General features: G+C 48.5%; 1 protein-coding gene across 2 annotated transcripts; it reads left to right on the forward strand.

Annotated features, from left to right (window-relative positions):
* Positions 1–3319: 3319 nt before the first annotated feature.
* Positions 3320–60453, forward strand: FGR (FGR proto-oncogene, Src family tyrosine kinase). Of its 2 annotated transcripts, none has more exons than XM_083455452.1 (13): positions 3320–3836; positions 43381–43441; positions 49464–49728; positions 50875–50977; positions 51900–51998; positions 52322–52425; positions 53026–53175; positions 55738–55893; positions 57190–57369; positions 58531–58607; positions 58981–59134; positions 59545–59676; positions 59842–60453. In XM_083455452.1, the coding sequence occupies exons 3-13, from the start codon at positions 49476–49478 to the stop codon at positions 60048–60050; spliced, it is 1617 nt and encodes a 538-aa protein (XP_083311578.1). In that variant the 5' UTR covers positions 3320–3836; positions 43381–43441; positions 49464–49475; the 3' UTR covers positions 60051–60453. The 2 variants fall into 2 exon arrangements, with proteins under 2 accessions (XP_083311578.1, XP_083311577.1); XM_083455451.1 differs by lacking the exon at positions 55738–55893 and adding an exon at positions 54149–54313 and having other exon boundaries at positions 3460–3836.
* Positions 60454–66894: the final 6441 nt, after the last annotated feature.

Consider the following 66894-nt stretch of genomic DNA (forward strand, 5'->3'; position numbering starts at 1 on the left):
CGGCCTTTGAAGGTGCAGGGTGCTGGGCAAGGCCTCCTCCTGACAATGTACCTCCTCCCAGTGTTGCACATGCATCACGCATCACACACATGACATCACAGGTGCACACTGTGTGTTGCATGCATGACGTCGCACACACACTGCCTTGCTGAGCCCCCCCCCCCAATCTTTGGCTCATTGTGGCCCCTCTGCATGACAGTTTTAAAAAAAGAGAGATTTGACATCAATCCTTCACCTTCCTTTTCTCCCCTCATTTTGTTATTTAACTTCCAGTCAGCCTTTGGATTGTAAATCCCTTGGGGCAGGGACCACTCTCTTTTGCCTATGCCCCCCTTTAGCTGGGACCTTTCCTCTTGTGCAAAGGTCAGTGCTATAAAGCACTGTGTCTGAGCGCTTTTTTTCTTTTTTGCCTCAGTGCTTTTCCGGTGAAAACCTGCTCTTTACCCTCGAATCAGAGCAAATGGCCATCCACAGAAAACCCAAATTGCCATTTGTTCCAATTCAGCACTAAAGAGTAGGTTTTTGCAGGGAAAGTGCTCTGACACGGCACTTTAAAGGTAAGTGTGAATGAGCCCAATATTGAGTAAGATGGAGCAATGGTCTGATTTGGTACATGGCTGCTTCCTCTGTTCCTTTACATAGTGCAATGATAAACTATGGCGTTCGTTCCCATAAGAGGCAGTAAAGGCAACCAACTTGGACCTCATTTGCACTCTACTTTTAAAGCAGTATCATGCCACTTTAAGCACTCACTGGAGCTGCAGTTTGTTAAGGGTGCTGAGAGTTGTTAGGAGACCCCCTATTCCCCTCACAGAACTACCAAGCCCAGAAGAGGGATGGATTGTTAAACCACTCTGGTTGTCTTCTTGCTTTTCTGCCCGTCATTGGTTCTGGCTCCACCTCCTGTAGGACTCCCAGGCTTCCGCCTTAGCAAATCCCAATGGGCACCTAGCCCCACTTGGCTATATGACCACCCAAGGTCCCTTCCCATTCTCCAATTCTATGAATTCTGCATAATAATAGCTTATGGAAAATGTGTCAATTTCCACATATTTGACATGCTTTGGCAAGGGCATTGTGCTTCTAAAATGCACACTTTTGAAGAGTTTGGATTTGTAAAGCCAACAAAGAAGGTATAGAATTTATAAAGGAAGTAGTAAAGGGAAGTAATGGTGGAGAACCTTGCATTTGTGAGCTAGGCAGGGCATTTAAGCTCCACCCAAGTCTACTGGAAGTCTGCCTGCTGTCATCCTCTCTCCTGGCTGCTAAGCTTTCACCAGAAATTTTGCACACAGTTGCAAGCTTTTCTCTTAGACTACAGGCAAGATCATTTAACTGAAGGTGTCTATGCACTCTATGACCTGCAAATCTTATGTCACCCGGGCTCACTCTGTATTGATTCCTTGCACAATTACCCTGGAGGAATTGTGATGTTGTGGAGTACGCTTGGACTGGGTACAGGGTTCTTTGCACTGTCTCTCTCTCCCTCTCTGATTTCTTAGTTTACAAAAATACATACATTGTCTCTTTTCTCAAGTTGCATTTTCTAGAGGTCAGTTTCATTTGTTGTGAGACATTAGTGTTACATATGGTGTTAGGTTAGGAAGGAAAGAGGGGGAGGGAGGGCTGGGTCAGGTGGCAAGGCTTCTATTCTTCTACTTAGTGTATGTGTGAGGTTTTGTGTCGGCGTCACTTGTGTGGGTTCTTTGCTCTTTTGATGGTGGTCTAATGCACTGAACTGAAAAGATGGGAAGCTGCCATGAGCATGAGCACTAGAAACTTCCTATTTTAAAAGGGGGAGGTCTGGACATAGAGAGTTGAAGAATGCTACACTTCTTGTTCAATACTAGATTTTGTACTTGAATGGATGTGCAGAATGAACAGCCCCTCCCCTGGCATTTCTTGCTCTGAGGATTACTGAGAGAAGTTACTATGCACCATAGGCAGTGCTTTCCCCTCCTAAAAAAATGTTTAGGGGTATGCATACCCCGGCATACCTCCAGAAAAAAAAAAGCACGGACCATAGGTGAGGTTTGGAACTATATGCTAATACCACGAAAGAACATTTGGTCAATACCTCTGATGTGGGGATGGGGAACCTGCAGCCCTCCAGGTGTTGCTGGACTATAGCTCCCATCATGCCTGACCATTGGCCATGCTGGGTGGGCTGATGGGAGTTGAAGTCCAGCAGCATCTGGTGAGCCACAGGTTCATAGAATCATAGAATTGTCGTTGGAAGGGACCATGAGGGTCATCTAGTCCAATCTCTTGCATTGCAGGAATCTTTTGCCCAGAGTGGGGCTTGAACCCACAACCCTGAGATTCTTGGGCTCTACCAACTACCCTATCCCTACTGCAGGTTTTTTGTTCTCACCTTAAAACACATTTGACATACATTATTTCCATCCAAGAATTCTGGGCGCTTTAATTTAACCCTCAGAGTTAAAAATTGCTGGCAACCCTTAACAAACTACAGTGCCCAGAATTCTTGGAGGGAGAGAATGTGTTTCAAATGTGCTTTAAATGCATGATTTATAACAGGGTTTCCCGAATTTGGGTCTCCAGCTGTTTGTGGACTACAACTCCCATCATCTCCAAGAACCCTGGGAGTTGTCATTTGTTAAGGGTGCTAAGAGCTGTTAGGAGGACTTAATCCTCTCACAGAGCTCCAGTTACCAGAATTCCCTGTGAGGAGGGATTGTTTAAACCACTTTGGGAACTGGAACGCCATGTGTGGAAACAGAACTCCTAAACGACTCTCAGCACCTTTAACAAACTACAGCTCCCAGTATTCTTTGGGGAAAGGCAGGACTGTGTAAAGTGCTGGCATAGCTCTTTAAAGATAAGGTGTGAATGTCCCCTTATACAGCAAAAGAAACTATAATAGATTCTGTGATGAGGGCCTATGAGAAGTATAGGGCTCAGACCACACCCCCAACATTCATTTAAAGCACACAGGTTCCCTGCCATCCAAAAATTCCTGGGAACCGTAGTTTGTTCAGGGTGCTGGGAATTGTAGCTCTGTTGAGGGTAAACTACAGGTCCTAGGATTCTTTAGGGGAAATCATGTACATCAAATATAGGGTGTCAATGTGCCTTAGTTATTGCCTAACTCACATTGACCAAGCCTCTCCAGAAAAAAAAATGTTCTAGGGCTTTTCCAGAGTAGGAGCACAGGTAGTTATTCCGGAAGTGCCCTTCTAAGGATGGGGATCTGCACTCGCCCACCGTTAGGCAGTGAATAAGACTAAGAATAATTTTAAAGGAGGAACGTTTCCTCTTCTGAACCAACATGACATGCCTTTTTTTAAAAAAACAAACCACCCATGAGAGAAGCCCTTGATTGGCCGTTCCTTCCCTCCTCCAGAAAGCAGCAAGTCGGCAATCAATGAATGGGTGGGACCTGGCGAGTCGGGGGTCCCGCCCTGACAGCTGATTGGGGGCGGTGGCGCTGAAGCAGAGGCGCTCGAGCTAGAGAACTGCTCCCCCCGCTTTCCTACAATGAGCTTCTGCTCGGCGAGAAAGGGGAGGGCAGAGAGAAGGAAGGTGGGGAAACAGAGGAGGTGCTTTTCTGTTCGTGGCATTACACCAGCTGAAGGGTCAGTCCGGGGAATATACAGATACACACGCACGCACTCACATGCCTGCGCGCTCAGGAAGTACTCTGGCTGGTCCAAGCCCACTTTCCCTGCGCTTTTAGGGAAGGGAAGGAGCAACCCCAGCAGAGGAAGCGCCGGGAGGAAAAGCGAAGGGACCCCAGCGCTGGTCCTGCCAGTGGGGCAAAGAGGGACCCGTAGCGGGCGAGCAAGCTGGACGAGGGGGCGAAGCAGTTCCAGGTAAGGCGAGCCCTCGATCTCCGGTGCTGTTCGAAGCTGAGTGGTGCGGCGGGTGCGCGGCTTTGTGGATGCGCGCTCGGAGTTGGGGGTCAGGGGCTTAGGATCTCTGCGCCGAGAAAGGATCCCCCTCCCTCCTGTATATATGTCTGTGTATGTGTGTGTATATGTATATATATGTATGTGTGGGTGTGGGTGTGTGGGTATATATATATATATATGAAAGACACAGAGAAGAGGGGGGTCTGGTCGCCTTCCTGTAGTAGCTTCGCCATCTCCGTGGCTTGTTGCTGCATCGAGGGAAGGAGGAGGAGGAGGAGGAAGAGAAGAAGAGCAGCCCAGGCCGCGGAAGCTGGAGACTGGGGGGCGAGGAAACGCGTCCCTAAATAAATGATCGGGGGGCGAAGAGTGGCTAGTGGGGGCGGCCAATGTACGAAAGCGTTTGGGGAGGAGGGTGGCATGTGTGGGTGCTCAGGGGAGTGACTTCCCCCAGAGTATTGGGCGGGGAGGAAGGGGGTGTTCTCGGGGTCCAGCACCGTTCCCGGAACTGCAGTGTGGTGGTGTCAGTGGGAGGAGGAGGAGAAGATGGATGGGGAGCTGTAACGCTCTCCGGAGCCCTCGCAATCTCCCTGGTAAACCACACTGCGCAAGCCGAAGGTGGGGAGGAGAAGGAAGAGAGAGGGCCGGAGAGAGAGAGAAGGAGGTGTGTTTGATGGGCACAGGTTGATGTACCTTTGTCTCTCCGCCTCCCACCCCCCCGGCTGTGTTTCCTCCTCCCACCCATCCCCGTTTCGTGCAAGGATGTGCAGGCAATAAGAAGCAACCACTGTCCTCTCCTCTCTCTCCCCCGCCTCCAATTTCAGCAGCTGGAGTGAGGCATCAATAAGCTCCTTTTGTGATACCCGCCCCAAGATCGGGACCAGAATCGGCTGCTTATACTGGGAACTGGGGAGAGAGGGTGGGGAACGTTTTCTCGTTCTACTGACGCCCCCTCGCCCCCGGCCGCCTTCTCCTCCCTGGGGACGCCTGGGCCATAAATCCTTCCCTTGCTAGGCGCTCCACACAGCAAGCAACAAAAGGCTCGGCAGCAAACAGCCAAGGGGGTGAGTTGCCGGCTGCTCCAGCCCTGCAGGGGGAGAAGCGGTTTGTGTATATGTGCGTGCGTAGCGTAGGAGTGTCCGCCTCCGCCTCCGCCCACCGTTGTAAGGCCGGCGACCTACGAGAATCCCTTCTGACGCTGGACCAGACACCTGTGGACCACCTGCCTGCCTTTCTCCTTGCCCGCTCCAGTCTCGCGTTTCTTGCCCCGGCCGGAGCTGCATCGACTTTAGATCATGCTTTCTTCATTCCCTTTCCTCTCCGGCTCTTCCTTCCCCCGTGTCCGCTTATCTGCCAGATCGGATGTTGAGAGAGGTGTAAAATTAAGCCATCTTTTCTCCCCCACCCCCCTCCAGCTCTCTGGCCATTGATAAGATTCCTCCCAAGCCCCGCCCCCTCTTCGCTCATGTTGTGAAGAAAGCGTGGGCAATGTCGCCTTAAGAGAAGTTGTGCCACGCAGGAGTCGCAGTCACGGCATCCTCGCAGGAGCCCTGATTCCCCACCAGTGAACTTCGGTCCTCTCGGGTTCCGGACTTGGTGGTCTTTTGCAAAACATGCCTCCCTCTAGCTACATTACAAAATGTAGCAAGCCAGCTGCCTTTCTGGGTGCCCTCCTGCGGCGTGGGGCTCCGCACTTTTGCCCTAAAGCAGAGCTGTAGGTACGGGGGTGGGGTGGGCTAGCGAGGTTTTTTGCCCTGCGTGAAACCTCCAGAGGGGCGCTATGGAGCCTCCCAGCCTCTGTATGTGTTTGTGTGTGTACGCAAATTCACAGGAGGGGGGTGCCAAACTGGGTCTTTGACTCAGGTTAAATAAAGCTTAGTTTCACCCCTGCCTAAAGTCCTCCAGACTCAGGGACAGGGGAACCACTTTTTCATTCTGAGGACCGCATTTCGTGCTAGGCAACCTCTTGGAGGCCGCAAGATGTCAGCAGCAGTGGACGGCAGTGGCGTAGCGTGGGGGGTGCAGGGGGGGCCGGCCGCAACATCTGGGGGTTAGGGTTGTTTAGTCGTTCAGTCGTGTCCGACTCTTCGTGGAGGGTTAGGGTTAGGGGGCGCAAATCCATGGGTTAGGAGGTGCAAATTACTTGCCTTGCCCCGGGTGCTGACAACCCACGCTACGCCACTGGTGGACGGGGCCAGAGGCAAACGTGGGCGGACGATTGAATGTGGTTGTTAACTATGTACCATACAGGGCCCTCTTACCCATAGGTGCCAGGGGTGCAGGGCATCCGGGCACCAGGCTCTCAGGGGCACCAGGCCGAGAGTCCAGGGCCCGAGAGTTGAGTTCTGGAAAGAGCCTGCCCCTCGGTTGGAGAGTTCGGGGGCGGCCGAGCCAGTGAGACACTGAGGCGGCTGGCTGGCTCCGCCCTCCTGCACGCCTGGGACTGGGCAACCTGGGGGGCTGCCGGGCAGATCTTTGCACCCCGGCGCCGCATATGCTTAAGACAGCCCTGGTACCATAGCCTGACTTTTTACACACATTCATGCACCCCTCTCTGTTGCCCATCTGGGCAAGCAAGAGGCATTATCTAGGCAGGTAAAAGCACTCAAGGAAGGTGTGGAGCAGGATTGGTGAGGGATGAGGCAGGGCGGGCGGGTGGGTGGGTGGGTGAAGTGGCCTGGGGAGAGTCCTGAGGGTTAGATAGACCTGGAAGGTGCATTTGACCCACAGGCCCAGGGTTCCCCAGCACTGCCCTACTGCCAGGCTTCCCCCTTCTAACTCTGCGCATGGTGACCAGGCCTCAGCCCACATTCCGGAGGCTCAGAGTTATGCCGAGAGAGCCGCTGAGGGAAACAGCTTGTTTCCTTCTCTCTTGGAATGGCCCACCCCCCTTGTGTCCTTGGTTTCTCTCCTGCATTGTTCTTCTTCTTTTAAAAGAAAAAATGAAGAAAAAAATGCTTTTCTGCTTCCCAAAACTGGGGGTTTCTCCCAGAATGTGACCAACAGTTTCCGCCTCCCCTCCAGCACTCACAGATCCGGGAATTGGCACCTCCTTCCGGCGGAAGTCCTGCTTTTCTCAGCCAGAGTTTGAGCTGGGGGGAGGTGATAGGGTTTATGGGGAAAGGGTTACTATGACTACTCCTGCGCAGAAATGAACATTTCTCTTTCCTCTGTGTGTGCGCTCGCTCACATGTGCGCCTTCCTCTGGGTCACTTTGCGGAGAGAGTATTTTTATCAGGTTTCAGAAGGACAGTCCCTGCGAGGGAGGGGGAGAGCACATGCTTTGCCTGCAGAAGGTCTCAGCAATGTAGTGAGAGCACCGAAAGAAGGCATGTTGCCTCACACTGAGTCAGGCCACTGGTCCTTCTAGGTTCGTACTTTTTTCAGCCCAAGGGCCACATTCCCCCCTGGGAAGTGTGTCACTGTTGGGCGAGGCTGGTGGCAAAAGTGGGTGGAGCAATGAATGCAAATTTTGTACACATGACTAACTTGACACACATTCACACAGCCTCCATCCAATGAAGCATGAAGCACTATCAGAGTTGCAGCCAGGCAAAAACATTCACATAGGGTGTGAATAACAGAATCAAAGAATCGTAGAGATGGAAGGGTCATCTAATCTAACTCCCTGCAATGCAAGAATCTTTTGCCCAACATGAGGCTTGAACTCTTGACCCTGAGATTAAGTCCCATGCTCTACTGACTGAGCTATGTAAGGTGAGTGAGGGGTGTGGCGTGAAAGTGGGTGTGGACTGAGGAGTCCTGAGGGCCAGACAGAAGAGAGGGTTGAAGGGCTGCATTTGGCTCCCCGACCTGAAGTTTCCCACCCCTGATCTATACTCACTGGCAGCAGCTCTCCAGACAGGTGTTCTTCTAGCCATACCTGGAGATGCTGGGGAGGAAGCCAACATTCAGTCTTCAGCATCTCCAGCCAGGCCTAGGAAAAATTCTCAAGTGGTCCTCCATCTGTTGTAGGACTTCAGGTCATTTCAGCCCCAGAGAGTGTGAGTAATGGATGGGGATGTTGGGAGCTGGGAGTTCAGCAGCGTCTGGTGAGCCACATGTTCCCCATCCCTAGTGTAGACTTTGCTGCACTAGAGGGACCAATGGTCTTGGTCTGGTAGATGTCAACTTGCTATGTTCCACATATTTGGCTTAGCTCTAAAGCAACTGCACTGTGATTGAAAAGACATGTGCCCCAAAATTCATTGCACTGTCAGATAGGATATAGGGGAGCATAATATTCAAGTTACGTTGTTACAAGGGGGTTATTATGGTTGTTTAATTTGTGTACCACTTTTATGATAAAATAGCTCCTAAGTGATTTACAACTACAAAATCAATCCACAATTAAAGTACACAATAATTTTAAAGCACCCTTAACTAAAATACACAATAAAACAGTTTAAAAGAGCATAACAGTTGAAAGCAGTCAAAACTATAAAATCCCAAGTTCACTTCAGGGGAATGCTTGCCGAAATGGGTGTGTCTTGTTTGTCTGTATTGGATCACAGTCTACTTCAGGGGTGCCCAAACTTTTTTCAAAGAGGGCCAGATTTGATGAAGTGAACATGCTTGAGGGCTGACCAAAGTTGTTGAGCTTTTTTAAGGATTTTACCCCAGGACATACACTGCAACAGGTGCTTAATTAGTCCCCCCAAACAGACTTTGGACATGCCTGGTCTACCTTAAAAGTCTTTCTCTAGTAACTGGGAGGTAGGTTGCCCTAGATGTGGAAGTATATGACTAACTGTCATGGCAACAGTCATTGGCTGTGCTTACCCAGAATGATAGAACTCTTGGGTTGCCTGTGCATTTGGGATGACCAGAGTTTTGGACTGGACAGCAGCAAATGTGTGAAAGCAGTTGGAGGATAATCTTTTGCATTAGAGTTGGTTGAGGGTGGGAGAATCAACCTCTGGTCCTTGTGCTAATTTCAGAAGCCTCCTTCATGCAACCTGTTCCTCTCCAAGCAGCCTGCTGGAGGTGGAGGAGCCACACCCTTTTAGTTCTGGCCACACCCACATGTCCGCATGGGCCCTCTGACAATGGTGGTTGGTGCCCATTAGTACTGGCAGGGCAGAATGCAGGGAGGCCAAGGGAGGCGGAGCCAAAGCCTGATTGGGAGGAGCCAGAACCCACAACAGACAGAGGCAACTAATCTTAGTTCTGCCTCCATCCTCTTCCCTGCTGAATTTTACAAGGGCAACACAGAGACCAAGGAAGAGGAAAGTGGCTCTTCAAAAGAAGGGGCAGACAGAGGTTGGTGGGACAGTTGCTCATCATCCTAATGGACAAGCCACCACAAGATTTCTTGTTTGCTGCCTGGAAAAAGAAGGGAAAAAATATTTTAAATCATAAAGAGAGCATGCAAACATTAATAATGTGGAAGAGGCCACATTTTGAGACACACCTGTGCTGGAACCCATCCTATGAAATGAGTGCATCTGGGAGCATAAAACTTAGCGGTGGGTTAAATGATGAGTCTGATCGAACAGAGCTACTTCAGAATTATGCTATGGAATCAGTTTCTGCGCACAACCTGATAGAGAAAAAGTGAGTAAGAGGTCACACAGTGTAAGTTTATTAGATTATGCACCGTGTGTGGAGAAAGTGGATAGAGGAAACTTTTCCTCCCTTTCACATCACACTAGAACTTACATCATCCAATGAAGCTGAACGCTGGAAGATCCAGATAAAAGAAAGAACTTCTTCGTGCCGCTTGTACTTTAAACTATGGAACTCACTTTCCCAGGTGGCAGTGATGGCCACCAACTTGAATGGCTTGAACAAAGGATTAGACAAATTCATGGAGGACAAGGCTATTGACGGTTGCTAGCCAGGATGGCTGTGCTGTCCTTCTATGGTCAGAGGCCAAGAGCCTTCTGCACTCATTTCTGGTTTGTGGGCTTCCCATGAGCATCTTGTTGGCCCCTGTGAGAACAGGATGCGCCTTTGGCCTGATCCAGCAGGCTCATCTTATGTTCTTAACCTGCACAGCCAAGCAAACACCACCATGCCATTTTATTAACAGCACACACTTGTTTCAGTGGAGGGTTTTGCTTAGAAAACCCTCATGATCTGCACCCCTCCCCACCTTCCCACTGGCATATATTCTGCAGGGTTGAAGCCTCTGTTTAAACATATGTGAGCCATTCAGAAACGCCACCATGCACATGCAGTTTGTACTCAGGAAATCACCAAGTACAAGATGTAGCAGAATACGAAGCAGCCCCCGCAATTCCCTCCCCTCCCCAAGACATCCCTCTGCATATTCAAGGTTTTCAATGGCATCTGGGAAGTGTGGGCAAGTAGAAATTTGAATGGAACAAGGAAAGAATGTTCATCTACTCTCTATTGTGTAACCTTGGGCTTCTGTATCTGGAGCTGCACAATGTATGGCAGTTTATGTTTCAGTAGCATTTTCAGCATGCAAAGTGTGCTGTGCTGCTTATTGTCTTCATCCAGTCAGTGCTGGGCTACAATGGAGGCATTTTGCATTCTTTCAGACCAAGTTATCAAAAGCTTTAATCTGCCCCCTGGAGTATTGCTCTGTGTGTGTGTGTCTCCAAGTTGCCCAGTGCCTCCATTCTGCAGCACTGAGCAAAACCATGTTGACTCTTTAATTCAGGAGTATCCAGTATGGCACCACCCAGTTGTTGTTGGACTTCAACTCCCATCAGCTCCCAGCCATCATAGCCAGTTCTTGGGGTTGATGGGAGCTCCAGTCCAACAATATTTGGACGGCTCCATGCTGGCTATGCCTGCTTTAATTGATATCATCACAGAACTGGGAGGAGCCATATGCATCATCTAATCCAGCTCTGATTTGATGCAAGAAATCCCCCAATTGAGCATCTCCAGCAGGAGAGGGCTATTTGCTTTTGCTTGAAGGCCTCCCTTCTAGGTAATTAGTTCTATACCCAAAATGCCCATCCGTTCAAGAACTTTTCCTCAATGTTAACTGACACCTCCTGTAATGCAGGATGTAAATGATACAAGTAATAGTGCAAATACAGTGGAACCTTGGTTTTCGAGGGTCTCGGAAGATGAACGATTCGGAACCTGAATGCTGAAAACCTGGAAGTGAATGCTTCCATTTCTGAACGCACTTCAGAAGTCCAACGGCTTCCAAGACGTGTTTCTTCATTTTTTCCATTGAAATTGCTGACCACCCATTGCGCCTTGGTTGTCAAACGTTTTGGAAGTTGAACGGTCTTCCAGAATGGATTACATTTGACAGATGAGGTTCCACTGTACCTGCTATTGGGAGTGGGCTCCTTGTGCAGAAGACGGCAAGCTCCCTCCTGCTTTTGCATTGCCATCATTATTAGGAACATAGGACGTTGACTTATAATACCAACGCAAAACGCTGGTTCGAGGAACTCAGTATTAACACAGAGTGCCAGTGTGGTTGTGCAGAGGTTCAGAGAAGTGTCCAGCTCAGCCTGGAGATGCCAGGGATTAAACTGGGAACCTTCTGCATGCAAATCTTGAGCTCCGCTACTGATTCTTGTGCTTCCTTTCTACCTCCACTGTCAGAGGCAAAATGCCTTAGAAAGCCAGTTGCTTGGAATCACAAGGTGGGAGAGGGCTGTTGTGTTAAGACCTTCTTGCGGGCTTCTTGTAGGCATCGGTCTAGTCCAAGATGCTGAACTAGATAGATCTTTCACCTGATTATGGAGGCTCTTCTTATGTTCCAGCTGATAGAACATGACATTGGTGTTGGGGCACCAGTGGAAATATTAATCTCCTGCAGTAGGAAGGGGCAGTGACAGAGCATCTGCTTTGCATGCAAATGATCTATGGTTCAATCGGGGGCATCTTCAAGTAGAGCAGGGAATATCCCTTCTCTGAAACCCTGGAGAGCGACTGCCAGTCAGTGTAGACCATGGGTAGGCAAAGTAAGGCCCGGGGGCCGGATCCGGCCCAATTGCCTTCTAAATCCGGCCCGTGGGTAGTCCAGGAATCAGCGTGTTTTTACATGAGTAGAATGTGTCCTTTTATTTAAAATGCATCTCTGGGTTATTTGTGGGGCATAGGAATTCGTTCATTATTCCCCCCCCCCCAAAAAAAAATATAGTCCGCCCCCCCTACAAGGTCTGAGGGACAGTGGACCGGCCCCCTGCTGAAAAAGTTTGCTGACCCCTGGTGTAGACAATACTGGGCTGGGTGGAGCAATGGTCTGATTCAGAGTCAGTTTCCTATGTTCCTATGACAGGAGAAGCCTATGTATGCTGGTGGAATATTCAACACAATATTTAAAGGTACAAAGAGCCCTCTCTAGGTCAGGAGCTGGCACTGTGTCAGCCAGCCAAGTCAATGGCTGTGAAGCTCATGAGACAGACTTGATGGAGACAGCCACACTTTGCTGATTGGCCTCAGCAGCACCTGGGCATCAAAGGTGTGTGTGGCTTGTAGGGTGGCCAGATGCAAAAAGAAGAAGATAGGACTCTTGCACGTTTAATAGCATGATACCTGCTGAAGTGCCCTCTTCTGCAGAAAGAGCATGTAGGAGGCAGAAAGGGATCTAATAGACCTTTTGGTGCTTTAAAATACATTAGCATGGCTTTCCGGGTGCTTCCTCCCCGCCATAGTGCTCTGGACTGTGTTTTCCTAAACAGCAGATTCACTTGGCTTCTTGATAAGGCAGGCCTGGCTATTTGCCACGGTTTCTGCTGGATGCATCGTTCTGCTCTGGGTGACTCCCAAATGTTCCATCGCGCAGGAAGCTATGGAGAGAGGCAACATGTTCTCAGAGGTGGAGTGATCCTCTTCACAGCCCTGCCACTGACTCATGCAGCCTTGGGGATGATGTTTCCTCTTCGTGAACCTCTTGCTTTCTCGCCCTAACTCAGCAAACAGAAAATGCTTGCTTAGTGCCTTCTCCTTTGGACACCCTCATGACAGCTGTCACGTCACAACTGTGGCAATCTCTGGCTAAATGTTGCTGGGAAAGTACCAGAGAGCTCCCCCAAGAAGTGTTTCAAGTTCATGTTTAGTGGAGGAGGATGTGGTATCTATCTCAGCATTCCACATTCCTGCTTAATCTGGATACAGATGGTGCTGCGGGTATAAGGTTTTTTAAAAATGAAAATGTTCATTTATAAAGGGTCACGGCATAATCTGTGCATAGCGTAGCCACTGCCTGCCTGTCACCCACTGTTTCCTTCCTATGAATCTCCTATTTGGAGCAGGGGTTCCCAGACTGTGCTCTGCAGACCACGGGTGCTCCTGGTCCAGGAGCTTCATCCCCTGCTAGTGGAATACTGTACTCTCCCCAGAAACACTTGTCTGGCATCTGCTTCGCTAGCTTTTTAGCACCACATGAAGACAAATATTATTTCCCTTAGCTTTTAGTGGATGATTATTATTTTTATTGCTAAGGAAGGTCAGCTCAGCCCATTTCCACTTTGTCAGTTTCACATGCACCCAGTTGTGAGTTTGTTCCATCTCATTTGGACAGATTTCCCCCCTAAAAGCATGAGGGGAAAGAAATTGCGTTTGAACCATGTATATTCTTAATCTAAAACACACATTTATGAATGCTTTCCGATGCGTTTGCCCCCATAAAATAGGCTTCTTTGGTGTGCATTTTTGAACTGAACTCATTTAGGAAAATTCAAAGAATCTGTTTGGCAGCTGCGCTCCACTCTATGTACAAGCTTGGTTGGTTCACTTCAAAATGTGATCCAAACAAACTTCTACTCCATCCCCAATTTATTACTACTTCTGTTGTGTGTGTGTCTGTGTCTGTGTGTGTGCGCGCTTCTATCTTATTATTTTAGCTCTAGTGTTAATTTGTTGTACAGTGGTACCTCGGGTTAAGAACTTAATTCGTTCTTGAGGTCTGTTCTTAACCTGAAACTGTTCTTATCCTGAAGCACCACTTTAGCTAATGGGGCCTCCTGTTGCTGCCACGCCGCCGGAGCACAATTTCTGTTCTCATCTTGAAGCAAAGTTCTTAGCCTGAAGTACTATTTCTGGGTTAACGGAGTCTGTAACCTGAAGCGTATGTAACCTGAGGTACCACTGTATCTGAAATGTTTACTACTTGGGAAGCTTTGTTCAAAAGGTGGAACAGAAATTTATTTAAAATGAAAACAGATTATGTCTACACAGTCCCATTGGGTTCAGTGGTGATTACTCCTAGGTAAGCGGCTGTAGGGATTGCAGTTTAAGGATAGAAATGGCAAAGCAGCAGGATTTGGCTAAATATCTGGAGGAACCTCTTAGTGGTAAGAGCTGTCTGTCATGGAACAAAATAATCTTGGGTGGTGGTTGGCTTTCCTTCGCCGGAGGCTGGGTGCTCATCAGTAACTGCAAATGTCTTGCACTGAGCTGGGTGTTGGACCAGATCATTGGTGGGCAACCTCTGGCCAATCTTGGCCTGCCAGGCCATTTCCCCCAAACCACGCCCATCACTCCACCAGCTGCCTTCACTGGTGGCATCGGCTGGTGGGTGGGGTTTGATCCTTCTGGAGTCCCGGGGGAGCAAGCTGGCAAAGCAGACTCCTGCAGTCAGCAGAATTGCACTCACCAGCTGGTGAGTAGAGAGTGCAATCCTGCTGGCGTCAGCTTCACCGACCCCTGCAGGTCAACTCTTGACAGGTAGGTAGGACCACCACCTGTCAAGTGACAGATGTTGGCCTGGCAGGTTGAAGCAGCCTTTGACAAACAGACGTGCCGACTGAGTTGCAGTCAAAACATCTGGAGGGCATCAGGTGGGGCTTAAGAGAGAAAACAGAATGCAAGGTCACAGAGGTCACAGATGTGGCTAATCTGACATGGAAGATGATAACTTCCTGACCTGAGCTGCGAAACAGATACCACCTGAAAAAATTTAAATGCTTTGTGGCACATTTTTATAAGCTTGTAGATTGTGATGTGAACCGCCATGGATTTACAGCCCATGACATCAGTTGTACCCTATACCTAATTAGGTGAACGGGGGCCGGGAAACCCTCCAAGATTAAATATAGGCTGTATATACACTGTACATTTAAAGTACATTTAGAGTGCAGATAGAGAATCCTGGGAACTTTAGTTTACCACTCACAGAGCTACATTTCCCAGCACCCTTAACAAACTACAGTTCCTGGATTTATGATTCTATGATTCTTGGGAGGTGCAGCTGTAAATGTATGGTGTCTCTGCAGCTTCTGAGTTTCCACTGGCGCGTTCAGTACACCCGAGTGCCTCATTGCAAGTAATAGATAACTGGTCACAGTGCACACTCCCAGAGATGAGCTTCTGGCAAAGTGTTGTTTTATAATTTAAAGGAAGTTTCTAACCCTCAGGTGAACAGTGGCAGGGTTGAAATAGTACACTGGAAATGGAGTGACGATGATGGTTAGAAAACACCAGGGCCAAATCAGTGTGGGTTCCAGGGGTGAGGTTGCACAACTAGGTGACCCAAGCCATTTCTTCCTGTCATAACCTTCCCTGACTTACATGATGTTGCTTCCTTTCTTTTTGCTTCTTGCCATATATGTGAAACCTTGGAAAGTCCCAGATTCTTCTATTTCCCATAATTAAGGCAATTCATGTGTCTTGCAGAATACAGTCTATGGCACAGAGCATAGCTAGACTTCAGTGTGCCTTCAGAAGTGTGAAGAGCATTTTGTCCTCACCCTCCCACTCTGCTCAAACCAGGCTCCTGTTCCCACGCCTCCTTAAGAGGCATCTCCTGGGTTGCATCAGATCACAGACAATTCTTACTGGAGGGTTAGACCAGGGCGGGGGAACCTCAGGCTTGTTGGTCGTATGTGGCCCTCCAGGCCTTTCCATCTGGCCCTTGGGACTCTTCCTAGGCCACGCCCCTTACCAGACCTGCTTTGCCGCCCTCTGGAGTCTTCCTGCCTGGCTGTGTCACTGGACTCTGAGAACAATGCCTCTTGTTTGCCTGGATGGGGAAGGGACCGTGAAGGTTTGTGTAGAAGCTAGTCTGCTCTACCAAGGCAGGGTTCTCATTGGTTATTCTGCTCATTTTTGTCTCTGGCCTTGCCCACTGGCTCCCCAGATGGTTGCCTAGGAGGGAATGTGGCCCTCGAGAAGCTAAAAGATGTTCCCCATTTCAGGGGCCCTTGAGAGGAGATTCCCTCCCACGATGCACCCTGCCCTCTATTCCCATTTCCCCTATCTCAAGCCCGCTTATATTGCTGTTCATTGGACATTCCTTTGCATGCAGCTCAGCAGCCTTTCGCCCCCCAAACCCCACCCCCCATCCCCTCCGCAGTCCTCCTCAGCTTCCTCCTTGAAGCTGCTGTGAACTGGACCGGAATCCTGGTGGCTTCCTGTCTCCATCCGGTTTCCCTCCAGCAAACGCCCTCACCACTTCCTCTCTGGCTTGTGCTTCGGACCCTCTCTTTCGCTTGTAAAGGTCCCGGTTGCCTGGGTTAGAAAATATATCCCCTTCCCCACAATGCAGTGCAAAGTGTAGCAGGGAGTCTCGGAAGGGCAGCCGTGTCTTGAACAATTGACAGATGATTGTCTCGCAAGTCTGCAGCCCACTTCATCAGAGGAAGGAAAGTAGAATTCAGTCCCTGCAAGCAGAGGCCAAAAAAATAAATTTGTTAGGCTTTTAGGCAGGGATGCTGTTGGACTGCAGCTTCCCTCCTGCTTGCTTGACCACTGGCTGTGCAGGCTGGGGCTGATGGGAGCTGGAGTCCAACAAAGTCTGCAGAGCAAGAGGCTCCCTAGCCTGCCTTAAAAACAGAACAAATTTAATATAGGAATATAGGAAGCTGCCTTCTACAGATGATTGGGGTTGATCTAGCCCAGTAGTGTCTGCACTGGCTGGCAGCAGCTCTCCAGAGTTTTCCACCTGGGGTCTTCTCAGCCTTACCTGGAGATGCCAGGGACTGAGCCTGGGACCTTCTGCATGAGAGATAGATGCTCTGTGACTAAGCTTCGTCCCTTTCCCAAGACTATAGGAAGCTGCTGCATTCTGAGTCAGACCATTGGGCCATCTAGCTCAGCACTGCCTACACTGCCTGGCAGCAGCTCTTCAGAGTTTGAGATGGGAGTTTTTTCCAGCTCTACCTGGAGATGCCTGGGATTGAACCTGGGACTTCTTGTATGAAAGCAGCTTCTCTGCCACTGAGCTACAGCCCCCTCCTCCAAACACATTTCTTCTCAGGGCTGGCAGCGGGTTAGCATACGTGCGGGGCTCTTTTTTTCTGCTGCTTGGCTCTCCGCTCTCTCGTTTGCACCTGACAGGACCTGCTACATCCCAGCATCTCCTGGCTAAGCCCTTTCTGTCCATGACCATCTGCCTCCGTGTGGAGGCTGCCATCTCCTCGCCAGCAACTTGGGTTGTTGGGCAGAAGTTCAAAGGCCACATCTCACGCCCACAAGAGGGGTTGGAGAGAGTCCCCTGCGAAGGAAGGTTGCAGCCTTTGGGACTTTTTAACTTTAGAGCAAAGACGAGTAAGAGGTGGCATGAGAGAAGTGTGTAGAGTAATTCAAGGCACGGAGAAATAACTGACTAGAACTTGAGGACATCCAATGCGGTTGGATGCTGGAATATTTGAGACAGATAAAAGAAAGGGGTGGATGGCATTGCTTTGTGGTGGTTCTGGTCCTACTTGGATGGTCATTTCCAGAGGGTAATGCTGGGGGACTATTCTTTGGCCTCATGGAGCCTTCAATGTGGGGTTCCTCAGAGTTGGATATTTTCCCCTACACTGTTTAATTGCTGAGTGGGGTCTGCCATATATGTTGTCAGCCAGTGCTTTTTTTCTGGGGGGACGCAGGGGGGTGCATACTCCTAAACATTTTGTGATTCTTGGTAAAGGGTAAAGGGAACCCTGACCATTAGGTCCACTCGGGGACGACTCTGGGGTTGCGGTGCTCATCTTGTTTTATTGGCCGAGGGAGCCGGCGTACAGCTTCCAGGTCATGTGGCCAGCATGACGTAAGCCGCTTCTGGCGAACCAGAGCAGTGCATGGAAACGCCGTTTACCTTCCCGCCGGAGCGGTACCTATTTATCTACTTGCACTTTGACGTGCTTTCGAACTGCTAGGTTGGCAGGAGCAGGAACCGAACAATGGGAGCTCACCCAATTGCGGGGATTCGAACCACCGACCTTCTGATCGGCAAGCCCAAGAGGCTCAGTGGTTCAACCCATAGCGCCACCCATGTCCCATGATTCTTTGTACTTTTGTCCATTTACGGTATTTATTTTTCCTGATTTGAACTGTAAAATGGGAGGTTGCCTGCTCTTGATAGGGCTACACTCCTTCTGAGGAGCAGGTATTTAGCTTAAGGGTACTTCTAGATCATTTGCTGTTGTTTGAGGCTCAGGTGGTCTCAGTGGCATAAGGTGCCTTCCATCAGCTTTGGCTGGTGGCCCAGCTGCCCCCCCCCCCCCCCGTACAGAGATGGCCTATGTTGTCTATGCACTGGTAACAATTAGGTTAGATTACTGCAATGTGTGGGGCTGCTCCTGAAGATGGTTCAGAAACTCCAACAGGTGCAAAATTTTGTGGCCAGGTTACTCACTGGGACAAGATGGTTTGAGAATTTGAAGTGACCTCTCCAGGGCGCAAGCCTGGGCAGTGTGTCTGGAGGTCCTGGGCTGCCCAGATGACAAGACTTCCCTCTTGGCCTTAATACTGTGGTCCAGTGTGGTGTAGTGATTAGGAGCAGTAGACTCGTAATCTGGTGAACCGGGTTCGCGTCTCCGCTCCTCCACATGCAGCTGCTGGGTGACCTTGGACCAGTCACACTTCTCTGAAGTCTCTCAGCCCCACTCACCTCACAGAGTGTTTGTTGTGGGGGAGGAAGGGAAAGGAGAATGTTAGCCGCTTTGAGACTCTTTCGGGTAGTGATAAAGCGGGATATCAAATCCAAACTCCTCTTCTTCTTCTTCTTCTTCCAAAGGAAAGCAGGAGATGCTGGAAGGAAGCATACAAGGTGCCATCCAACCATCTTAGGGACTCCACTTCAGATTTGTGTAGTGTTACTCCTTAGCCTTTTCTTCTACTGATGATGTTCCACAAGACAGCAGAGGTTTAGGATCAGTTTTCCTTCTAGATTGGCTACTTTCCTAGGCTGACAATCCCATCTGCCTCTCACGTCCCTTTACAGCATGTGCAGAAATTGCCATATTGATTGTTGGACCCACTATTGGTCTCGTCCAACCAACTGCCGGAGCCTGTCTTAAGTAAATTAATAATAATAATAATAGTTGAATAATGGAATGTGCTCCCACAGGAGGCAGTGATGGCCATCAACTTGGATGGCTGTAGAAAAGGGAAAGTGGTGGGCCCAGGTAAGCTAAGTGCAGCTTTCTGTAAGCGCCACCTGTAAGGGAGATAAGATAAAACCAGAGGCCTAGCCTGCCTCCTTGTGGCTCTTCCCACCCCCAGCCTCAACACCCTTTCCCCTTGCCATTGTGCGAAGGCTGAGCCTGTGAAATATTCTGGGCTCTGTTCCCTTGTTGATTTACGCTGCCAGATTCCTCTGGGGACAACAAGCCTGCTGGGATGTCAAAGGGGGAGTGCCCCAGGGGGTATGCAAAGTCAGGCTCTCTTACTTCTAACAATAGCCCCCTCTGGGTTCAGCTATTTTAAGCTTTCAATAGGATTCCAATTACAGATGCTTTCATTATTCTTGGGGAAAACCCAGCTGCAGAGAAAGGGATTAGCAGCAAGCAGAGGGACTGGTGATGGCAGGGAAAGGGCTAGAGCTCAGTGGTAGGATGTCTGCTCTGCATGCAGAAGGTGTTGGGTTTGATCCCCAGCATCTCCAGGTAAGACCTAGCAGAGTCTCATTTCTGATTTTCTGGAGAGCCGCTGCCAGTCAGCATGAAGCTAGGTGGACCAAGGGTCCAATTCAGTATAAGGTGGCTTCCTATGTTCTTATGAAATCTCTTCCATTGGAGGAGAATAGAGTTTCCTTGCTGTTGTTGTTTGCTGTGATTTGTAGCATCTGCAAGCAAGACTTTGGCCATCTTCTTCCCTTGCCATTCTTTGGTTGTTTCCCCCTGTGGGTTGGTGGGAGGAAACCAGGGAAGGGCCATAGCTCAGTGGAAGGATGTGTCCTCAGTATGCAGAAGGTCACAGGTTCAAGCCCAGGCATCTCCAGTTTTTAAAAATAAGAGCATATGCAGGTGTTAGGAAAGACCCTGGGCGGCTGCTGCAGAGTTGAGCTGAGTGGACTAACAGGGCCCTGGTATAACCTTCAGTAACTCTTGAGTGCACTGGTTCCCGTTTTGTTCTCCTTCTACCAATATTAGCTCTGAGGTTCCATCTGCACTATACATTTAAAGCGGTATCATACCACTTTAAAGTGCCATAGCTCCCCCCCCCATAATTCTGGGAACTGTAGTTCCTTAAGGGTGCTGAGAGCCCCTAGGAGCCCCCTATCCCCCTCCCAGAGACACAAAGCTCAGAGTTCCCTGGCAAGAGGGATTGATTGTTAAACCAGCTCTGTGAGCAGGTTAGAGACTGCCTAAAAGGTTCCAGCACCTTAATAAACGACACTTCCCAGTATTCTTTGGGGGAAGCCTTGGCTGCTTAAAGTGGCATGGTGCTGCTTGAAACGCATGGTGCAGCAGGGGCCTGAATGCTAGAGCAGTGTTTCTCAAACTCCATCCCACTCCCCATGGACTACTTTAAAATTACTGAGGGTCTCAGGTGACCACTTTTTTCATTCTACAAATTGAAACACATACACATGGGCAGCTGCTGGGTGTGGGGCAACACGCTAGGTGAACACAACCCACAGATCCCCAGCTTTATTAAAAAAGAAAAAGTTTCTAGCCCTGGTAGAACCTGAGAGCATATGTGAAATTGTGTATAGTGGGAACATCATTGGGTTCAATGGCAGGTGGGATTGGGGGGAAAAACAAATTTCCCGGATGCCCACCGTTTGTTTGTGTGTGTGTGTGTGTGTGTGTGTGTGTGTGTGTTTTGCCAAGCTCATGAAACTGAATGCACATAAGTTGAACTCCCATAAGTGTGTGTGGGGGGGTGCCTGTACATTGGTACCCAATAACAAAATACGTATGTTATCTGTCAGGTGTGAAGTAGCTCCGTAGTTTTCAGACAACTTTTTAGGCGACAGAAAGAAGGGAAGAGTTTTGGGTGGGTGAATGGGTGCTAATTCAATGCACTTTGATGCGGAAAGCCATGTCCATAAACTGATATGGACCGGATTTCATGCTCTGGTACCTGAGCTTGAATACAGAATACGAATCCCAGTGTGAACCGCAGTTTCAGAGAATCTCAGGGCAGGGAGAGTGCTGTTGAACCCACGTTTGGCTTGCAGGCTTCCCCAAGGGACCTGGTTGGCCACTGTGAGACTGGCATGCAGGAGTAGATGGGCCAGCATGACTCTGACCCAGCAGGGCTCTTCTAAGGTTCTTATATCAGGTGGCTACATGTGGCATTTTGTGATTGTTAAAAACAAACCCAGCAGCATTTGGTAGCAAGGTTTGTAGGTGACATTCTGCAAAAAACTGGGCCTTTGGTGTTTAAGCCAGGCCTGTGGAATCTGTGTCCCTCCAGGGGTTGCTGAATTCAACTCCTATCAGCCCCAGATAGCATAGCCAGTGAGGAGGGGAGATGCCTTCCGGCAATGTCAGCCCTGGTTTAAACAATTAACCTGTTAGATTATTCAGTTAACCTTCTGATGGGCTAATAATGTATTCCAGAAAGATTGGCAACCGATTTCTTTTTTTAAAGAACATCTTTATAACATTGCAGGAGGCAAACCGCATTTTAAAAGAGGAATTCTCTGTCACACACAAAGATACACACACACACAGAATACATTTTCAAAGATGTGTGTATATATCTGCTGGAAACAGTGTATGCTTCTTGGTTCAGAAGATTTTTTTAAACTGGCATGTAAATTTAATCGATTGCTTAATCATACAAGCTGGGAGTCGATTAATCAATTTAAATTGCATTTAACTGGGCTGTAGCCCCAATAAGAACGTATTTGTAAAAATGGTTTAATTGCCCCACCCTCAGCCTAGTGGAGGGGACCTTGTTTTAGCTAATGTTCTCAAATACGATGGCTGTGGTGTGTTACAGGCCGCAGACCTCACAAAGTTACTTCCCCCCAAAGCATTTGTTTGCAGTTCTGCTGCTGTGAACTTCTTTTCTCATGGTATCTGAAGCAAATGTACCGAATTTCATTTATGGTGGGGAAGGCTCACAATGCTTTGATGTGGTTTAGAGAAGATGGGTCTCTCCATCTAGTTTTATTTCATTTGTTTAAAAGCATTTCTCAATGGCTTAATATTTAAAAACCTCCCAAGTGGTATATGGAACGTACAACTTAAAGAAACCTTAGCGCAGCATCATAAAAACGGAGTTACAGTCTGAAAGGATCTGCACTATACTGCATTCAGTGCAGGGTTGTTGTTTTTTAGCTGGAACTCAGTTCTGGCACCTCTCAGGTGGGCACCATTGCCATTCTAAGAGAACAAGAGAGGGGTTCATGGGGAGTTCCAGCACCTCTTTTCTAGAAAAATGATCAAATGTATAATACCACTTTAAACAATCATGGCTTCCCCCAGCGAATCCTGGGAAGTGTAGTTCATTAAAGCAGCTGAGAGTTGTGGGGAGACCCCTGTTCCCCTCACGAAACTACACTTCCCGGAGTTCCTTGGTAAGAGGGATTGGTTGTTAAACCACTTTGGGAATTGTGGCTCTGTGAGGAGAATAGCAGTTGCCTCACAACTCTCAGCGACCTTAACACACTGAAGCTCCCAGAATTCTTTGGGGCGGAGCCATTATTGTCTAAAGTAGTACGATACTGCTTTAAAAGTAGAGTGCAGACAGGACTTTGTATTTTATCAGTAGTCCGGGGGAAGCCAAACTGCAGCATTCCAGTTATTGTTCAACTCCAGCTCGTATCAGCCCCAGCCAGCAAGTCCGGTGGTTGAGGGGGATGGGAGTTGTAGTCAAACAACTAGTGGAGGGCACCAGGTTGACTACTCTTGCAGCCTCTGGTGATGTTGGACCTGTACCAACTCCTTCTGTGTGCCCAACCTGGAATAGGGAGGACAAAGCACATCTTCACAAAACATTTGTCAGCTTAACAGTGGCTTTTGCATGTGTCTCCCCTGTCTGGGGTCCTGCTGTCATATTCATGGGGTGCCTGGGAGGGAGTCATGCATCAAGACACATACACACCCGGTTCTGGCATACAGTTTTAGACCCTCAGGACCAGGTCACGCAGAGCTGGCAGGGTGTGTGCGAAGAAGGCAAACTGGGCACGGCTCCATCCCTAAAATGCAGAAGAAATCCTAAAAATAGCTCTTGGGTTTCCTCCAGCCTAAAGCCACTGACTGGCAGCAGTAGGTTCAATACGTACGGGAAAGAAGAATCCTCTGGCCCAGTGCTTAATGAACCACTCACAGGAATGCAATCATAAGCAGGGCCTGCAACAAAATGTTGCAGCATGGAGTGCTTCTGTTCAGGGCTCTGGTCACTGCTTTCCACCCCCCTGCACCAATTGTCAATTGGCGCTCTGTGGTGACTGAGCATGCTCAGTCCCCATGCGCTTTCTTCTAGCTGCCACTGCCCCAACCTTTTATAGTGCAGTTGTGCAAAGGTTGGGATTCAGCCAAGCCTGTTAAAAAGAATGCCACCTAAGCCTGTCAATCCCTCTCTTCGTGGGTGGGACTGTTTCGGCTGCATAAGCAATGGGGTGGCCAGTGCAATATTCTGTGGGCAATATATATATATCTCATTGTTGTCTCTCTTACTGCTGAGAGATATATCTCAGCAGTGAGAGAGATAACAATGACCAGCTCTGGTGGAGCTAAAGATACATATTTGTGGATAAAGTGGTGGTGAGAAAATGTAAATTAAAGTAAGTGTCTTCAGTTTCTGATGGGAAAGACACAGCCTGCCTCATTTTGATATGGAAAACATTCTGGAGCTATGGCACTCCCACTGAAAAGGCCCTGTCTCTTGTGCTCTTTTGACAGATGTCTTGAGATGGCCCCTGAAGCAAAGCTGGGTGGTGGTGGTAGATAAGCCTGCTTGCTGCCGCCAAGGTAGTAGTGCAAGTGTTGCATGCCTTGTACATAGCAGGTCTTGTACGTAGCCTTGTACACAGCAGGGAGACATTCAACCAAACGTACCAATGAAAAACTCCCTCGGAACAGCACAGCCAGCATATGCTCCTTCAGCAAACATCTAGGCCCATGTACAGGGCGGCTAAGCATCACTTCCAGCCCTTCTGCAGTCCCCCTCTTGGTTAATTGACTTTCACACGAACAGAATTAACCCATAAGTTGGGCATGGAGTGATCACCGCTGTTGCGCTTCCAATGAGTGGAAAGGCTGCAAGCCTGAAGGCATTTACCTACTTCCAAGTATGGTAAGTCCTATTCAGCTCAATAGATTCTACCTCCTACATTGTGCGTGGGATTGCAGCCTAGATCTTTGACTAGCAGCCTAAAGCTTTTATCCAAGTTTTGAGGGACAGAATAGGGAGTAGAGAGACAGTCACACAGGTGCCCCTTCCGCTAAAACATCCCACTCAGAGCCTGTGGGGCTGTAGAGAAGCCGATGTCTCACAGCCCAGGGCAGCCGCTTTGGGATCTGCAGCCTCACCATATACATCCCAGCTTCCTCTTGTGTTCTGAGAAACGCAGCTCAGGGCCAATTGCAGCCAGTGACTGTGCGGAAGTGAAAGTTGGGCTGTGAGTCACAGCAAAAGTAACCAGCCAGCAAGCCTTGCCTTTGGTTCAAAAGAGCAAGAGGTCTGAGACTTGGCGCCGTCACATTCACTCCACCTGGCTTTCCCAGGGGCTTCAAATGTATGGCATTGATGTGACCCAGGTCTCCCAGTATACAGAGTCCTGGTATGGGAGTGGAGAAGCTTTGGTGCACCTGATGTTGCCGAACTGCACCTCCCATCAGTCGCAGCAAGCATGGCCAATGACCAGGGATGATGGGAGTTGTAGTCCAGCAACATCCGGAGGGCCAAAGGTTCCTCGCACTTGTCCTAGCATAGCAACAGCTGTATTCTCTAAGACACTGTCTCTGTTTTAGGTGCTTCCAGGCAACCTGTCGATGGAGCAACACCATCCTGATTTGTGTGCATGGAGGGCAGACGACATTGGCTATTTAACGACAACCCTTCTCATTTGTTTGTGGGGAGGTTCAATGACATTCAGTGATCCTTCCCTCCCTGGTGCATTTTCCTATCATTTTCCGTAGTATAAAAAGTCTAGTGTTTTGGGGAAGTGTGTCCATTGTGCAAGACCTCCCAATCAACTGTAAATACACAAACTTAAATTGACCAGTATGCGGTTGAATCCAACCCAAAAATACTTAACAGCCTCGAATTGCTCTTAGTTCCTGTTTTTGTATTTGGGGAAGAAGTTGAGGGTGCATTTTTAATTTTTATAAAAATATCAAATCTAATCAGCGTGCCCCTGTGTGAACTAGAGATTGTCCAGAGTATTTAGAATATAAGAGAGGCCCTGCTGGAACATAGGACTGTCTAGTCCAGCGGTGTGGAACCTCAGGCCTGGGAGTTGAATGTGGTCCCCAGACATCTCATCTGGCCCTCATGATCCTCTCCAGGCCACACCCTCACTGACCCTGCTCTACGCTCTCTTTCTGTGCCTTGGCCTGTGATAATGCCTTTTGCTTGCCTGGATGGAGAAGGGGTGGGGGCTGAAAAATAGCCAACTGTACGAAGGTAAGAAATGCATCTATTGCTCCATTCACCTCTTGTCTTTGGCCCGGCCCATCACTGGCATGTCATGGTCCCCACAAGATTCCCCACAAGGGGAAATGCAGCCCTTGGATGAAGGAAGTTCCTCAACCCTGGTGTAGGTCAACATCCTGTTTCCCACAGGGGCCAAATAAGTGCCTCCAGGAAGCCCACAGCTGCAGTGGCCAAGTATCCTATTGTACAGTGGACAGTCCTCTATTTGATAGACTATCTGGTCTAAGGACCCATCTCCCCAATACAGTGGTACCTCAGGTTACATACGCTTCAGGTTACAGACTCCGCTAACCCAGAAATAGTACCTCAAGTTAAGAACTTTGCTTCAGGATAAGAACAGAAATCGTGCTCCAGTGGTGCGGCAGCAGCAGCAGGAGGCCCCATTAGCTAAAGTGGTGCTTCATATTAAGAACAGCTTCAGATTAAGAACGGACCTCCGGAACGAACTAAGTACTTAACATCTCCTGCCAACCTAGCACTTTGAAAGCACATCAAAGTGCAAGTAGATAAATAGGTAGCGATCTGGCGGGAAGGTAAACGGCATTTCTGTGCACTGTTCTGGTTCGCCAGAAGCGGCTTAGTCATGCTGGCCACATGACCCGGAAGCTGTATGCCAGCTCCCTAGGCCAATAAAGCGAGATGAGCGGCGCAACCCCTGAGTCGGTCACTGCTGGACCTAATGGTCAGGGGTCCCTTTACCTTTACCTTACCACTGTACATCTAGAACAGTATTGTACCACTTTAAGCAGTTGTAGCTACTCCCAAAGAATACTGGGAACTGTAGTTTTTTTAAAGGATGCTGAGAGTTGTTAGGAGAACTGCCCATTCCCCCCACAGAGCTACTGCTGATTGTCTGATTCTTTAATTTCTATGCTGTTTAATAAATTCAATATATTGATAAGCAGTGCTCAAAAAAACGGAAGCAACAGCCGACTTTAAACAAAATATTACAAAGATACACGATAAAAATGTTACATTAATACAAAGTTACACACAAAAACAAATACAAATAAATATCAGTTTCCTATCTGACACGCCCCCCCCTTCTCCAGCTGTTCCCACAGTGGCTTAACAGTCAATCTCTCTTTTCAGGGAATGCTGACAACTGTAGCTCTCTTAAGGAGATAGGGATCTCCTACAACTCTCAGCACTCTTAACACACTACAATTTGGGCGGCGGGGCAGGGCGGGGTAAGGTTAGCTAAAGACACAGCTTTAAATTTATAGTGCAGATTGAGGCCTAGTCAAATTTCACCTCAATTGCTATCAAGTGTTTACATTATCTTTCCAGGCAGTTGCCTACTGACTTCCAATCTTGGGTCCAGTTTACATTATTAAATCCTTCATATCCCTATGAGGTAAGATACAAGCTGAAATGAGAAACTGAGCCAGCTCCTGTGGAGAAGGTGAATTTTACCTTAGCACATTGGACCTCTTGAGGGTATCTTGCTGCTGAAAGCTGGATCTCTTGTACAAATTGCCTTGTCTCTTTCTGGATTGCTGAGGCAGCATCTCATATTTCAATTATTCTAGTCTTGTATTCAGAGAGGGAGAGCTTTATAAACGACATTAATCAAAGAGGTCTCTAAACCTTGCATAGAATAAAATTGTAGATGAAGTACAGCTAAAAGCTACAAAACTATTAAAAGCAAACAATACATAAGATAACTAAAACGGATCAACTAAGGCAGAACAAGAAGTGGCAGTGACTGGGTGACTGGCAGAGTGTGTGATCACAATCCTGATATTCCCACAAGGCGAGAGAGTCTCACAAGTGAATGGGTGATGGCTTGCCTTTAAATGCTTGGTGAGAGGGGTGGGGCAACTTGCTGGGACATCTTTGTTGCTTCTGTTCAGTTCTGAACTTCTTGCTGTACTCCTGGGTTCCTGAATCATGACTTCCGAGCACTGTGTCTGCTGCTGATTCTGTCTGGTTATTTGCCTGAATAAGGATCTCTTCCTTCCTTCCTTGAGAGATCCTCCGTCTGTGTGCGTTGCAGGGGAGCCAGGGCAGTCGCTTGGATCAGAATGCTGGTTTGAAACAAGCAAACATGATTCCAAAGTAGCAACTATTTGAGAGGGATGGACAGACAGATGGATAGCAAAATGGTGCACATAGAACATTTTGGAGGGTTATTGGGGGAATATTTTATGGTGCCCCCAAACTCCTCTTCTGTGCCAAAAATGTACACTTCCAAAAACATTCCCTGTTGATATTCAGCCTTATGACCCAGGAGTGACCATGGCTCAGAAATCTATTAGGTTAATCTTTTGTCTTTATTAGTTATTTGGGGGATTTTTAATATGCACATGGGGATTTGATGTGGATTAAAGGTATCATTCATTCATTCATTCATTCATTCATTCGATTTATATACCACTCTTCATCCAAAGATCTCAGAACGGTTCTTGATGGATTCACTGATGATGAGAAGGGTAACTTTTAAGTCAGGGGAGTTGAAGCTATAGATTGGGTAAGGTCTAGGTCGCTTGTCCTGAACAAGCTGGCAAGTTAGATTCATGCTTTATGGTCATGTGGGGGCTAGCTGAGGGCAGACTGAGGTTGGTGGGACAGTGCCAGCCAACACTGCTCAGAACTTATGTCAGCTTGTGAAAACACAGAAGGGTTTGTGGGAACCTGGGGGAGGGAGGGAAGCCATTACAGAGATAGCCCAGGGCTTGGAAGAGACATCATTTTATGAAGCCATAATTCTGGCTACAGACTGGGTTAAGCATTTCTCTAACGTATTTAGTGACCATTCAGGGCAATCCCACTAATCAGTTGCAAGTAAAGATTTGTTAAACTTACTGAATGGCAACTGGTGTAGAATAAGGAAATCAAATCCCTCATTGAAGGTTTGAAATTTTTTTAAAGTAAAGAAGATATGTTGCCTCCTGAGCTTTTTAAGGACCACATGGAATGTTGGATACCCATCTCGGCAGGTTTATTTACTTTCATAAATAGCACGGCCCAAATCCCTTCTGGATGGAAGATGAGGACCATTGTCCCAATTTTAAAAAAAGGGGATAGAAATGATCCACAGAACTATCGCTCAGTTAGGCTACCAGACATTTCCTCCAAGCTTTATCTGTGACATCTCCTTCATATATTATCAGACTGGCTGCACACTAATAATATTTTTCATGAACACCAAGCAGGGCTTAGAGGATACAGTACTATCGGTCAATGCTTCACATTGATGCACATCATTAGGAAATATACCGAAAACATTAAGAACACTCTGTATGCCGCCTTCATTGATCTCTCTGCTGCTTTTGATTCTATTAAGCGAAGCAGAGTGTGGGAGAGACTACTTAAAGCCAGCATCGGCCACAGACTTATGTTACTGATTTGGGAACTTTACAGTGACATGGAAACGAAGGTTAGAGTAGATCTTAAGGGTGGTGTGTCTGAAGCTTTCAAATCGACTTGAGCATTGAAACAAGGCTGGATTGGGGGCCCCAGTCTTTTTAAGTTCTATATTAATGACTTGGTACCTTATTTAACCCAAGTTTACTCCCCTTCTCCAGTAATTAGGAATTAAAAAATTCACATCTGTTGTACACAGAAGACACAGTTCTTCTTCCTCTTTCTCACCTGGGCCTTAAAAATCTTTTGGCTGCTTTCAGTTCCTATTGTAAGCATGAAAGCCTCTCCAAAACCGATATCATGATTTTCAGTAAATACAGTACTAGATTTAAATGGAGTATGGGGACCATCATGATTTAGAGCAGATCTGATCTTTTATATACCTTGGGATACTCTTTAGTGAATATCTGCCTTGGAACTGGCATATTGAGGGAGTGAAAGTTGACACATAGAAAGCCAAGAGAGGCACTGATGAAATTTTACTATAATGAGGGTGGTTAGCTATTCAAACCTGCACTGAAAAATTACAGTAGCAAAATGATTCCTCAAAGGTTGTATGGAGCTGAAATCTGGGGTCACAACTTGAACTCTATTAAAGGGTTAGAAATAGTGCAGACTCAGTTTATTAGGAGATTATTCTCCTTACCTACAGGAGTGTCAGCATCTCTTTTACACACTGAAGCCGGGTGGGAAACGTAGAACACCAGAGCGGCCTGCAACCACTTAAACGACTTGAAAAGGCTCACTTCTTTACCCATTGAGCGTCTCCTGGCTATGTGCTCTGTGGAACTGAGGACTAGCCATCTGTGGAATTCCAATGGTAAAAGTATTCTAGACTATTATTGTTTCCAGGAGTTGAACGTGGATAAGCTAAGGGACCGGCTCTTATGGCTAGAATCTAGAAGGGACCTGCAATCGATTTGAACCACCATTTTTTCTCCTTTTGAAAACAGAGCATTTCAGATCTAGCTCTTTGACTAAACTCTTGCCTGCCTCATTAAGAACTGCTTTTATAGAGTTGTGATTTCAAGTGCACACAGACCCTTTATTTGTGGGCAGCCCCAGGTAGAATATATCTCCCATTGTATGCTAACTTGTCCATTTTACACAGATCCAAGGAGGCTCTTTCTAAAACCCCGCTTTGGACAGGAAACCAGCTCTCCCTGACAGAGAGGGTCCAGTGGTTGCTGAGTGACAACAGTGCTGTAGTGGCGCATAAAGTGGCCCTTTTTTGCTCTGGAGGCAAAAAAAGGTTAGGAAGAAGTAACGGAGTTACTGTATCCCTGGTGGTTTCCCTGTTATTGTCGCCTTCCTAATTTATGGTTCCTGTTTTTATTTGCAGTTGTTTGAGTTATATTTTAAGCGGCTTGTGGTTGTATGGATTTGCCATGGCTTTTGGCTAGTACAATGGGTTTTTTTTTTACATTATTAATTGTAGAGATAGATGATGGGGCAGAAATGTAAAGTATTGCACTTGGGCAAAAAAAATGAGAGGCACAAATACAAGATGGGTGACACCTGGCTTGAGAGCAGTACATGTGAAAAGGATCTAGGAGTCTTGGTTGACCACAAACTTAACATGAGCCAACAGTGTGACGCGGCAGCTAAAAAAGCCAATGCAATTCTGGGCTGCATCAATAGGAGTATAGCATCTAGATCAAGGGAAGTAATAGTGCCACTGTATTCTGCTCTGGTCAGACCTCACCTGGAGTACTGTGTCCAGTTCTGGGCACCACAGTTCAAGAAGGACACTGACAAACTAGAACGTGTACAGAGGAGGGCAACCAAAATGGTCAAAGGCCTGGAAACAATGCCTTATGAGGATCGGCTAAGGGAGCTGGGCATGTTTAGCCTGGAGAAGAGGAGGTTAAGGGGTGATATGATAGCCATGTTCAAATATATAAAAGGATGTCACATAGAGGAGGGAGAAAGGTTGTTTTCTGCTGCTCCAGAGAAGCGGACACGGAGCAATGGATACAAACTACAAGAAAGAAGATTCCACCTAAACATTAGGAAGAACTTCCTGACAGTAAGAGCTGTTCGACAGTGGAATTTGCTGCCAAGGAGTGTGGTGGAGTCTCCTTCTTTGGAGGTCTTTAAGCAGAGGCTTGACAACCATATGTCAGGAGTGCTCTGATGGTGTTTCCTGCTTGGCAGGGGGTTGGACTCGATGACCCTTGTGGTCTCTTCCAACTCTATGATTCTATGATTCTATGATTCTATGATTCCAACAGGCAACAGAGCTACATCAGTTGCCACCTATTTCATTCTAGACCAGCACACGCTAGCAGGAAACAGGCTGTGATATGAAAGTGAAGGCAATAAACTTGTTGCTGAGACCACAGTTGGTTATTTCTGTGTCATCGGATTAGACTTTGGCCAGCGTGGTTTCTGCTCTGAAAAGTGCCACGTGGTCTGTGAGGTGGAAATGGAACTTTAGTTTGGGTTTATTTACTGCAATTTGAGCTCGCCTTTTTTCTATGTAGCTGAAGGTATGGTGGGGTGGTTCTCTCAAGCTTCCATTTTTATCTTGTGACAGAACAATCCTGTGAGGTAGGCCAGGCTGCCAGATGGTGAATGGCTCAAGGTAATCCAATCAGATTTCATGGCTGGCGGGGTGGGGGGGTGGGGGTGGGGGTGAGGCAGCCTCAGTCCTAGCCCAACACACTTAACTGCTGCACCAGATTGGATTCACAGTGTTGGAAAAGTCATGGTTTTCCTCAAGGGTGGGGCTGGTTCACTGCTTCCTGATTGGGGCGGCAGTTACAAAATGGAGAAGTTTGCTCAGCCGATCGTGAGTCAAGGAACTCTGATCGGGAAGGGTAGTCCAGTTCATCTTCCTCTTCCCGCTTTGCCTCAGGTTACACACAGCCAACCGATGCCCTTCAGATGTTGCTGAGCTACAGCTTCCATCATGCCTGATGGGAGTTGGAGTCCAACAACAACAATGGGTTCAAGTTGCATGAAAGGAGATTCCGACTAAACATCAGGAAGAACCTTCTGGCAGTAACAGCTGTTTGACAGCGGGACGGACCCCCTCACGAGGTCGTGGATTCTCCTTTTTAAGCAGAGGTTGGATGGCCATCCATCATGGGTGCTCGATGCAGCTGAGATTCCAGGATTTCAGGGGGTTGGACTAGATGACCCTTGGGGTCCCTTTCAACTCCACAATTCTATGATTTTATTAACATTTTGAGGGAACTGCACTGGCTACCCCTGATGTGGGCTGGTCCAGGAGGAGAAGTGTTCTTCTAAGTGGGGCTATAGCTCGGCACTAAAGAAGGTCCCACACTCCTAAGAAGAGCCTGATGGACTGGCCCATCTTAGTCCAGCATCCTGTTCTCACAGTGGCCAACTGGATGCCTGTGGTAAAACCGCAGGCAGGACCTGAGCCCAACTCTCCTCTTCTGCAGCATTCAGAAGCATTACTGCCTCCAGCTGAGGAGTCACTGACAGGCTTATCCTCCACAAATCTGTCTAATCCTCTTTTAAACCCATATAGGTTGGTGGCCATCAGTGCCTCTTGTGCAAGTGACCTGTATAATTTGGCCCCGTGCGGTATGAAGGACTTTCTTTTATCTGTCCCAAATTTTCCAAGTTCTACTGTTTTGGATGTCCACAAGTTCTAGTGTTTTGACAGAGGGGGAAAAGCTTGTTTCCACTACAGTGGTACCTCGGGTTACAGACGCTTCAGGTTACAGACTCCGCTAACCCAGAAATAGTACCTCGGGTTAAGAACTTTGCTTCAGGATGAGAACAGAAATCATGCAGCAGCGGCACAGTGGCAGCAATAGGCCCCATTAGCTAAAGTGGTGCTTCAGGTTAAGAACAGTTTCAGGTTAAGAGCAGACCTCCGGAATGAATTAAGTTCTTAACCTGAGATAAGACTGCACTTGCTTTCTCCATGCCATGCATTATTTTATAAACTTCTGCAATGTTGCCTTGTACTCGCTTCTTCTCTAAGCTGAAAAGTCCCAGATGCTGCAGCCTTTCCTCCTAGGAGAATCACTCCATTCAGCTCCCAGCATCTCCCCCTTCCCATGGTTGTAGCCAATGAACATTTACTCAGAGTAGACCTATTGAAGTCCATGGTCCCGGCCCATTAATTTCAACGCATCTTTTCTGAGTAAACCTTAGTTTAGCACAAGCCCCTGTCAATACTTTATAAAGATTTGTGATGATCTACAAGAATAACAAACTGCAGAGGAAATGGAAGAACAGTAGCTGACATGAGAGCAAAAACTATAAAGGAAGAAAAACAACAACCCTGATGTCCTTTTGGGAGGCAGAAAACACCAGGAGGGAAAGAGATATCTAATAATTAAATTATGGCTCAGATATTAGCAGCCTTGGGGCCTGTGGAATAACTGGAAACCCAGATATTTGTTTTTGATCAGATAAGTAGGAAGAATAAGGAAAAAGACAAGCAAGGGGTGAGAAAGAGGGGGAGGTGTAAGTAAGAGCAATCTCTAACTCTCCATATCTCCAGAAAACAAATTTATACATATATTATTTTTAAATAACTGTGCTATTTTTCTAGAAAAAGAGGTGCTGGAACTCACCATGAACCCTTGTTCTCTTCTAATGACAATGGCGCCCACCTGAGAGGTGCCAAAACTGAGTTCTGGTGAGTTCTGGCTGAAAAAGGCTTGAAAAATAGGTACCCCTTTCACTCCTTTTGTAGATGCAACAATGCATGTACAAAAGGAGTGAAGTAACCCTGGCCCAGCCTGACCCTTCTGAGCTACACAGCCTCACTGGCTTGGCTTCGCATCCTCCTTGAGAGATTTTACTTGGGTGGAATGCATTCTTCAACTTAGTGCCTCTTGCTGACCTGGAATTGGAGCAGAGAAGGGGAATGTGAGTCTGTGCAAAAACTAGCCTACTGTAACAGGCCCTCTGGACTCTCCCCAGCCACAGTCCCGCTCCTCTCCTCAGGCCACAGCCCTTCCTGGGTCTGCTGCACTGGAATATCTCCTTGAACCCTGATGGTGCATTTTTGCTTGTCTGGATGGAGGACAGACAGGAGTGTGTGTGTGTAGAAACTGGCTTAGTGTACAGTGATAAATTCCCCGCTCTCTCTTTGCTCTTTCCACTTTTTCCTCTGGTCCTTCCCACTCCTGGCACGTGGCCCCTGGACTGTTGCCCAGAAGGGAATGGGGGACTCAGTCTGAAAAGGTTTGCCACCCCTGCCTTAGAATAACCAGTTTGTCATCAGAGGCACAGGACGGCATGTCAAACGACAGACAGACATGTCAGTCTCCGTCAGAACCTCTCTTTGTTACTGCTCAGTGAAGGGTTAAAGAGCTGTGGTGGGCTTGGCTGGTCCTGGTTTCCCCAGAGGTCTCTATCTTCCTTCTCACCGCCACCCCCCACCCCTTGCCCTTTGGGCCGCTTTGAAGGGCGCCCAACGCCCTTGAGCCACGACACGTCCAATTCAGTCCATCGTTCTTTGCTCCCATTGTGTTAAGGCACCCACCATGGAAAACAATTTCACAGACCAGCCGTCAGGAGAGAAAGATCGGGGGTGACAATTGCCTGGCCGGCAAATGGGCCTGGTGGCGAAACAGAGAGCAGAGCAAACTCGGCAGAGGGCCCAGAGCAGGGAGTCTGGCGCTGCTGCTGCTGCTACTGCTGCTGCTGCTTTTGTGGGGGTAGGGATGGAGGGAAGGCACATTGACTTCGCTCCAGCTCTTGGGAGCTAGCAGTGTGTGGAATCAGCAGCCCTCAAGATTGCACGGTCACATGTTTGGGCATAGACATGAGAAAACCAGTGAGCAAACAATTTAAGGTGCCTAAATGCAAAATAGGGACGCGGGTGGCACTGTGGGTTAAACACAGAGCCTAGGACTTGCCGATCAGAAGGTCGGCAGTTTGAATCCCCACGATGGGGTGAGCTCCCTTTGCTCAGTCCCTGCTCCTGCCAACCCAGCAGTTCGAAAGCACGTCAAAGTGCAAGTAGATAAATAGGTACCGCTCCGGCGGGAAGGTAAACGGCATTTCCGTGCACTGCTCTGGTTCGCCAGAAGCAGCTTAGTCATGCTGGCCACATGACCCGGAAGCTGTATGCCGGCTCCCTCGGCCAATAAAGCGAGATGAGCACCGCAACCCCAGAGTCGGCCACTACTGGACCTAATGGTCAGGGGTCCCTTTACCTTTACCTTTAAATGCAAAATAACTGGGCATAACAAGCCTCTCTGTGAGAAAAGCAACCTAACAGCTGTCTCAGACCCTTCAAGTGCCCCTGTTTTCCAGGGACAGTCCCAGATTTACAGAAGCCGCCCCGGTTTCAGATTTGATCCCAGAATGTCCCTATTTTCATTGGAGAAATCTTGGAGGGTAGGATATCTTAAATAAGAAAAATAACATAAGAACGAGCCTGCTGGATCAGGCCAATGACCCATCTAGTCCAGCATTGTGTTTTCACGGGAGTCAACCAGATGGGGAGCCCGCAAGGAGGCAGTATGTGATTGAATCCCATTTTGAAACAGCAATCATCTGGAAGTGCCTTTCATCTCACCTCTCTGCAAACTTTGCAACCCAATCAGGATGGGTGCTCAATAAAAAGGCCACCTGGAAATGGCTGAGAGTGCTGTAGAACAAGCTCCGTTGAAGCTTGTGTGGTCAACTCTTCAGTTTCTTTGCTGGAATCCTGAAGTCCATTGGCTGGAGTCAGGTGCAAAAAGAGGAAGGATACGGAAAACATACACTTAGAATTAAGAAAGAGCACCAGGGCTGAGCTTGCAATCCTGCCACAGACAAAAATCCACTCCTGGTTTTCCAACCATTTTATTTTATTTTTTGTCATTTCAGCAGCTTAATTTAGGAAGCATTGGGTGGGTGGGGGAGTCATTTTGTTGTTGCAGTTGAACAACTGGGAGTTGCAAAGCCTTGCCAATTTACGGCAAATCGCCCAGAAATGTACTAATAGATCCCAATCCCCCTCCTGCCTTGCCCTGCAAGTTCTATGCCTCCCCTAGCTAAGTGCAGAGCCACAGGGAAGCAGGATGGAATTGGAGGGAGTGAGAGGGTGTCATGGGCCCCACAATGCTGTCAAGATCAGGGCTGGGCTGGCAAGCCCCAAGGTGGCAACAGCAGCAGCAGCAGGAAGAAGAAGGAACAAACAGGAGGGGCCTGACTGATGGGCAGTGGGATTTGAAGGCAGTGCTCTGCCACGTGTACCTTGCTTTCAGCCACTTCAGAAGGGAGAACAGGGATGCCAGCTCCTTCCTGCCCCCACTTCCTGGCAAAGTGGAGTCTCAGTGGAGGCTGGGAGGGCAGTAGACAGTGCAGGGAGGCAGGTAACTCAGAAGGTGGCAGCAACTGCTACTAAGCCTGTACTGTTGCTTCCCTGAGTAAATATCTCTTCCTTACTTACACATAACAGCCTCTCTCTGCATGTGTTGATTGCGAGATGGGAAGTGGGTAACACAGGTAAATGTAAAGGTAAAGGGACCCCTGACCATTAGGTCCAGTTGTGGTCGACTCTGGGGTTGCGGCACTCATCTCACTTTATTGGCCAAGGGAGCCGGCGTACAGCTTCCGGGTCATGTGGCCAGCATGACTAAGCCACTTCTGGTGAACCAGAACAGCACACAGAAACGCAGTTTACCTTCCCGCTGGAGCGGTACCTATTTATCTACTTGCACTTTTACATGCTTTCGAACTGCTAGGTTGGCAGGAGCTGAGACTGAGCAACGGGAGCTCACCCCATTGCGGAGATTTGAACCGCTGACCTTCTGATCGACAATCCCTAGGCTCTGTGGTTTAACCCACAGCACCACCTGCGTCCCGGGTAACACAGGAAACCCTTGAATAGAGCAATGATAGAAATTGGAAGGGACCCTGAGGATAATCTAGTCCAACCCTTCAATGCAGGAATATGCAACTGTCCCATACGGGGATTGAACCTGCAACCTTGGCGTTATCAGCACCACCCTCTAACCAACTGAGCCTTCCTGTATCCTAAGAACAGTAAGGAAATATAACAAATAAGTGGCTTGGCCCCCTTAACCCTCCTGGGATTTGAGCACAAGGCTGAGTCTTATCCCCACCATATTCCACAGCCAGAGATCGAACCTTGTTACCTCCCAGGACCCAGACGGTCAGGGCAGTATCAAAGGAACACACACTGTCTTCTCCTTCCAAGTGTGCCTTGTGCCCAACCCAGATCTGGTCCTGAGGGCTGGGGCACACTTGTTGTTGTTGTGTGTACATTTATACCCTGCCTTTTCCCCTGACAGGGACTCAAGGCGTCTTACAGATAAAAATCAGAACAGCTAAAACATAGAACAGATTTAATGGATGCAGTGGGGGGAGGGGAGAGAAATGGGAGAGTCCTGCTGCACAAGCAGAAATCCTTGTGCTCGTGGAACATGTTATCTGCACAAGTTTGGATACAACCTTCAGTGTTTTGCAGGAGGGATTCAAGTGAATACCAGAACTTTAGTGTTGTGCCTTCAGAGTGGATTAAAAGACTCTGTTGCCCTAGCACAACAAACATACCTTTTTTTAAAAAGAGACTTTTTGTAGTTTGGAAAGTGACAGGGAAATGAATCGGAAAGTGTGGAATTAATTAACAACAGGAAGACTTATAAGCACCCTGCAAGCAATTCAGGATGAATGCAGAACAAATGCTTATTATTAATATTTATTATTATTTACTTATTTAGAGCATTTGTACCCCACTCTAAAAAGGCTCAGTCAAAGGATTTTATATCTGTATTATTATTGTCTATATTTGCATTAGGGTAAAGTAACTGCCTTTTGGTTTCAGGGGGTACAGCTACTATTGGTTCATTTAAACTGCTGTATTTGGATCCTCTGTCTTATTGGTTTCCTCCAAAAGGCAGGACTGTGATTGCCTGATATTGTTCCCTCCAAAATGTATCCTTTCTAGCTAGTCCCCTGTCCCTATAAATGTAGCTTTCCCCTCCTCAGTCTTCAGTCTTGTTTGCTGTAATAAAGAAGTGTTACTAGAGAACTGTCTCCAGCAGATTATGTCAAGAGAGCTGAAATCACAAACCCCACGTCACAACAACTGGCGACGAGGATGGGATCCGGAATGCTGAGGAGCGGTTAAACGCAGCCCTGCCTCAGAGTCCGGATTGCAGCTAAGAACAAGACTCACTGGCCAGCTGAGAAGACGACCCTGCCACAGGACAATGGAGAGTCCAAGGGTATTGGAGCCCTTCCAGCCATCAGAGCCCCACACGTGGGAAGACTACGTCGAACGCTTCGAGTTCTTCGCAGTGGCTCAAGGGATCACCGATGCCAGCAAAAGAAGGGCCACATTCCTGAGCTACTGTGGGCCTGAGACCTTCAAGCTGGCCAAGGCATTGCTTGCTCCAGCGAAGCTAAGTGAGACATCTCTCAAAGATATTCTTGCCTGCCTAACAAGCCATTTGGCGCCTACTGAGACCAAGATGGCCCGGCGGATGGAGTTTCATGAGAGGCAGCAGCGTGCTGGGGAGTCTGTATCTGCATTTCTAGCTGAACTGCGGAAGCTCGCTCAGCACTGCGACTTCCAAAATCTGGAAGAGACTCTCCTGGATCGGTTTATCGGTGGTCTGAGCAGCAAGAAAGCCAGAAGACGCATCGTGGCTAAAGAAGAGGTTACCCTTGCTTCAGCCTTGAAGGAGGCCACCGCCACGGAGAATTATGAAAGAGAGGAGCTTGATGCCAGTCGCAAGGCCCCTAAGCCACAGATAGAAGTTGCGCATGCCATGGACGAGCTAGAGGCTACTCCGAGCCAGAGCCCAGTCCGTGGGGTCGAGTCAGTGCGTCAGGCCTGCACAGTGCACAAAGATCACCGAGGCAGGTGTCCAGGTTGTGGCGGAAACCATGAGCGGAAGAGTTGTCGTTTCCGGGATGCTATGTGCCGGACGTGCGGAAAGACAGGTCACATCGCCAGGGTCTGTAGATCGGCGGCGTTGGGAGCGACAGGAACACCTAGACTGGAGCATCGCAGACCGCCCACAGCAACCCATTTTCTAAAGGACTGCCACTATGTAACGGAGATCAACGGGAGGGTCGTGCAGTTCCCAGCGCAAGGCAAGGCACACGTCAAGGTGAAGATTGAGGGTCAGCAGTGCGACATGGAGGTGGACTCCGGATCTGGATTCACTATCGTGTCGGACTAGACCGCGAGGACATTCTTCCCCAGGGGTAAGTTGCCCCCTCTGGAGCCCTTCCCGGCAACCTTGCAGTCATACTCAGCGGGCCGCATCCATGTTATGGGAATGTGTGCCGTGAGAGTTCAGTTCCGGGACAAACAGGCTGTACTCAAACTGGTGATTGCGAAGGGCAGTCGCCCCAGTCTCCTGGGCACTGACTGGTTCCCCGCCCTGGGACTGAGTATATCAGGGCTTAATTCAATCCAAACCTGCCCTGAGATGAGCGAGGCATTATGCAAAGAGTTTGCTGGTCTCTTTAATGGAAAACTGGGTTGTTATAAAGGGCCCCCAGTTGACTTCGAGTTGGACCCTGGGGTGGCCCCAATCCGACTCAAACCAAGGCGAGTGCCATTTGCACTGCAACCCAAGATCGAAGCAGAGCTGGATAAATTGGTCAAGCAGGGAGTTCTCTCACCCGTGGACTCTGCTAAGTGGGAGACTCCAATCGTCACGCCCCTTAAAGCAAATGGGGAAGTCAGGATCTGTGCAGATTACAAATGTACTATCAATAAGGCACTCAGGGGAAACTCATACCCCATTCCAGTCGTATCACATCTGTTGGCTAAACTGGCTGGGGGCAAGGTGTTTGCCAAAATTGACCTGGCACAAGCCTACCAACAGCTGCCAGTAACCCCACAATCAGCGGAAGCACAGACTATTGTCACACATAAAGGGGCGTTCAGAGTTAACAGATTACAATTTGGAGTTTGTGTGGCCCCAGGGATTTTTCAAGGGCTCATGGAACGCCTGTTAAGAGGTCTGCCGGGGGTCTTGCCATTTTTTGATGACGTTTTGATTGCTGGAAAAGACCCACAGGAACTGGTTGCGCGTGTCCGTGCAGTGTTGCTCAAGTTCAAGGAGGTGGGGTTGCAACTGAAAAAGGAAAAATGCAGTTTTGGGGTGCCAGCTGTGGATTTCTTGGGGTTTAAAATTGATGCATCAGGCATCCACCCCACAGATGCTAAGATTAAGGCCATCATCGAGGCACCACGACCACAGAACAAGACGGAGTTGCAGTCATTCCTGGGACTTATTACCTTTTATCATTCGTTCTTACCCCATAAAGCTTCGGTAGCTGAACCATTACATAGACTGTTGCAGAAAAAGAATGTGTGGCGATGGGGGCAGGGGCAGCAGAAGGCTTTTGACTCCTTGCGAAGAATGCTGAGTAGCGGGAGCGTCCTTGCTCATTATGATGAGTCAAAGCCGCTGGTCCTGGCATGTGATGCCTCTCAATACGGCCTGGGGGCGGTGCTGAGTCATAGGGAACTGGATGGGTCGGAAAAGCCCATCTCTTTCTATTCCCGTACGTTGTCGCCCACGGAGCGCAACTATGCTCAAATTGACAAAGAGGCGCTTGCAATTGTGGCAGGAATCAAAAAGTTCCATGATTATGTGTACGGTCGCCATTTCTCCATTGAAACGGACCACAAACCACTGTTAGGGTTGTTCAACCCGAACAAACAAACGCCACAAATTCTCTCCCCCAGAATGTTGCGTTGGTCTATATTCCTGAACGGGTTCCAGTACACCTTGACCCATGTGCCGGGGAAACGGTTGTGCCACGCTGATGCGCTGAGTCGATTGCCCCTTCCTGGCGGGAGCAATGAGGATCCCGCTCCAGCGGAGCACATAATGATGCTGGAAACACTTCCGGGGGCTCCTGTAACGGCTACTGATATAGCTGAGAAAACGAGGAAAGATGCTGTTCTCTCCCGTGTGCTCACTTGGGTGGGGAGGGGGTGGCCAGGTGGTCCGCATGAAGACAAATTCAGGCCTTATGCGACAAGGCAGCACGAGTTGTCCATGCATAAGGGTTGTCTCCTGTGGGGTGATAGGGTGATCATCCCAGCACCACTGAGAAACAGGGTGCTTGAGACGCTTCACATGGGACACCCGGGAATGGTCAGGATGAAGTCGCTAGCCCGATGTTATGTGTGGTGGCCTGGAATGGACCAGAACATAGAACAATGGGTACGAACATGTAAGGCATGCCAAGAGGTGCGGCCAGAAGTGGCCAGAGCACCAGTTCACTGGTGGGAGCAGTCCAGATCTCCCTGGAGCCGGCTGCACTTAGATTTTGCTGGGCCATTCCAGGGGAAGGTCTTTTTGGTTGTCGTCGATGCATATTCCAAATGGTTAGAAGTGGCGATGGTCCCTAGCATGGCATCAGCTGCCGTAATCAAGGTGTTGAGGCAGCTGTTTGCAACCCACGGGTTACCTGAGACCATTGTATCAGATAATGGGGCAGCTTTTGTATCCCAAGAATTCAGGGCATTCTTGGCTGATAACTTCATAAGAGGGGTCACATCCGCGCCCTTTCACCCATCCTCCAATGGGCAGGCTGAGCGCATGGTAAGAACAGCCAAAGAATCCATTGCGCGCTTAATGGAGGGTAACTGGTCAGCTCGCATCGCGCGAATGTTATTTTTGCAGCATGCGACGCCGTGTACTGCGACGGGCAAGTCGCCAGCTGAGCTGCTCTTGGGTAGAAGACTAGTAACGGTGCTGGATTATGTCCACCCGGATAAAATGCCAAACCATAATTCAAGAGCAACCCCCCAGGCTGAGACTGACACAACAAGGTATCTCGCCCCTGAAGATCTGGTCTGGGTGAGGAACTATTCACGAGGTTCGCGGTGGGTGGCTGGTGTGGTCACCCGGGCTAGTGGACCTGTGTCCTATTATGTAACCTTGGAAAATGGGCAAGTTTGGAAGAGACATATAGATCAGCTGAGGCGCCGGGCGCTCAGCAGGGAGGAGTCAGATAATTCATCCCTGGCTAACGACGCAGAGCTGCAAGACCAGAGTGAAAATGGCCCAGGGGTGCAGTCACCAGGGGCTTCAGCAAATGAACCAGGGTCTGCTAGTCCTCATGATGACGAGGTACAGGTAGGGAACCCTGAGATGTCTGGGACTCCATCTGTTCCTGAGGAAACCCCTATAGCAGCCCCTCTACCACAGGTAACACCCAATCCAGAACCGGCAACGCCTGTTGTCAGGAGATCAAGTAGAAGTTGTAGGACCCCACAGTACCTGAGAGATTACGTCTGCTGTGCTCACTAGGGGGGGAGGGGTGTTGTGTATTGAGTCAAAGGATTTTATATCTGTATTATTATTGTCTATATTTGCATTAGGGTAAAGTAACTGCCTTTTGGTTTCAGGGGGTACAGCTACTATTGGTTCATTTAAACTGCTGTATTTGGATCCTCTGTCTTATTGGTTTCCTCCAAAAGGCAGGACTGTGATTGCCTGATATTGTTCCCTCCAAAATGTATCCTTTCTAGCTAGTCCCCTGTCCCTATAAATGTAGCTTTCCCCTCCTCAGTCTTCAGTCTTGTTTGCTGTAATAAAGAAGTGTTACTAGAGAACTGTCTCCAGCAGATTATGTCAAGAGAGCTGAAATCACAAACCCCACGTCACAACACTTCAGTGTTTTGCAGGAGGGATTCAAGTGAATACCAGAACTTTAGTGTTGTGCCTTCAGAGTGGATTAAAAGACTCTGTTGCCCTAGCACAACAAACATACCTTTTTTTAAAAAGAGACTTTTTGTAGTTTGGAAAGTGACAGGGAAATGAATCGGAAAGTGTGGAATTAATTAACAACAGGAAGACTTATAAGCACCCTGCAAGCAATTCAGGATGAATGCAGAACAAATGCTTATTATTAATATTTATTATTATTTACTTATTTAGAGCATTTGTACCCCACTCTAAAAAGGCTCACAGAGTGGCTTACATACAGTCAATTAATCCAAGCTGGTCTCTGCCCACAGGCTCTCAAGTTAAAAAAAACCAAAACATGACACAGAAGGGGAAAGGGATAGGGAGGGAAGAGGAAAATGAAGATCAAACTCAGGCACTAATTCTTAAACATTTGTCCTTATAATGACCAGATTGCAAGGTTCTATAACCTCACAAACAAATCAGAACAAGTGCTCCATAAAGGCCAGGTATAATCTACCCTCTGCGTAAACTTTGTGCAAGACAATAAAAGCTCAGTAAATGCAATGCAGACTTGCAATGTCCTTTGCAATGTCCATCAGAGGAATGGGACCATCATCTGTGTCGCCTGTGTTGTGAGTTGTAACATAAGGATTCCTACCTGTCTGCAAGGACACTGCAATGGATGGATGCCAGTGTGCTAAGTACTTGTACCTTGGAGGGGCTATAACAGTGTAGGGCATGTGATTTAGTATCTCTGGGTAGTAACCAAGCCCCTTTCTGTTTGTTTTCCTGCTGTTCTTTCTTAGGCACGTGTTCCCGTCCAGCAGGAGACATGACACAGCAGCACTGACCTGACGGGACAGCCTGGTAAGTGGACAGATGGTAGGGGAGAAATTGGAGTCAGTTTACATCCTAAAGGCAAACTTAGCCTAATTTGCAGTTTCCGAAACAATGAAATTTGAAATTTGCACTTTTCTGAATTTCATAATGCAGTTCTCTGGCCAAGCAGCATGTACCGAAAATAATAATAATAATAATAATAATTAATAATAATAATAAAAAATTTATTCCCCGCCCATCTGGCTGGGTTTCCCCAGCCACTCTGGGTGGCTTCCAACAGAACACTAAAATACAATAACCTATTAAACATTAAAAGCTTCCCTAAACAGGGCTGCCTTTAGTTGTCTTCTAAAAGTTTGGTAGTTATTTTTCTCTTTGACATCTGGTGGGAGGGCGTTCCACGGGGCGGGCGCCACTACCGAGAAGGCCCTCTGCCTGGTTCCCTGCAACCTCACTTCTCGCAGTGAGGGAACCGCCAGAAGGCCCTTGGCGCTGGACCTCAGTGTCCGGGCAGAACGATGGAGGTGGATATACCAGGGTAAAGTGTCCACTTAAAATGCATTTCTTTATCCTGACATGTTGGGCATTGTAGGGGTTGGACTAGATGACCCTCATGGTCCCTTTCAACGTGGGACAATATTACTTTAAAAAAAATATTTATAATATTTATCGAAAGACAGGGTCATCGCCAGAGGGTGGCTAGCTTGGTTATTTGCTTGGGCTACAAGACCAGTAAAGGGACCACTGCCCTGACATTTGTACCATTTCTACCTTGCACAGAATACCCAAGAATCTCAGTTGCAGCATAGATGAAATCACAGTTTGCTTGTCCTGCCTCTCCCAGGCTAGGGGGTCCACTGAGGGCTCCCCAAATCCTGGAGCCAGCCCTGATCAAAATATTCCAGGGTAGAGATGCAAGAAGACATCAATTTTTGTTCTGCCCTGTATTTGTTGCATGGAACTCTGTTTCCATTCCACTGCAGCTCATTTTCCAACAAAAAACTAAGTTACTCGTCTCGCTGTCCACCGGTGAAAGTACTGACTTACATAATTAATTACATAAATTACATTGCCATTATATTATTCCTCCCCGTTCATTTCAGCACAAAGGTCCGACAACGCAAACAGGGGAAGAAAACGCAATCAATTACATATTGTTTGCAGACTGAAAGCAATGAGAGCAAATGCCAATCCTGTTTTGCTGGATTGATTTCTGGGGATGAATAAGCAAATACCAGCAATTTTTGCTTCCGTTTTCATCAGAATCCCCCAATATCCCTTTTCCAGTGTGGGGGGTCAATCAATGGCACTCCACAATAAATGCAGTTTCAAAACCCACAAATAAGCAACAAGACAGAAGGCTACAAATATATTGTTTTATTGCTGCAATGTGGCCCAGTTATTGGTTGTACGAGAAATATCCCCTAGACAACAGCCGTGGTTCCTCAGTGTGTGTCTGAGAGAAGAAACCCCTGGCAATGTTATTGTCTCTGCATGTTTATATATATCTAACCTCCCCCCGACCCAGCGCCAACCATTCCTCACTTGCTTCCCACTGTCCTACTAACCCAGGGCTGTCGGTGGCAGGTGTCTCTAATGTCCCTGTCACTCCGGATTAAGAGATGCTCCCTCCCACCCCACCCCCTCCTGGGTGCCTTGCCTGCATTCCTTCACTACTTGCAGATCCAGACTCTGCCTAAGGGCCCGTCTAGGATGCAGCTTTGCACTCGCTTTCCTTCCATGAAGATGGGAAGAGCTTGTTTTCTGAAGGTGGCATGGGGGGGCGGCACATGTGGATTTTGTTTTGCCTTCCCTGGGCAAATTAAAATCCCTCCTCCAGCCCATACAGGGACTGATTTGTTTATTTTATATATTTCAGGGGTGTGTGTATATAGATCTCTATCTCTATGTATTGATTGTGTGCGTGTTTTCAATCATTAAATGCAAATAACTGAGACTAAATTCATCTGTCCATAAATAAACAAATGTTATATGAACGTTAAAGACACATAGTAAGTAAGTAAGTTGCAAGTTGTTTTTAATATTGTGTTTTCGTGTTGTAACCTCACCCAAGACCTTGGTAATCAATAATAATAATAATAATAATAATAATAATAATAATAATAATAGCAAAAGCGTTTTTAAAAAGCATTTTAAAATTTATTTCTGACAACCCAAAAGAACAGTAGCAGGGCATTACATTGTACCCCATACAAAAACAAAAAAGGAATACTCACACAGCAGTCAAAATCAAGACACCCATATTTCCCAAGCTGGCTTAGATGGTGAATGTGGAGCATCTAAGTCCAAAGCAGAGGAAATAAAATTCCCCCAGCTGAGGTGGAATTGTTCTAGGCCTCCGTTCCTCTGGAGACACACAAATGTATGTGTTATTTCTTCAGCAAAAACCGTTCTTAAACTACAAGGACAAACATATCTTTTTTCAAACTTTTTTATTGCTGGGCTACTGAAATCCCTGCTGCAGCAAAGGTTCTTTAGAGTGGCAAGCTCTCATGTTAAATATGTATATTGTGCAAACTCATTCAACATTATTCAATATAAGATAACCTGATCGTTTCGTTTAATTTGTTAAACAACCAGGGCTCTAAACAGAATTTCCTTAAGCTGACTATATTTTGTTATCTAACCGGAGTTCCGATATATTTAAAACTGTACCTCCCCTAATAACCACTATGGATTTATCGCCTCCTGTGCCCTTTCTTTCCAATATATGAACAAGCTCCACTTTTCTACAAATCTCACTGCCACCCTTCTATAATCATTATCTTTGCAAGTTTGGCCATCTGAGCTACATTTAGAATCTTAGTCTTAATTTTCTATTTCTGCACGGTCAGATTTCTTCTATGCTTTACACAGAGCTATTCGGGCTGCTGTAAGAAGGTGCAGCCTCCACTGATTTATATACTGCTTAATATTCACAATTTCTAAGCGGTGTGAGATACAGTGGTACCTTGGTTTACAACCATAATCCATTCTGGAGGTCCGTTTGTAAACCAAAACAGGTTGTAACCCAAGGCGCGCTTTCGCCAATGGGGCCTCCAAATATTTTTTTTTTGTAATCCCCCCAAAATGGGTTGTAATCCAAAAAAAGGTTGCAATCCAGGACACGTACTTCCGGGTTTGACGTGCTTGTAATCCAAAACGTATGCAGACCAGACTGTTTGCAAACCAAGGTACCACTGTAAAATGTTCTGGGTTTTTAAATAAAAAAAATGCATAGAATAAAAACAATTAAAATTCATCCAAGAAACAGAAAACTACATTAAAATGCTGTCAATTTCAAAGTCAGGGTACAGGGACAGTTACAGTTGATTTGGAGGTCTTATGCAAGAAACTTGTTTCCCCAAAAGATTGGAATTTTTGCTGTAGGGAAAATGATGGAGAAATGTACTAGAAAGTGTAAGATAACACTCGCTTTTCATGCAATGCATGGGCGTAGCCAGGATTTTTGTTAGGCGGGGGCAGGCCTTTTGTTGGGGCGGGGGGGGCAGAACCTCAGTTAGCAATGTAGTTTTCTTGATTGGGGGGCAAGCTTGGCTACGCCTGTGATGCAATACCATCTAACCCCCCCGCAATCTGTTCAGAATTAATGCTAATTAACCAGCCATTCTTACCAACCTGCACACAGATCGGAATGAATAAACTCAATAAACTGGTTGTCAATGGGCTTAGAGCAGCATAACTTTGGCACCTTATTTTGTGGAACATTGAACCAGGATATGGTTTCCTTGCTTTTGTTCTGAACATCTTCTTCCCTCTTCTGTGTGCGCGCCCTCCCTCCCTCTCCCTCTCTCTCTCTCTCTCTCACTGTATCTGTACTCCAGATGGCTGAGAGAGATCAGAAGGCGCTCAGTTTTATGTCTCCCGGATTGCAGGGAATATCACCCAGCTGGCAAGATGTTCTGCTTCCTCTGTGCTGTGCACCTCCTCCAAAAATGCAGGCCGTAGTTTTTCTCTCCAATATGTTAACACAGTCAATGAAGCCTCCCTGAAATTCCGGCATCCAAAACAATTGCTTAGTTTGTCACTGGAAATCAATTCCGGAAAATCGGATGCAACGCAGCTTGCTGATAGGGGTTTTCATAGGGTTTAGACAGATAAAGTAAGAGACGTCCAGATTCCTAGACAATACCTGTACCCCTTTATGTCTGCGCTGACTTCTCTCTATCCTCCTCACACTTTCTCCGGGCCTTGAGCACTTAGCCCAGCATCCTGGTCTCGCCTGTGGGAAGTCCCTAAGCAGGGCCAGAGCACAAGTGCCTTCTCCCCTCCTGGAATTTCCATAAACTGAATTTCAGAGGTGACCATTCAAAGAGATTGCTCATTGTCTGGTGTGGATGTGCCTTGAGGCACCCAGGCCCCAAAATAACCCCACAAACACGTCTGGCAGTCCTAATGTGAATACCATTTGCTTGGAACCACAGTAGGGGTGGGCCTCCTGTGCTTGAATCCTGCTTATAGGTTTTCCACAAGCTTCTGGTTGGTCACTGGCCTGATCCAGCAGGCTCTTCTTAGGTTGTTAATGGGCCACCTCTAGCATTAGTCCTACTGAGAGTAGACCACTGAAAATGACTGAGAGGTCCCTTAATTTCAGGGGGTCTACGCTGAGTAAAACTTAGCTGGATACAACCCAGTAACTCCAGTTCCAACGGGGCCATTCTGAACTGTTCCAAGTTTTCTCCATGAACTCCTGGCCCTATAGAGCCTACCATGTCTCTTCCCTTCAGCTGATGTCCCAGACACGTTGCCATGCAACCGGCATGTGGCAGAAAGGAAGAACTGTGGTTGAGGGAGGAGGGGGAGAGAATCACCGCTTGACGGTCCTTGAGAAAAATAAAGCCAGCAAGCTACCTTTCTTCCTCCGCTGCCTCCAGCTTCAAGTTATGTTGCACCATCTCCACACTCACCCACCCACCTGTACGGCATTGTATGTCTTGCACAGACGGATCTCGAGAGCCTTCCTTTCCTGATGGGCGATGGAGTAAAGCTGCAACCCTTTATGATCATATCATCTCCTCATGGCTTATAGTCAGGGTCCTTACAGACCCTCCTGGATGTTAAGGTCAGCACAGGAGGCTTTTCTTGGTAGTTCCTCTGTCCTCAGTAGCTCAGGAGGGTGGCGGCCCAGGAGAGGACAGCTCCTATGTTGTGGAACTCCATTCCAACAGAGGTGCATCAGGCACCTCCATTATGTACAGAACTTTCCATTGTATGCTGAAGATGCAGCTCTTTAGGCCTGGACTTTCACATTCTCCCTCTCTCTCTCTCTCTCTCTCTCTCTCTCTCACACACACACACACACACACACACACACACACTACCTTCTGTATTCTCTTGACCATATTTTGTTTTAAACAGATTTTAAAAGTGTATTCCAAGTTGCTAAAACACACCCACAGGGAGTATAGCTCAGTCTGGGGACCATGAGACTCTTAATTTCAGGGTTGTGGGTTCGAGCCCTATGTTGGGCGAAAGATTGGACTACATGACACTCATGTTCCTGTCCCACTCTACCATTTTATGGTTCTATAACCTTATGCGAAGGTTAGGTAATCATAATCATAATAATTCTATATCACCCTTCACCTGAGGATTACAGGGCAGTTGACAATATAAAAACATAAAAATACAAACGAAACATTAATCCCCCACCACACACAGTTTAAAAGGCCACAGATTGTTTAATCAGCCAAAGGCCTTGGAGAAGAGGAATGCTTTTGCCTAGCACCTAAATAATAATAATAATAATAATAATAATAATGTGGAGGGGGGCAGTTGCTCCTTTCCCCACATTTCAGATCACATGCTGTTACTATTCTTCAGTATGCACTGTTTGGTTGGAGATTCTGGTTCGCATTCTGGTTCGCATTCTGGTTCGAAAAAAGTGTAAATGAGGTAGTTTCTCATTTAAATGCAAACAAAACCAACCCATCCCTACTCCTATACCCTGAAATGTCCCTGCAGCCCTCGGTGTTTCATCCAGTCCTAATTTCTCTTCTCTCCGTCTGTCTCTCTTATTCCATTTCAGGTGCTGCCAGCGATGGGTTGTGTGCAATGCAAAAGGAAGAGGCCCAATAAAAACCCCAGCAATGGCGGCGATGGGATGGCAAACCTGCAGCCCAACTCCTGCTACGATCCTGACCCCACCCCACAGAACCCCACCAACACGTTCACGCGCATCCCCGACTACAACAACTTCCAGGCAGGGACCTCGGGGCCTTCCACTCCGGCCTTCATGGGGGGGTCCAGCCTGTATCCCAGCTCCCTCCCCATGTCTGGAGCCGGGATTGCAGGTCAGTCTCTCAGGAAAGGCTGCAGCTAGAGGACTCAGGGGTGGTGGGCAAGCCTCGAATGCTTGCTTTGGTTGGGCCAACCCTTTGGGGCAGGCCTAAGTCATGGGTGGAGAAACCAATTCAGTCCTAGGGCCACATTTCCTTCTCAACAAACCTTTGGGGGCCACATGCCAGTGGTGGGAGGAGCCAGAGGTTAACATGGGTGGGGCAATGGATGCCAATTTTAACTTTGTACAGGAGGATGGTTGCTAGGTACACAAAAACACACAGTCCCCTCTGTCCTCCAATCAGGCAATCAAGCAGCATGATCACGGAATCATAGATTTAGAAGGGACTTTGTGGGTCATCTAGTCCAACCCCCTGCAATGCAGGAATCTCAGCTAAAGCATCCATGACAGATGGCCATTCAACCTCTGCTTTGAAGCCTCCATTGAAGGAGAGTCCACCACTTCCTGAGGGAAACTGTCCTACTTTCAAACAGCTCTTACTGTCAGAAAGTTCTTCCTGAAACTCCCTTCTTGCAACTTGAAGCCACTGGCACATTTCCTGCCCTCCAGAGCAGGAGAAAACAAGCTTCCTCCATCCTCCATGTGACAGCCCTACAGATATTCAAAGGTGGCTATATCTCCTCTTTTCCAGGGTAAACATTCCCAGCTCCCTTAACTGTTCCTCATAAGGCTTGGTTTCCAGACCCTTGACCATCTTGGTCGCCCTCCTCTGCACATGTTCCAGCTTGTCAACATCCTTCTTAAATTGTGGTGCCCAGAACTGGACACAGGATTCAGAGCTCAAGGACACACGCCAGTCAGACAAAAGCACTCAAGAGGAGTAGAAAACAGGGCCAGCGAGGAGTGTGGCATAGGAAGAGAGCAGTAGTGGCTGGAGAGAGTCCTGAGGGCCAGGGAGAGATGCGGGAGGGTGGGGGGGACACGACAACACACATTTGTTCCTCGCATCTGAGCTTTTATGCTTACAAAGTTATTTCTGGACAACCTGTTGGATGCAGCCCAGGTGGCGTTGGCATTTCCTGTGGACCGATTGTAATTCAGGAAATACCATGCTCATAGGTAACATACCTGGGGATTTCTCGTGAGCTGGAGCTTTTGCTGGGTCCTCTCACTGCCTTTCTGCTGCTGCCCCCTGCAGGTGGAGGAGTGACCCTGTTTGTTGCCTTGTACGATTATGAAGCCAGAACAGAGGACGACCTCACGTTCAAGAAAGGAGAGAAATTTCACATAATTAACAATATGTGAGTATTGGCTTATAGTATGGCTTAAAGGCTTAAAGAACGTTTGGTGCTCTAGAGTTGGCTCAGCTACAACCCTCACCAATCCTGGCCCCTGGCCATGCTCACTGGGGCCGATGAGAGACAGTGCATGCATTCTTATTAATTTATATGCCACTTCCATGTTGTGAACCACCCTGTGCTCTTTGGATGAAGGGCGGTCTACATATTTAATAAATAATAATTATAAAATAAGTGGCTTCTAAGTGGTTTACAGCTATACAATGAGCTACAAAATCCACACCTAATTAAAAGGTGCTGTGGGTTAAATCACAGAGCCTAGGACTTGCCGATCAGAAGGTCAGTGGTTCCAATCCCCGCGATGGGGGTGAGCTCCCATTGCTCTGTCCCAGCTCCTACCAACCTAGCAGTTCAAAAGCACAAAGTGCAAATAGATAAATAGGTACCGCTCCAGCGGGAAGGTAAACGGCATTTCCATGTGCTGCTCTGGTTCACCAAAAGCGGCTTAGTCATGCTGGCCACATGACCCGGAAGCTGTACGCTGGCTCCCTCAGCCAATAAAGCAAGATGAGCGCCGCAACCCCAGAGTCGTCTGCAACTGGACCTAATGGTCAGGGGTCCATTTACCTTTACCTAATAAAAACCACAAACAAAACCAATTCATCCTTAATTAAAATATACAATAGAACCAACCAGGTGAAAAGAATAGTGTTTAAAACAGATTAAAAGAAAAGAAAAGAAAAATCAGACATTGGGAATTGAACCTGAGACCTTCTGAATGCAAAAGCCTGGGTTCTGCCACTAAGCTATTCCTCCACCCGGGTGAGCTTTATAGATCTGTAGAGTTGGAAGGGAGCGCAAGAGTCATTAGTTCCAACCCTTCCTCATGGTTCACTGGTTTCTTTTCTCTCTCCTGTTTCTCCAGGGAGGGTGACTGGTGGGAGGCGAGGTCTCTCAACACAGGAGCGACGGGCTACATCCCTAGCAATTACGTGGCACCTGTGGACTCCATCCAGGCAGAAGAGTAAGTATGGCGGCACCTGGAGGGGGGGCATGCAGGGGCTGGGAAAGGGGAGAGGTACTCAAAGGAGGTGATTATTTGCTTTTAGCCAGGTAAGGAAACTTTCTGGCCTGGCGGGCCAGATCACTTATCTCCCTGCATCCCCAGGGGGTCAAACTTGAGCGACAGGAGTGGGGAAGAGGGGTCTGTTCCCCCACAGGAAGCACGCTGGTGAAGCAGCACCCAGAAGGACTGAACCTCTCTCTGCTCTACAGAAGCTGGCAACTTGGCCCAGGTCCTCTTCCCCTCCGCCTCCAAGCATTCACATCTAAATCTTCTTTTTCCAGATGGTACTTTGGGAAAATTGGCCGCAAGGATGCCGAGAGGCAGCTTCTGTGCCATGGCAACCCCCGGGGAACTTTTCTCATCCGCGAGAGCGAGACCACCAAAGGTAGCACCTTTCTCCCAAGGGTAATTTAGTCCAAACCTCTGCGATGCAGGAATCTCAACTAGATCTTACATGACAGGTGGCTGTCCAACCTCTGCTTAAAAACGTCAGCTATTCTCCCTGTAAACAGATCAGGATGACAGCTCATTAAACAGGTCATCTGTGCTTTGGGCACGCTAGGTGTGCAAACAGAAGGGTCCTAAAAGACCCCAGGGAGGACACAGAAATCAAAGTAACTTATGGAAGAAGAAGGTTCATCTCCCAAATAGGTGGGAAATGCAATCCCTTTTGACTTGGCCTCATGGAGTACAGCACCACCTGCTGCCTTGCTGTGCAATTACGTCTCGATCATTCCTTTATCATTATTTTTTCCTTTATTACATTTATTTCCCACCTTTTCCTCCAAGGAACTCAGTGCGGCATACATAGTTCAAAGCTGAAGGGCGGGGCTTCAGAGAAGGGGTGGGTCCTTGACTTCTCCATCCCTGGCTTTTGATAGGTTATTCCACAACTGTGCACCAATCAGTGTCTAAGGAATGTTTTCCGTTTTGCTTTTGCTCCTCCCTCGGGACCCGCCTCTGCCTCCGGGTCTCCTCCTCCTAGGTGCCTACTCACTATCCATCCGGGACTGGGATGAAGTGAAGGGCGACCACGTCAAGCATTATAAGATCCGGAAGCTGGACAACGGCGGCTATTACATCACCACCCGGGCCCAGTTTGAGACGGTGCAGCAGCTGGTCCAGCATTATATAGGTAGGGTGTTGTGGGGAGGGATCAGCAGGAGAGCGTCAAAGAAGAGACAGGGACTCTGGACCCTCCTCCTCCAGCCCTTCGAAGATGGCTGGAATGTTTCATTTCACAAAGGTCGCCTCTACACTGTATATTGAAAGCACTCCTTTATACCTCTTTAAGAGCAATGGAGGATCCTGGGAACTGTAGTTCGCCAAGAGTGCTGGGAGAAGTAGGTCTGTGGGGTCAGCATCCTGAGCAAGCTTCAGTTCCAAGGGTTCTCTGGGGGAAGAAGCCTGCTATAAAACTATATATAAGAGAGGGCTTTAAATGTATTGTGTGGAGGTGCCAAAGCTCAACTCTTCCTGGAAGTGGTGTCCTGGAATCCAGCGGTGGATGACATCCATTGGCACTGGTGGGACGGAAGGCAGGGAGCCCAACAGTAGGGGGCGCCAGAGCCAGTCTAGTTTTGTCCCTACCCTCCTCCCTGCTGAGTTCTACAGGGGGCACCATTGAGTCTAAGGAGGAGGAAGCTGATAGGCAGTGCTATGCCCTGGACAGGAAGGGTGACAGGGTGGGGGCCGGCCAAGGATGGTGGAGCAAAGACCCATATGCCCTAATGGAGCCTCCACCGCTGGAATCCTTCGTCTCTAAGCCTAGGACTTGGAATATTGTCCTTCCTCTTTGCTCCGGACAAATCCTCAGCATCTCCTGGTAGTGCTGAGAAACTCTGGGAAACGGCTGCCTGTTGGGTATAGGTTATGGGGATTGGGAATTGCTACTGGCAAATCCAGTGAGTGCAATGGTTTTGCTACCGCTTCAGTTTCTGTGTAGTAAAAGGGCATTTCCCCCTTGGTGACCAACTTGTTCTGCACTGGCTCTCTTACTGTTCTTTATCTCTTCTTCTTCCTCCCCCCCCCCTTTTTTAAAAAAAATGTATATTCCCCTTTTTTTACCCCCGCACCCAATCCTTGCTTTCCGGGGCTCCTTCTTCAAGAGAGAGCTGCAGGGCTGTGCTGCCGCCTGGCTGTGCCATGTCACAAAGGGATGCCCAAGCTGGCGGACCTGTCCGTCAAAACCAAAGACGTTTGGGAGATCCCGCGCGAATCGCTGCAGCTTATCAAGAAACTGGGCAACGGGCAGTTTGGGGAAGTGTGGATGGGTAGGATTGACCGCGAGAACAGAGGAGACGGAGCCCTAGAGGGGAGAAGGAAGAAGGCAAAGACACCAGGCCCAGTGCCAGTCACGGGGTGGGCATGCCCACACAAAGTGGCATCTCAAGAACATCCAGTGGGCCCTGCTGGACCAAGCCAAAGGCCCTTCTAATGGAGCATCCTGTTTTCGCCGTGGCCAGACAGGTGACTCTGGGAAGCCTGCAGGCAGGACTTGAGTGCAACAACTCTTTCCCTACTTGGGATTCCCAGAAACGGGGGTTCAGAGGCAGACTGAAGGCAGAGCACAGCCATCGTGGCTAGTAGACACTGATAGCTTTATTCTCCATGGATTTGTCTAGTTCTCTTTTAAACCCATTCAAGTCTGTGTCCATTGCTATAGTCTTGCTATCAAGGGCTGCTAACGTCTTCACATTATTGTGCCTTTCGGGAAGAAACAGGAAAAAGAGGGCACATGCACATGAATTAACGCAGGGGTCTCCAAGCTTTCCTTGCCTCAGGCCGGTGTCTCAAGCGACGATCGTGTGGCGGGCTGGAGAGAGCATGCCCATAGGCGTGCGCACATGCTATTTCCAGTGCACTTCTGGGTCAGAGGAGGCCCATGTGCATGCGCACAAGCTATTTCCGGTGCTCCTCTGACCCAGAAGCGTGTCCCTGTGCCGCGCCAGTAAGAATGGGCGGCAGTGGGGGTTGCCGCGGGCCGGATAAATGGATCCCTCGGGCCTTATCCAGCCCCCGGGCCGTAGGTTGGTGACCCCTGATTTAACATCTTCATTCCAACATGCAAAAGTCACCGTAGGGTGAGATTACAATCAGCCTGTGTTGATTTGTTCAGAGGCAATGATTCTCCTGAATGCCCATTGCTGAAGACCAGAGGAGGAGAGAGGGCTCTTGTGCTCAGATCCCAGAAGCATCTCCTTGGCCACTGCGAGAACAGGATGCTGGACTAGAGGAGCCACTGGCCTGATCCAACAGGCTCTTTGTATGTTCTTATGCTCCATCCGCGCTCAAAGCAGTTCGCGTAAATACCGAAACAGCGTCAATACAGTAGTATGGTGCCACTTCATCAATAACTTGGGTAAGAGTGGCCAGGCATTAACTTTATGGAGGTGATTTCTGCAGGCAAGCTTGAACCTGCCCTAATGCTCTCTTTCTATGCAAGTCAAAAAGGGAAATCTATTCTTGTGCAGAGAGCGGCTGCTCTAAAAGTAAGCCAAGGGCACCAACTAGTGGTCAAAGCAGATACTTCTGCCTGATATAATATGGGGCCTGGTGCCACACTCCTCTTCCTCCCCCTCCTGGGCCCTGTCCGTCCCTCCTGGGTGCATGTGGAATCCATCACTCCATTTTCCATCTCGCATTCTCTCTCTCTCTCTCCCACCTTCTCCATCCCACCCCATTCCATCCATTACAGAGTACAATGATGGTCTCTGCCAACTACTAACCAGGGTGTGCCCTTTTCCGAAACCCCAGACTATGGGCCTGTCTAAGGACGCTTGGGAAATCCTGCGCGAGTCCATACGCTTTGACAAGAAGCTTGGCATGGGATGTTTTGGAGATGTGTGGATGGGTAAGGTGGGGGCCTTCCAGGGTCACTCTGTAGCTTGGAGGCCACATGAGTTGGAGGTGGGTGGAGGAAGCCCATGGAATGAGAGGGCATTTTAGGATCAGGCAACTTTTGGGAGGTGCTGCTGATTTTATACCTAGGAAAGATCAGTATCCTGCCTCCTTTGGAAAGGCTGTAGCTCAACAGCAGGACAACGCATGCGTTGTATATAGAAGGTCCTAGACGTCACCCAGGAGATGTGAACCTGTGGCTCTCTGGAAGTTGTTGGACTCCAGTTCCCATCAGCCCCTGCCAGTGTGGCCCAACAGTCAGGGATGGTGGAAGTTGTAGTCCAGCAACCTCTAGAGAGCCGCAGGTGACCCATCCTTCATCTAGTCACTGGCATCTCCAGTCACAAGGATCTCAGAGTGGAAAGGCAGGGCAAAATCTTCTGCCTGGAAAGGTCTTCTGCTACTGCTATTCTTCCTATTCAGAACAGGCTCAGGGGGTCTCTCTTGGTGCAGACCACTCCTCGTAGCTTTTAAGAGCAGCCAGTAAGTGCATCGCACCCTGCAGAGCTGTGATGTTCAGTGATCAGTCCACAGGGTTTAGTACTGGATCTGCAACTTCCTGAGAAGCAAAACTCTTCGTTTCTTTGTTTAAATATAAGTGCTTCTTTTTGGCCCTTGCTGCCTTCAGAGTCAGAAGTGGTGAACTCTCAGAAGCCGGCTGCTTGCAAAGTAGGGAGGGCGAGGCGGGGGTGCCAACTTGAATAAAATTTGGGGGGCAGGGAGAAGCTCCACCCAGCATAATCTATCACAAGAGTGGCAAGGACCATCAACTTCAAGGCCTCCCATTTTATTGGGAGGGGGGCGAAGGGACCTCAACAACTAGGTGTTGGCTCCTATGGGGCGGGGTCATGCTTGAGCTGGATTTCCATTGCTCGGGGACTGAGCCTTCCAGTGTGCTGCATAGTTCCTGGCCCCTCCCCTACTACTAGCAAAACAGAACAAATGAGGAGGACATACATGTACTGGAAAAGGATTGCTCTTCAGCTAGGAAGTTAGACAAGGGTGGAAGCAGGGGAATTGGCCCTTCTGGGTTGGGTTTTTCAGAAGGAGGGCATTCCTTCCATCCCACACATGTTTCACCTCTCTGCTGAGGGGGCACCATCCTGATCTGGCATAACTTCCCCCTCCCATCCATCTCCATCTCCACGTGGGTCAAGGTGGGAGAGCGCAAGGAAGTGTCCTCGCTCTGGTGGGGGCCCCCTCGCCACCCCCCTCGGTGACTCTTTCCCGTGCTTCCCGCTGGCTCCAGGGACCTGGAACGGCACCACGAAAGTCGCGGTGAAGACGCTGAAGCCAGGGACCATGTCTCCGGAAGCCTTCCTGGAAGAGGCCCAGATCATGAAGCGCCTTCGGCATGACAAGCTGGTGCAGCTGTACGCGGTGGTGTCGGAGGAGCCCATCTACATCGTCACTGAGTTCATGAGCCAAGGTGCGGCCATATGTTGGCATGGCCAAGGTCAAGGCTGGTGGGAGGGCGCCAAGGCTTCCGGGTGGCAGGCAAGCAACTAGCTGCAACCCAGGGGCATCCCAGGAAGCTCAAGGGCGGGAGATTTCAAAGCGGGCAAAAAGAAGTTCAACTTTGCACAGTGCATGGTTTAAACTATGGAACTGGCTCCTGCAAGATATAGCAATGGCCGGCAATTTGACCGGCTTGAAAAGGGTATTAGACAAATCCACTGGGAATGGTAGGGCAGGAGGCAGCAAAGCCCACAGTAGGCGGAGCCACAGCCACTGATGGGGCACACACCATTTATTCTAGCTTTGTCCCCGCCCCCTTCCCCGCTGAGTTCTTCAGCCGCAACTTTGGGACTAAGCTGACAAAGCACAGTTCCCTGAGAATGGATGTCAGAGAATGGAAGTTTCCAGTTCTCCTTGCAGTTGAGAAAGAGGGAGGGACTTGGCGGAGGGAGAGCATGTGAGCCTGAGATTGGTGCAGGCTTGTCCATGTACCAGGGAACTGTGGCTTTTCTCTTATGTTTGAAATGGAATTCTGGAAGGTACCTGGGAGGTCAATGGTGTTGGGTCCCTGTGCAATTGCAGCCTTTTTAGTTCAGTTATAAAACCACTGATGGCCTAGCTCAGCAGTAGTCCATGTGATGCCCTGCAGATCTTGCTGGATTCCAACTCTCATCAGGCCCAGACAGCATGACTCATGGTCAGGGATAATGGGAGATGGAGTCCGGCAGCATCTGAAGGATACTACATTGGCTACCTCTGCACTAACCCAATTGTCTAGTCTATCATGGAAATGTTCATCATATGCATCCAGCCTTTCCCAATCGAGCGCCCACTTTCCAAGATGTTGTTGGGCTGCAACTGCCATTGCCCCTGGTTATTGGCCACACTGGCTAGGGCTCATAGGAGCTGGAGTCCAACACCACTGGAAGGGTGCCAGATTTAGGAAGGCAGATAAGACTCATTCCCCAGCTGCTTGACTGCAAGGGTAGGGCAGTGGCAGGAAACTGGGCATGGAAAGTAGACCGGACAGAGAAACTGGGCGAAGTGGCTGATGGGCAGCTGCCGCTGGTGGGTTATTGGGAAAAGATCCTAACAAGATGCTGGTCTGATCTCCTGACTCTGCCCTTCACAGGGAGTTTGCTGGATTTTTTGAAGGATGGCGATGGCCGGTTCCTGAAGTTACCTCAGCTGGTAGACATGGCAGCCCAGGTAACCGGGGTGGGGGCACTTGGGGAAGCTACATTTAATTTGACAATAAAATTCCCTAGACAGCTTAAGGAAATGTGAAATAAGCAAGCATGCCTGTCATTCAGTCTCATTCTTTTCTTTAGAAAGGGGCAATAGACTGTATGACAAACTTCCCCAACAGGGTGCCCTCCAGATGTTTTGGACTACAATTCCCATCAGTACTAGCCAGCATAGCACAGCACAGTCAACATTCAGGGTTGATGGGAGTTGTAGTCCAACAGCGTCTGAAGAGACCTTAAGTCAGAGGAAGGCTAAAGTATGAAGATTGGGCAATGAGCGACATCATTTGAGTCACCCACCTCCCTGTTGCATTCTCACTTCTCCACCACCCAAGATTGCAGCTGGAATGGCATACATTGAGCGAATGAACTACATCCACCGGGACCTGCGTGCTGCCAACATCCTTGTGGGCGACAACCTAGTGTGCAAGATTGCTGACTTTGGCCTGGCCCGCCTCATCGAGGACAATGAATACACAGCACGGCAAGGTAAGCTCCTGGAAACATACCATGTTAAGAAACCCAAGATACTGCCTTATACCAAGTCAAGAGTATTTGCCCATCTAGCCCAGTATTGCCAACAATGACTAGCAGTGGCTCTCTGGGGTCTTGGGTAGAGTTCTCTCTCATTGTCTCTTACCTGGATGCCCAAGGGACTGAACCTAGGGTTTTATGCATGCAAAGCAGGCAGGGCCGGCGCCAATGTTGCCATGGCTGGGCATCTGCCGGGGCCCCACTGACAAGATCCCCTTGGACTTGCTACGGTGAAGAGGCAAAGCCCTATGGGTGAACTGGGCCTGCCTGGAGATGTGTTTTGTGGTGGTTTGGTGCTGGGAGTGGAGGGGACATTCCCCTTCTATTCCATCTCAGCATCTTCTCCCATCTCCCTCCCCTGCCAGGTGCCAAATTCCCCATCAAGTGGACGGCCCCAGAAGCTGCCCTTTACGGCAAGTTCACCATCAAGTCGGACGTGTGGTCCTTCGGCATCCTCCTGACGGAGCTCGTGACCAAGGGGCGAGTCCCCTACCCAGGTAAAGCCTTCCCCTGTCTGGAGAGAAGGACCTGACCGTTTTTGGTTTCTCTCCATATCTCACTTTCCCAATCTTAAATCCAGTTCTCGACAGAAATCTACGGTGAATTTCTCCTCTGGAGCTCTCTGCTGAACCCCGCCCAACCCCCTTGCTCTTCTTCTGCAGGCATGAACAATCGGGAGGTGCTGGAGCAAGTGGAGAGGGGCTACCGCATGCAGTGCCCCGGGAACTGCCCTCCGTCGCTGCACGAGCTGATGGTGCAGTGCTGGAAGAAGGAGCCTGAGGAGCGCCCCACCTTTGAATACCTCCAGTCCTTCCTTGAAGACTACTTCACCGCCACAGAGCCTCAGTACCAGCCGGGAGACAACCAATAGCTGTTGCTGCAGATGCCAGCAGGGACCATGGACAGCCCATCCCCTGGGGCACTTTGGGACTTGGCTGTCCGCAGAAACAGTCCTCTCCCTCCCTGGAGCAGGGGCCAAGGATCCCTTTTTGTACAAGTGGGGTTGGACTTCTATTTCCTTCTCTCTCTCTCTCTCTCTCTCTCTCTCTCTCTCTCTCTCTCTCTCTTTTCCCCGCTTCCCTTTTTTTTACAATTCCACACCGAGATTTTTTAATTGTGATTTTGTGTTTTAAAGTTCTGCTTCTTCTTGGGCGACTGCCGTGCTGATTTTTTGGAGTTAAGAAGAGGACTGTGAGCCAGGGGCTCGGGTTAGCAAAGGGAGAGAGTGGGTTTTGTACAGTACATCCTTGCTTAATAAAGTTTCCTTTCCCCAACCCTCCCCTCCCTTTCCCTCCTATATTGTTTTGGAACATGATAGTGCTCTTTGGACAATAAACAACCCTCTCTTCCCTTCCCACCAGCCCTGGTGCTCCCAACTCTCTGAAGGAATGAAGCAGGCATGGGGAACCTCTAAATTTCCAGATGCTGTTGAACTGCAGCTTCCATCATCCCTAGCCATTGGCTGATGGGGATGGGTGTGATGGGAGTCCAGCAACATCTGGAGGGTTGACAGGTTCCCATCCATCCCTGGAGTGTAACCTATGACCTTACAGAGGTTGTTGGTCCCCTAACTCCCATCTGCCCCAACCAGCATGGCAAGAGGTCAGGGATGATGAGCTTTGTAGTTCTGCAACATCTGGAGGACCCCAGATTATCCAGCCTTGGCCTGTACGGAGTGACTGAAGTTCTCCAGGGCTTCAGGCAGGAGTCTTTCCCAGACCTGGAGCTGCTGGGGATTGAACCTGGAGCCTTCTGCATGCCAAACGCCTGCTCTGCCACTGAGCTATGGCCCTTCCACTTTGCACAGCATAGGTGGGCCACCTCACAAGGTTGGTTGAGATTGCCAAACTCAGCCCAGGTGGCTTGCGAAGGGATTGTGGGTCTGCCTTCATTGTCCTCTACAATTCTGTTGCCATCCAGCCCCAACTCACAAGATGCGCAAGGGCTTTGAAAGGGGTTGTTGGTTGTTTTTCACACCTCCCTCTCCCCCCCCAGCTTTTCCTATCCTCCCCCACTTCCTTAACCAGCGACGATATTATTAAAGCCATAATCCACTGGGGGTGCGATGATAGTGGGCGGTGTTACAAAAAGCGGCTCACATTGGAGGTGCAAGGGGGAGGTCTGTGCTATGGCTTTCACTGAAGGTAGCAAGAAGAAGGGTTGCTTCAGAGGGAAATCTCTGCGACTCATCTATTTTGTATCAGTGCCTTCCAGTAGCAAGATACAGTGGTACCTTGGTTCCCGAACAGCTTAGTTGTTGAAAAAATCGGCTCTGAACATCTGGAATGGCTTCCACAACGTCTGGAATGGCTTCCACAACTTCCGCTAGACTGCAGGAAGCTCCTGCAGCCAATCGGAAGCCGCGCCTTGGTTTTTGAACAGTTTCGGGAGTTGAATGGACTCCCAGAACGGATTAAGCTCGAGAACCAAGGTGGAACTGTAATGTTCCTTATCAGACAGGGAGCTTAGGTAGCCATCTCATGAGAGTTAACCACTACAACATCTATATCATGTGCCCCTTATGTTTAAATCACTTATCATGCCACTTCAAATGGTCAAGGCTTCACCCAAAAAAATCAGGGAACTGTAGTTTGGTAAAGATGTTGAGAGTTGTTAAGAGACCCCATTCCCCTCACAGAGCTGCAATTTGCAGACTTCCCTGGGAATAGAGACTGGTTGTTAAGCCACTCTTTGAATTGTAGCTCTCTGAGGGACATGGGGGTCTCCTGACAACCCTCAGCACCCTTAAACTACAACTCCCAGGATTCATTGGGGAAGCCATGAGTATTCAGTGTGGTGTACAGGCAGCGATCAATGTGCACAGGGGCTACATTTCGGATCCCCATGCACATTGGTGGGCCCCTGTAAGGCCCCCCTGTTCCGCCCCTTTCTGTGACATTTCAGTGATGTTTTCAGGTCATTTCCTGGTTCAGGCTGATGTGTGTACGCGCAGTCGCACACATAATGGACAAGTGTAAAACAGTTGTTGGCTGTAGTAGGGCTTTTGGTATATTACAAATGAATATACAAGATTGGCAGCTGTTCTCTTAGGGACTCCGGGAAACCAGGAGTCTAAAATTCCCTATTGGGGAAGCAGGACTCTGGAGTCAGACCAATTCATGCACCTTCCTAATGATGTAGCTGTCGGGATTTTGAACTGTGTGGGCATGAAAACTACCTGGTTGGTTACTTGTGTATGTGAATGCAAGTAGCTAAACCATCGTATCAGGAGCAGGAAAAATCACCGGAGCCCGGAGGGAAAGGGCAGGTCAGCAGTAGCTACCTTGACCACCATGGCCAGTCTCCCACCTGAGCAGACGAACAAGCAAGGAAAAAGTCTTGAGGTAGCAGCAGTGGGCAAGACCATCCTGGAAGCTGCCTCAAAAGATGAAAACTTGTCAAAGTGTCACATGAAGTCTCACCGCCACCGTCAACCCTTGCCTCAACAGTCTTGTAGCCCAGAAACTCCCTTAAACTACAAAGGACTTGGGATTTTGCAGGTGATGAGGAGAAAAGTGTCAGTTGACCAGCTGCATGCCTTAGGCTGCCATCCTAACTACGGTTACTTGGGAGTAAGCCCCATTTAATTCAGCAGGGCCTGCTTTGGAGTGGATGTGGTTAGGATTGCATTGCTATTCAGCCTGGGCAGTATCTAGTGCTCCAGCTAGCTCAAGGATTTCCACTTGCAGAATGGAACTTCTCCCCTTTCTCCCCTCCCCCAAATCTGCTCTGTAGGACCAGAGCAACTTCCAGCACAGATTTGGGAGGCGGAAGGAGGGGAAGTTCCATTGAGCAGCCAAAAATCTCAGCGCTAGCGGAAGCACTGGGTTGGATACTGCCCTCTGTTTCCCGTCTTTGCCACAAATTTCTCCCCTGGAGGTCAGTCTTCTGGCAAGGAGTTGCTAGGAGTGGGTTCATGGGGGGACGACGACCCCGAATCTTCTTCTAATACACCTGAGGAAAAATGACATTGAGGGAAAGGGGAATGATCTGGATTACTAGCTAGGATATTAATTTGTGGAGATAAAAATTTTATGTTTACAATCAAGACAATTTGGCGGTAATGAGTTGGGGAACTGAACGGTTTCAGAGCAGGGCCTGCTGGGGAATTAACCGGTGAATGGACCAAAGGTGAACAGGTTTGGGGGTGATCTGGCGAAGGGTGCCAATTAATTGACGGCTTTTTCTGGTGTGGCTTATGTGGGAAATTGTTCGGCTTGCCTTCTGGAACATTTACATTCTCAACTTGTATCAATACATACCAGTTAGTGTATGCAAAGGTTCTGCAAAGGTGTGTCTCTGGGCCCCTGCCCCGAACCTTTCCTTACCCAGCATCACCCCTGCCTGCAGCACATGGCAAGTTCCTTGCTGAGCCATGCTCAGGTGAGTTTCCCAGTTATTCTCCTAGCATAAGGGCCCTGTTTCTCCCCAGAGGCTGACTTGAGGCCTTCCTCCCTCCCTTGCAGAAACAAAGCCTTGTGTGAACTTGGGACATGAGCTCAGAGTTCTGAAAATGCTTAGGTCTGGAGCATTCAGTGGCTAAAAAGCTCCCTTTCCATGCTGAATGGGCAGCTCTAGGACACTGGAGCCAAGGACCCTGAGGCAGAAATAGTAGCAGGTTTTCAACCCACTGCAACCCTGGATGGTGACACCCCTGGGTCATAGGCATGATAGACAACTTAGCATAATTTTGAACCCTGGGTCAGCTGCAGCAAGGCTAGGGATGGGCAAACCTTGCCAGATTTGGGGTTCTCTCAACCACTCATTCTTCCCAAGTTCAGTTTCCCCCCATTTCAACATCAGTTTGCAATTTTTTGAGGAAAAAGAAATCCTTGTGAAAATTTGTCTGCAGGTTATTGAGAATTTTCCCCAATATACATGTTTGTATGCCATTTTGTCCAATACACACATATTCCTAAAGCAACTTCCTTCTAAACTAATGCATTTCAGTATGTTCACTTTCATGGACACGTGCCTTTTAATGCACATTTTAATCCAGTACATGTATTTTTTTGTACATTTGGTTGGAGAGCTTCATTGCGAAATGCAGAGAATAGTGAATTTCAAAGGATGGCTGTGTTTTGGTTTTCGTATTGTTTCAGAAAGTGTGAATTAGGTAAATTCACCTTTAAATGTGAACCGATCAAACCCCCAGCCCCATCCTTACTTTCAAGGCAGACAGACCCTTCCTGAGCTGGAAACGTGAACACAAAGGTCAAGTGCCAAGTCTCTATCTGCTCCCCTCCTTTCCAAGTCCTTTGGAGCTACCCCATTTTACACTATGTTTTCTAATAAACAAATAAATCTGTAAATAAAGAAAAATAAACCTTTCTACCATGAGGGGAAGTTTGCGAGTCTTTGCCATGTGGAGATGAGAGTCAGAATAAAACCAGGGCAAAGGGAGATTGCAGTCTTTGTTGCAAATGGAGCCAGGTTGCCACTTGAAGGGGATTAAGTATGTATGGGGGGGCATTGTTAGGGGGTGGCCCAGGGGTCCTGAAGCATGGACCCAGGGGGCCATGAGGCATAGACAGGACTACTGGGCATGGTGCAAAAGTCTATTGAAACCCAGCATCTTAATTTGCTCTGAGATCTACATTTGCACCTATGCCTATAAAATAGCACATCTTATGCATATTTGCATCGTGGCCCTGATCATTTCAAGTTCCTAGCAATGCCACTTGCATGCTTATTGTTGCAAATCTGTCATCCAAGGAAAGGGACTCTGCAGCCCTCCAGGTGTTGGGACTACAACTCCTGTCATCCCCGACCATTGGCCATGCGGGGGCTGATGGGAGCTGGAGTACAACCACATCTGCAGCTGAGTTCCCTATCCCTGCTGTAGCTTCTTGCTCCTTCCACTGTCCAATGTAACATAGAACCATCTGTGATCAGCATCGCTGCTTACAGGGATGTCTAGGCAACACAAACTGAATTGCATAGAAAGGTCAGCAACAACTTACGGCCCACCATCACAAATGCAGCCCAGCTCTCCTCATTTGTGCAGCGAAACCTCTCTCTCCCTCCCCTCCCTCTGCACAACAGGTGGTCTGGGCTTGCCATGGCAGTTTATAAGTTGCACGGGCCCATCTGAGAGGTTTGTGGCTGCAGGCGCCACTTGTATGATGCCAAGGGGCATCTCAAACCAGGAACTCTGAAATCTGGTTGGGAGCACATTACCTCCTGCACCATCTGGTCCCTAAGCAAACCAGGAAGGTTAGAAAGACCGTGCATCAAGTGCCCCCTCCTGGCAGAATGCAGTCAGTTGACCCCACAGGACCCAAGCAAGACAAACCAGGTCTTCACTGCCAAATCAGCTGCTCACTCTGAGCAACTTTTCTTACCGAGTAGCTGCAGCGGCTCCCTTAAAACTTCCCTTCTCTAACCTCATGCCCTCCAGGATGTTTTGGACTATACTCTCACCTGACGGGAGTTATAAACCAAAGCCTCTGGAGGGCACCAAGTTAGGGAAGGCTGCCTTAAAGCTTATCTAACTTAGGAAGCTAACAAGTCAGAATATCTGTTCATCTACATCCGCTACCAAACTCTTGAGTCCAAGTCAGTATGTCAAGTCCAAAGGCCAATCCACACAGGCAAAGAGCAAAAGCCAAAAGCCAAAGGTCAGGAAACACAGTCCAGGTAGCCAAGTCTGAAGTCCAGCAGCCAGGATACAGTCCAGAGTCAAACCCATTGAGGTTCAGGAGCATCCAAGCCGAGGTCCATCAACATGGGCAGTTGAGCAGACCCAGCACCTCAGCTCTGCTTCCCTTTGGTACTTTGCATGCTGATTGCAGCACCTGGGCATGACAAGGCAGGTGACCCTCACCTGTCTCAAGCGTACTCCAGCTAAGGAATCTCCCAGAGCTAGCGAGCCCCACCTGGCCAGCTAGAGAGCTGGATTGTGGGCCACTACTGGCCTCAGCTTCCTAGAGTGCCCCTCCCGCTGTTCCCTAGGCCTCAGAGCCTGCTCTCTTCGGGGAGACAGGGCCCCCTCTGGTGATGGGTTCTGCTGCTCTGGTTCCTGTGCACTGGCCTCCATCTCCTTGCCATCGTCCATCATCCTGTGAGTACTACTTCAGTCTTCCTCATGGGCCCTGCCAGCAAACCAAACATTAGTTCAGTGGTCAGTCTTGCCTCTCCATCATCCTTCAGGTGGGCTGTAGGATATTGACCCTCCTGGCTTGCCGTACCAGGAGCCTCTGAGTCAACTCTCAGGCAGCTCTTTTGTTTGAGCTCTGCCTTACAAGCAGAGCTTGCTCCTTCCATAAACTGTTTTATATAAAAAGAAATCCTCCTCTTCAGAATACCTTTCCTAAATAAGATGCCTCCCTATCACCTTTTAAAGTTTAGAGCCCCACACTTACAGTTATTTATGCATTCAATATTCTCATTACCTTATAAATAAATACTGTAACCCCCTTAAAAAAAAAAAAGTTGTATAGCTGCTTAGGAACTGAGGTGCATAAATGGAGAGGTCTGTTGACTTCACAGCACCAGTCAGTGAGTGCCCTCTGCTGGTGGACCTTTCCCATTGCAAGTCAGAATGCAGACCAGGTTTTTTGTGTGTGTGTTTTCACTGAGACTGCCTCCGCCCTGACTGTAGGCACTCTCGGGCTGCCTGGCTTGTGGCTGCAAGCTTAAAGGGCAGAGAGGTTTACAATGATTAGGAAATGGATGAAAGGATGCATGGTGTGTGGAGAAAGAAAAGCTTTCCT

This window comes from Podarcis tiliguerta (assembly GCF_965153285.1).
Source record: "Podarcis tiliguerta genome assembly, chromosome: 8".
NCBI classification, from domain to species: domain Eukaryota; kingdom Metazoa; phylum Chordata; class Lepidosauria; order Squamata; family Lacertidae; genus Podarcis; species Podarcis tiliguerta.

Bases quoted from the DNA above. Each gene is read 5' to 3' on its own strand.
- FGR (XM_083455451.1), top strand. From the start codon at position 49,476: ATGGGTTGTGTGCAATGCAAAAGGAAGAGGCCCAATAAAAACCCCAGC. The intron at 54,314-57,189 runs GTAGGATTGACC...CGCTGGCTCCAG, and splicing joins GTTTGGGGAAGTGTGGATGG to GGACCTGGAACGGCACCACG. The intron at 59,135-59,544 runs GTAAGCTCCTGG...CTCCCCTGCCAG, and splicing joins TGAATACACAGCACGGCAAG to GTGCCAAATTCCCCATCAAG.